Here is a 54,271-nt window from a genome sequence, read left to right as displayed (position 1 = left end):
ATGCTTATTACACAAAACACGTGCCGCAAAGTACAGATTTATTATTTTTAAGCTTCGTCAAGGAACATTGGTTTTCATCGGCGATATTGAATTTTCTTTCTACAATTGTTGAGAAGACTTATTTGTTGTAATAATTTGAAAATATCATACCATTCTATAAAATAGTTTCTACATAAAGACATTTATTAAAGTGAACACTTAGAAGTTTTGTTAAGTGTATATTGGAAATTTATCAGACATGTATTTGTCTGTTTAGATAATTTTCAGACATGTATTTGTCTACATTAAAAATTGTCTTATGATCAAATGTAATTGACAAAATAAGTGTTACTATTATAGATGTCCTCTAGGCAGCCATCCAAACGGCGGAGGAGGGAGGTACCCAAGCAATCAGCATCAATTGACCAATCAGATAAGAATGAGACTGTGCAGTCAATAACTGCTGCAGTAATAGCACAAGTTTTGGAGAATTTAAAGGCAGTGGGCCTTATTCCAAAACCAACAAACGACAATTGAGGAACCACTTACGCATGGGAAAAACGCATATATTTAACAATTGAAACTTGGACAGAAAGTTAGATAGATACCCCTCTAACAGAAAGTTAGAGAGACACCCCTCTTACATGGTACCATGAGAAAGAATTGTATCAGGGTTAAGGTTAAGAGCAGCTTCGGTACGAATTTGGCCTCCAAATAAATTTCAAGGGAGTAATGGCAAACGGCAGCCCTTTCGTCCCAGATACTGCATTGCATATAACAAGGGACAAAAATGTAACTCCCACCCATGTAAATTTTCCTATACCTACCAAGACTGTCATGGCCTCCACCTTCGATCACAATGTACCAGCACACGGTCCAACTCATCCCCTTCAAACAGAAATGTTAGTAGCACTTCCAACTCCGATAATCCCAGTAAAACTCAAAAAATGACTTACTTGGTTATGAACAAGAAAAACTCAATTTTCTACTTTCAGGGTTCACAACTAGTTTCTGTTTAGGTTGTGTCAAGACCCCTCCCCATCACCCTCCGCATAATCATAAATCAACGTATGAACATCAAGATATTGCTGATATATTAATGCAGGTAATTGTGGCAAAGAACATGGGGAAGGAAAGTGCTTAATGAACATCCTTCCAAATGTAAAACATGGGTAATCAGAGATTACAGAGCTCACCTCAACGTGTGTTGTCTGTAAGTAAGGCAAATCAAGTCACACAATTAACCAACAAAAAGTGTACATCCAAAAATGCAAAATTTATGCAATTTTGATACCTTGGAATAGACCTATATAAAAACTTAAAACTAGTTCTTCATCATGAAAATGTAATTAAAATCCAGCATCTGAAGCAAGATTGAGAGTTTTCATCCCTTGATGCATCATTTGTGCAACTGGTTTATATAAGCCTTATAGTTTCTTTGTGATAGATTTCCACCCATAACTTTTACAAGGTCTATTATCTGGAAAATGTATGTCAAATTCAGCATCTGAAGCAAGTCCATTAGTGTGCATCCTAAGATGTATCATCCATGCAAGTTTGGTCAACATAGGGCTTAAAGTTACTTGCAAATGAAACCTGTATTAAAAAATTAACCTTTCCACTAATCCAGAAAATGTAGGTCAGATTCAGCATCCGAAGCCAGCCTAGTAGAATGCACCCTTAGATGTACCATCTATGCAAGTTTGGTCATTATAGGGCTCAAAGTTACTTGGAAATGAATCCTGCACCATAAACTTTAACATGTTTACTCGTCCAGAAAATGTAGGTCAGATTCAGCATCCGAAGCAAGTCTAGTAGAATACATCCTAAGATGTACCATCCATGCAAGTTTGGTCATTATAGGGCTCAAAGAATCTTCGATATGAAACCTTCACCAAAAACTTTAACCTGTTCACTCAACCGGAAAATGTAGGTCAGATTCAGCATCCGAAGCAAGGCTGGTAGTATGCATCCTAAGATGTATCATCAATGTAAGTTTGGTCATTATATGTCTCATAGTAACTTGGAAATGAAACCTGCACCAAAAACTTTAACCTGTTCACTCAACTGGAAAATGTAGGTCAGATTCAGCATCCGAAGCAAGTCTAGTAGAATACATCCTAAGATGTACCATCCATGCAAGTTTGGTCATTATAGGGCTCAAAGTATCTTCGATATGAAACCTTCCCCAAAAACTTTAACCTGTTCACTCAACCGGAAAATGTAGGTCAGATTCAGCATCCGAAGCAAGGCTGGTAGTATGCATCCTAAGATGTATCATCAATGTAAGTTTGGTCATTATATGTCTCATAGTAACTTGGAAATGAAACCTGCACCAAAAACTTTAACCTGTTCACTCAACCGGAAAATGTAGGTCAGATTCAGCACTGAAGCAAGTCTAGTAGAATACATCCTAAGATGTACCATCCATGCAAGTTTGGTCATTATAGGGCTCAAAGTATCTTCGATATGAAACCTTCACCAAAAACTTTAACCTGTTCACTCAACCGGAAAATGTAGGTCAGATTCAGCATCCGAAGCAAGGCTGGTAGTATGCATCCTAAGACGTATCATCTATGTAAGTTTGGTCAACATAGGGCTTATAGTTACTCGGAAATGAGACCTACACCAAAAACTGCACCAAAAATGTTAACCTGGACCAAAAACATTAACCTGGTCATTCCTTTGCTGAAATTGCAGCATCTGAAACTTTGACTGGTACAATGAAACACACTAGCAACATCTTCCATGCATGTCTAATCATTATAGGACATAGATGTACTTAAAAAGAAAACTGCTCCAAAAAACTTAACCTTAACCCGGGACGCCGACGCCGAGGGTATCACATAAGCTCCCCCCAACTTCGTTGAAGTGAGCTAAAAACACTGGTCACTGCGAAATTCTGTAAGCTCAAGCGAACATTATACCGCGAGATGAATTGAAAAAGTTAAGGGACCAACACCATGGGTTTCACCTCATGTATGACTATGCATACCAAAACCGAAGCAAACCGGAGTACGATTCTGTGTGGATATGCCTCAAGCAAATAATGTGATAATGCAGTAGCGATTTCCAGTTCGGAATATAGAAGAAACATAACAAGAAATGAATTGAACAAAATGTTCCTAAAAACTTTATCTTAAATCCGGATGCCATCAAAGAGCCAGTGTTGTGTATATATGGTCACATTATGTGGTCAGATCAGGTGAGGTCAGATTCCGGAATATTATGACTGATACGTTCTTGGTTACAAGTTTAGTCTGCTTCAGTGAACAAAATGGTGGAAATGGTAAAACATGTGTCATATTTCTCTGCAAAACAACAATTATGTAAATAATTTCATTTATTTGTTGTGAATGCTGTTTATTTTCTTTTGTCTAAATGTGAGTAAGTAGATGTTCTATTTTATTTTTTAAACGCAATGTTTTGATTTTTGATTTTTTTTCCTTTTGCTGGAATTCTCCCAGGCGTTGCAAATGTCAGGTTATGTAATTTTCCCCAGCTCTTCATTATCGGCTGCTTGTTACGCAACTTCCAACTTTCCATGGTCAAACCTAACCCTTCGTAAACAATCAGCCAATCAGAGATACCCATCCTAATCACGTGTATTGATGCTGTCTGTAACTGACCAGTCAGTGCTGGGTCATTCTCGCTTTATCGACGCTATCAATAACAGCAAAAAATTTGGCACACCCACCACCACCTTAGCTTTTCCTACCATACATTTATATGTTTTAAATTGATATATAAATTATATTTGAGACATTGGCATATTTATTTTTGTAGTGCCATCTTTTTGCTGTACACCTACTGTTTTTATATTTTTGGCAAATACTGATTATCTGTAAATTTAGGGGAACAGTATATTAATATATTTTTGTGCTATGACCTTTTGATCTGATCCCCTATCATGTGAGGTATACATTTTTTCTTATTTCGTCAATTTTAATAAATGACATATTACATCGCAATAATGGTGTTGGTTTTACTTGATTACATCTCAGCAAAAATAGAGCTGCGGTGAGATTGTGCAGCATGAGGAAACATAAAAAAAAACATTTCGTTTAACTTTTCATTTCCAAAACAAACAACATGGTGAAGAATTTCAACCCGGTCTATAACGATCTATTGCATTCTGGCAGAGCAAACAACAAATTACGATTGATTGAGCCTGATACCTCTCTTGATTTAAATCCCGCCATATTTGACCGGAACTAAGAGATCTACGGTGAGGATTATCATTTCTAACCACCTTCTAATTTGAACACCCAGGCTGATTCGACAGTTCTAACGTGCCTGATCCAAGTGTTACGTATCCATTTGAAGTATCTGATCCACTTTCGACCAACTCTATCCACTTGTTCACGTTCCTTCTACTGCTGCACACTACCCATCTACAGCGCTGCCTCAAAAGTATTCGCGGGAAAAAAAGGCCGATATTTTTTTTTAAAGTTTCAATTAAAATATGATTCTTACCCTATTATTCGTCGATTGTTGATTGATTTGTACATAGGAACAAGGTTTTCAGCCGAGTTGTGATGAAGAAAATGGTCGTGAGGGATGTAAACAAAAAAATAACGACTTTCATGGTGTCTTGCGAGGAGGAGATGGACAGTGCAGAATGAATGGAAGCAAATTATATTCAGTGATGAATCACTGATTGTGATAGGACAAAATAATTGTGTATATGTGTGGCGATCCGCAAATAAGGCTTACCACCCGCAGTGCATGTGCCCTCGGCCTAAGAAGCGAGTGCCAATAATGATATGGGGTTGTATAACATGGCATGGCACCGGAACTTTGTGCAAAGTTGATGGAAATATAAATGCTGTTAAGTACCAAGAATTCCTGGAAAACAATCTCTGGCCTGTTTTAGCCCGTCGTTTCCCTAACAGAACTTACCGGTTTCAGGACGATAATGTCCCTGTGCATCGCGCAAGAATTATACCTAGCAGAAACGTATGCTATATGTATAAGTTTCAGTAATTTTAATTATTTACCTATCTACAATGTAAGTATATCTCACATTTCCAGGCAATATGCATTTTTCGTAATGAAAAATAACAATGTACATGTAATCGAGAAGTTAATTGAACTTGTGGATTATATTACAGCTTTCGGGAATAATGTGCATCTGAAATTCCTAGACACCTGTTGACATAAAATTCTTTAATCTGCTTCCCACTGAATCGACACGCATTTTAAACTTTAAAACTGGCTCTTAAACTGGTTCCCTAACGGAAATGATTATTGTCAACTCGCACATAAAATGTCAGGGTTTCGAGACAGTGAAAACGCGATATCTGAAGAAATATTTCAACAATGAACTTGAAATTGAATAGGCTTAATCTTTTTATGCTGTCACACAAGTATGTAAACGCTGAGAATGGATAATAGAAAGGTTCTCGGTCAATCGTGCCCACAAATGATTATTGTCAATTCGTACATAAAATGTCAGGGTTTCGAGGCAGTAAAAATGCGATATCTGAAGAAATAATTCATCAATGAACTTGACAATGAATAGGCTTCGTCCTTTTATACTGCCACACAAGTATGTAAACGCAGAGAATGCAGAGCTGTTTACTCTCACGATTTCGCCGTATTTTTTACGGATTTTTAATCCAGAATACGTCTCACGTTTTACCATTATGAAAATACGGTAATCCGTTCGTTAGAAATTCAGCAGTTTTCGTTATGATCTGCTGAGATATGGCTGAAAGAATGCCGACTCCGCAACAACAAAAATCATTGACTATCAATACTTATGATCTGCGTGGCGCAGTGGTCAGAGCGTCTGCTCTTAGAGTTGCGCATTAAGGACTTGCTGCTTACATCGAGGGTTTGACTCATACTTGTGCGACTCGGAGACCGGTCCTTCGGATATGACCGTATAAACCGAGGCCCTGTGTCGCAGTAGGTGCTGGCACGAAACAGCCCCCTTCCTGCTCGAAGGCCTTGAATATTAAGTAGAGGGCAAATAAGCAGCTCTCCAGAGCGGATGGTGGCGTCAAAATGAGTACAAGAATCTTGAGAGAGACATCAAACAATCAATCAATCATCCTTATGATCTGTCTCAGTTTCACGCCCTTTCATGTCTATAAAAGAAAAAGATTTCAAGCACATCGGTGATTTCGAATTGCCAAAAATGTGTGGTATAAAATGATAAAGAACATGTTATTTAACCATGTTTTAGTAATCAAAGGAGCAGTTGTTCTCTAATTATATACATAAAATCAATGGAAAGAGAATTCTTACTGGCAAATGTTAAATCTCACGGACAAATCTGATCAAAAATACTGAGAGACGACGATAAGGGTAAACAGGTCTGAGAATGGTTAATGCTAAGGTTTTCTGTCAATCTTGCCCACAAGGTATCACGAACTCACTAACACACACACACATACGCACATTCGCGATGCTATATCCCCTCCGCAACTAGTTGCGCGAGGGGATAATAAATAAAGGAAAAACTATTCATAAATAACATTTTTTATGTCTTTGTTGACATATAAATGCTTTGTTGCAACCACTATTGAAATAACGACCACTATTGAAATAATTATATCAATAGTGGTTGAGAGTGCATTTCAATAGCAAACATAGTTAGTAACCACTACTGAAATACAACCACTATTGAAATAATTATATCAATAGTGGTTGAGAGTGCATTTCAATAACAAACATAGGTAATTACCACTATTGAAATACGACCACTATTGAAATAATTATTTCAATAGTGCGTGAGAGTGCATTTCAATAACAAACAAAGATATAGCTACCACTATTGAAATAATACTACTATTGAAATAATTATTTCAATAGTGGGTGAGATTCATTTCAATAACAAACAGGTCGCAACCACTATTGAAATAATGTTCACTTTTGAAATAAAAATTTCAGTATGGATTAAATTATTGATTTTAATAGTGCATTGAACAATGAATCCAATATATATTGAAATAATTAATTCAAAAGTTGCTGAGGCGGTGAAACTTTTCTTTCAATTCTGGTGGTATATTTCAATCGTGGTTGAAACCTATGGTTACCATATTGAAATGCACTCTCATCCACTTTTAAATTATTATTTAGTAATGCTCGTATTTCAATAGTGGTTGAAACATATGGTTACCATATTGAAATGCACTCTCACCCACTATTGAAATAATTATTTCAATAGTGGTCGTATTTCAATAGTGGTTATTACCTATGTTTGTTATTGAAATGCAATCTCAACCATTATTAATATAATTATTTCAATTGTGGTCGTATTTCATTAGTGGTTACAAACTATGTTTTTTTTATTGAAATGCTCTCTCACCCACTATTGATATAATTATTTCAATAGTGGTTGTATTTCAATAGTGGTTAGTAACTATGTTTACTATTGAAATCCACTCTCAACCACTATTGATATAATTATTTCAATAGCGGTTGTATTTTAATAGTGGTTACTAAGTATGTTTGCTATTAAAATGCACTCTCAACCACTATTGATATAATTATTTCAATAGTGGTTGCAACAATGCTTCCATAAAAGTAGGACATTTCATTTTTATAAATTTTCTAGAATAAGTTGATAGTTTCATTAAGTTACGAACAGTATACAAGACCCAAATATTTATGATTGGCTTTTGGTTTGTGGTTAAAAAAAAACATTTTATAAATTTCTGAACTATTAGACATCAGATGTAAAGGATTATTAAATACCAAGAACATGAAAATAAGATATTGTTTCAAGTAAAAACAAATTTACTGGCAGAAGTAATGCCAATAGGGAAAAATCCAGTTTAGGAAATCCCGAAACTTCCTTTTTTCACATAACTATATAGCTGAAGAGCAGAAGAAAAGTTCTCTAATTCATTTAAGTTTTATGAAAAATTCTAGAGCAGAGTTTACAAATTTCGTTGTAGCAGTACACTAGTACTGGGGAATTTCTACCATGTGGATCTTCCGACTCTGTTTTGCTGGGTTCAACAATTTTCGTTGTGGCGATGTCTCATATAAGATTCTACCATGTGGATTCTTTAGCCCAGCAAGTTCTTCATGGGTGACGGGGCCAGTTTTTTCCAGTATTGTGTAATTGAATTTGTATTGTAAATATTTTTAGTTGTCTCACTTGTTTGTATTTGCAATAATGTTGTAGGATATAGAACTCTTAAACTATGCATATGTCGGAATGTTATTAGATAAAGACTCTTTAAATACCATTCTTTGTTTTGTATTAGAAATAAATGAAAACTATTTAGAATGTAGATACACTGATCAACGAAGTCAATTAACCAAAGTTAAGGATTACGGACACTACACAATACTTTAATTTTTCATAGACCTGAGGATGAAGATTTTGTTTTTCAGCCCTTTTCCTAACCATTTTCAGCATTTTATTTCTCGTTTCAGTTTCTCCCGATTTTTACCTCTACTTGTCAGAGACCAGAAGAGCTTATGCGATAGTAATGCGTCCGTCGTCCGTCCGTCTGTCTGTCTGTCCGTCTGTCTGTCTGTCTGTAAACAATCTTTCAAAATGCTACTCCTCCTACAGTTTTGGTCTGATTTCAATATAACTTGGCACACAAGTAGACTACACTAAGATACATAATTCTGTGTATCGGTTTTTCATTTCGATGAACGGTGTTGCCGTTGTTACTAAAAATAGAAATTTCTGTGAAATTCTTTCAAAATGCTACTCCTCCTACAGTTTTGGTCTGATTTCAATATAACTTGGCACAAAAGTAGACTACACTAAGATACATAATTCTGTGTATCGGTTTTTGATTTCGATTAACAGTGTTGCCATTGTTACTAAAAATAGAAATTTCTATGAAATTCTTTAAAAATGCTACTTCTCCTACAGTTTTGGTCTGATTTCAATATAACTTGACATACAAGTAAACTACACTAAGGTACATAATTCTGTGTATCCGTTTTTGATTTCGATGAACAGTGTTGCCGTTGTTACTAAAAATAAAAATTTCTGTGAAATTCTTTCAAAATGCTACTTCTCCTACAGTTTTAGTCTGATTTCAATATAACTTGGCACACAAGTAGACTACACTAAGATACATAATTCTGTGTATCGGTTTTTGATTTCGATAAACGGTGTTGTTGTTGTTACTAAAAATAGAAATTTCTGTGAAATTCTTTAAAAATGCTACTTCTCCTACAGTTTTGGTCTGATTTCAATATAACTTGACATACAAGTAAACTACACTAAGGTACATAATTCTGTGTATCCGTTTTTGATTTCGATGAACAGTGTTGCCGTTGTTACTAAAAATAAAAATTTCTGTGAAATTCTTTCAAAATGCTACTTCTCCTACAGTTTTGGTCTGATTTCAATATAACTTGGCACACAAGTAGACTACACTAAGATACATAATTCTGTGTATCGGTTTTTGATTTCGATAAACGGTGTTGTTGTTGTTACTAAAAATAGAAATTTCTGTGAAATTCTTTCAAAATGCTACTACTCCTATAGTTTTGGTCTGATTTCAATATAACTTGGCACACAAGTAGACTACGCTAAGATACATAATTCTATGTATTGGTTTTTAATTTGATGAACGGTGTTGCCATGGTAACTAAAAATAGAAATTTCTGTTAAAAACTCTCAAAATGCTACTCCTCCTGCAGTTTAAGTCTGATTATAATATAATGTGGCATGCAAGTAGACTATACTAAGAACATAAAGAGACTTAATCAAGGATCATTATTCTTTTTATTGCTGTGGTAAAGTTTTCCCTTCCTTTGCTATAAGAACAAACCAGTAGAGCTTCAGTCTCGACAGAGACTTCTGGTTTTTTTTATTATTTAGATTTCAACTTCATCTGATATAAGCATACCATTTCCAATACACTTTGAATAAATATATACACGTGTAACTTGATACAGGTTTTATGTGCAGGTAGAAAAGTCAAATCTTGAAAAATAAAGCCCACTTATATTTCTTTAATTTATTTTTTTATTCCGTGAAGTATTCTATTTTTCTTCAAACAGTTAAATATATACAATACCTTGTTTTAAATTAGTGCAATTTGAGTTGTTTTCTTTTTTTGAAATTTTTTGTAGTGTCCATACTGCTTCCCCACTAAATATCATTTATTCTGAATGCAAATTTACTTGCATTTAACATTTTAAGATATCACCTAATAAGCAACTAGACAATTGAAGCAATATGGGTTATGTAACTCATGGTAATGTTTAACTATTTCTATGTCATTGTGGGTGTCCAGTCATTATTTAAGTACATGATCTAAAAGAATTCCAGCTAATAAACACCTTTTGATCTCTAAATTTTATAATACACTGCTTCAAAAGTTTATCTGTAAATTTTATTGAGGAAAAATACAGATATTTCATTTATCAACTTTTGGTTACGGACACTACACTCTACAATTTATTTAAAATAGGATGAAACTTAACCTTAAATAGAGGAATTCCAACAAGATTTTCGTAAATATAACACCAGTTGAATGAAGCAATGAAAAAATAATGACATCCTATTTGACTTAAATATTAGGATGTCAATGGCATCTGTCATTATCAAGGTGATGTAACATCAAGTATATCATCTTGTATTATATGGAAATGGTGCAATCTGGGTTTCCCAAATTAGTTGTATTATCAAAATTAGGCAGAAAAATAAAGTACCTTGATTAACTTGTTAAACAAACCTCTTACCAATGTGAATAGACTAGCATTAGTGCTTTAACAGAGCCTTTTTCAAACTGCCTCAAGTACAGGTTACGGACACTACAGGATTTTGTAGTGTCCGTAACCACATTTATGATCATAACAGAGAAACAGTAGTGATGATCAGGAAAATTACAACATATCTCAGCATCTATATGAAATGCCTATCTGGGAAAATAGTTTAGATATTTATAGAAACTTCCAATTTCACATAATTTAAGTGGTTACGGACAATACAGTTTTTTGTAAAAACTTAATTTCCCATATTAAAACATGATGAAATTTCAATTACAATGGATACATAACCCAACTTTTTTTCTGTAAGTTATAGAGCATTAAAAAATTAATACTGTGGTTTTAGACTGAATTCTTAAAAAATAAATGGTATGAACATTATTTTTATTTGCCATAATGAGAGGGGTAAAATTATGTGAAAATATATAACATTGCACCCCTATTACATTATCTTTCATATCTTCAAAAGTTGTCATTCAATCCTGAAAATTCAAACACCAAAATTATTTGTAAAATAAATTCTAAAGACTGATAATGATCATTGGCATGAAAATATATGATACATGTTTTTAACAAATATATCAATTGAAAAATGCTGTAATTTCAAAGTGCATCCGCATAACGCTGAAAAACAGTCATTTTTGGGGCACTTTTTTGCATTTACTTAAATACTGTTAAAGCTAGATCAACAAAATTTTGCACACAAGCTTTATAAGTATTTTTATGAATGAACAAGAGGCCCACGGGCCTTATAGGTCACCTGAGTATTGTGTAACAACTTTCAAACAATTAAATTTGGTTTGTGTTTTAAACCAGAGGCCATGAAATTCAATTCACAATCTACAATTTTAAAAGAGGCACCATTGCTTATCATAATTATTAACTTAGCTTACTCTATTTACTTAATACCCAGAGGTAGATCAGAGTAACAAAAAGAAAATGCACTTCCATTTTATACCCAGTTGTGTACCTCACCCTAAAGGAACCACTGATCCATGGGCCACATACCGGTATTTCAAAATTTTTAAAATGTTGTCATAAAATGGTTGATTAATACCAAAGAGCAGATTTCAAAGCATTAATTTATTTTCAGACTATGTACCCCCCCCCCTCTCTCTGACTCTGGGGGCATAAAAAACCACTTTGCTAGATGCACCATTCTTCATCATAAATGTATGTATACTTGGATCATTGGCACAAAACCCAGAAGCAAAGGAAAATATTTTCAAAGAATTAATGTATTTTTACTATATAATCTATAGAGCCCCGCCCTAACACCAGAACACCTAACACTGGGGCCATAAAATTCACAATTTTGGAAGAGGCACTGTTGCTCATCATAACTATGTGCTTAGTTAGTTTATCTAATACCCAGAAGCAGAGAAGAAGATTTTCAAAGAATAAATGCATTTTCACTATGTAATCAATAGAGCCCCGCCCAAACACCAGAAACCCTGACCCTGGGGCCATAAAATTCACAAATCTGCAAGAGGCACTCTTGCTCATCATAACTTTTTGCTTAGTTGGTTTATTTAATACCCAGAAGCAGAGAAGAAGATTTTCAAAGAAATAACACTTTTACTATATAATCTATAGAGCCCCGCCCTAACACCAAAAAACCTGACCCTGGGGCCATAAAATTCACAAATCTGGAAGAGGCACTCTTGCTCATCATAACTTTTTGCTTAGTTGGTTTATTTAATACCCAGAAGCAGAGAAGAAGATTTTCAAAGAAATAACACTTTTACTATAAAATCTATAGAGCCCCGCCCTAACACCAAAAAACCTGACCCTGGGGCCATAAAATTCACAAATCTGGAAGAGGCACTCTTGCTCATCATAACTATTTGCTTAGTTAGTTTATTTAATATCCAGGAGCAGAGAAGAAGATTTTCAAAGAAATAATGCATTTTCACTATATAATCTATTGAGCCCCACCCTAGCACCAGAAACCCTGACCCTGGGGCCATAAAATTCACAAATCTGGAAGAGATACTCTTGCTCACCATAACTATGTGCTTAGTTAGTTTATTTAATACCCAGAAGCAGAGAAGAAGATTTTCAAAGAGATAATGCATTTTCACTATATAATCTATTGAGGCCCACCCTAGCACCAGAAATCCTGACCCTGGGGCCATAAAATTCACAAATCTGGAAGAGATCCTCTTGCTCATCATAACTATGTGCTTAGTTAGTTTATTTGATACCCAGGAGCAGAGAAGAAGATTTTCAAAGAAATAATGCATTTTCACTATATAATCTATTGAGCCCCGCCCTAGCACTAGAACCCCTGACCCTGGGGCCATGAATTTCACAATTTTGGTAGAGGACTCAATGCTCATTACATTCATGCCAACAGTTTGTCTGCTTGATGTCCAGGAGTAAAGAAGAAGATTTTTAAAGATTGCAATAATTTTAGTGGTTTTGGCCCCACCCCTCAGGCCCCAGGGGGGCGGGGACCATGAAATTCACAATTTTTGTTCCCCTTCACCCATAGATGCTTTGTGCCAAATTTGGTTGAAATTGGTTCAGTGGTTTCAGAGAAGAAGCTGAACATGTTCAAATGTTAACACACGACACACGACGCACGACACACGACGCACGACGACGGACGAAAACGGATAGCAATAGGTCACCTGAGTTACTCAGGTGACCTAATTATGATAAATTACATGTAAAAAAATTATAAAATTTCTTAAAATCATGTACATGTATAACAATGTGATATTCTTAATGCGCCTATATTGTGATTCACCCGTTTGTACATACTTTATAACTGTTGTTTATTATTGTACTTTGCAGATATGAATGCTGCCTTTTGGTTCTGAATAACAATTTAAATTTGTGAACCTAAATAGAAGTCTTGTCGCTTGCCTACAAATGGCGTCGCCGGTAGGATATCTGACGGTTGGATACCTCATGATTGTATTGTTTTGAACATATTTTATTGCATAATTTATACAACGGGATTGGCTACAAGTTCTTGCAACTTAAAAAAACCTCTCCCTTATGATTGTATACCAAGGACTCCAGAGGCAGTAGTGATTGTGCGCTACACCGGACCACGACCATTGGATAGCTGAAACAGGAACTGGATGCTCTTAAGTCACAGCTGGTCAAGGTCAAGAAGAAATATTCTGGACAAAAATATGTATTTACACCTAAGCAGCGGAAGATAGAAAAGTTTTCTCGTAGGAAAGATGAAGGACAGATGTGTATAAATTTATCGATATTTTTCGTGTGCTGAAGACACTGCCAACATCTGAGGAAGAAACAAAGGTAATCAGAGATTACAGAGCTCGCCTCAACGAATGTTGTCTTTAAGTAAGGCAAAGTCACACAATTAACCAACAAAAAGTGTACATCCAAATATGCAAAATTTATGCAATTTTGATACTTTGGAATAGGCCTATATAAAAACTTCAAACTAGTCCTTCATCACGAAAATTTATTAATATCCAGCATCTGAAGCAACTTAATGAGAGTTTTTATCCCTTGATGCATCATTTGTGCAAAATTGTTTTATGTAAGCCTTATAGTTTCTTGGTAATACACCTGTACCCATAACTTTTACCATGTCCATTATTTGGAAAATGTATGTCTAATTCAGCATCTGACCATTAGTGCGCATCCTAAACTGTATTCATGCAAGTTTGCTCAACATAGAGCTCAAAGTTATTTGGAAATGAAACTTGTATTAAAAAAAATAACCTTTTCACTAATCCAGAAAATGTAGGTCAGATTGAGCATCTGAAACCAGCCTGGTAGAATGCACCCTTAAATTCATAATGCATGCAAGTTTGGTTAATGAAGACCTTAAAGTTTCTTGGAAATAAATCTGCACCAAAAACTTAACTTGTTTACTCAACCGGAAAATGTAAGTCAGATTCAGTATCCGAAGCAAGTTGGTAGTATGCATCCTAAGATGTATCATCCACGCAAGTTTAGTCATTATAGGGCTCATAGTAACTAGGAAATAAAATCTGCACCAAAAACTTTAATCTGTTCACTCAATCGGAAAATGGAGGTCAGATTCAGCATCTGAATCAAGTCGGGTAGTGTACAACCTAAGATATACTATCCATGCACGTTTGGTCATTATAGGACTCACAGTATCTTTGAAATGAAAATTGCACCAAAAACTTTAACCTATTCACTCAACCGGAAAATCTAGGTAAGATTCAGCATTCGAAGCAAGTCTAGTAGTATGCATCCTAAGATGTACATGTATCATCCATGCAAGTTTGGTCATTATAGGGCTCACAGTATCTTTGAAATGAAAATTGCACCAAAAACTTTAACCTGTTCACTCAACCGGAAAATGTAGGTCAGATTCAGCATCCGAAGCAAGCCTGGTAGTGTACATCCTTAGTTGTACCATCCGTGCAAGTTTGGTCTACATAGGGCTTCTAGTTACTCGGAAATGAGACCTACACCAAAAACTGCACCAAAATTTTAATCTGCTCCAAAAACATTACCTTGGTCATTCCTTAGCTGAAATTGCAGCATCTGAAACCTTGACTGGTACAATGAAACCCAGTAGACACATCTTCCATGCATCTCTAATCAATATAGGACATAGAAGTACTTAAAAAGATAACTGCTCCAAAAAACTTAACCCTAACCCAGGACGCCGACACCGAGGGTATCACATAAGCTCCCCCAAATTCGTTGAGGTGAGCTAAAAAGTGGACTTCTTGATAAGCCATTTACAAGGTCCGGCAAAGGAAGAGATCCGCTATCGTGCACCATCTTGTAAAAAGAACTCGCAACTAGTGCTCGACATCTTGCGTGAGACTTTTGTTGAAGACAACTGCATCAGAGTTGACTGCAGATTTATATAGTACAAAGCAGGACTCAGGGCAGTCACTGCAAGAATTTTCTCACACATTGACGACGAAGCTGAACAGAATCGGACAAGTGGATCACAACTTCATTTCTGAACCAGAGCGAAGTCTTAGGAATCAGTTTGCAGAGAATGTGTGCGACAAATGGCTCCGTCGGGAACTGAAAAAGTTACTCAGATTGAAGCCGTCCCTGACCTTTAATGAACTAAGAGAAGAGGCTGTCGTTCTTTCCTTGGATAGACAAGTACATACTGACAGTTCAAAACAAACACCCAAAAGAGAGGCCACCGTGTAGGCTGAAGCATCTTCAGGTGACTGTGCGATAATGAATATGGTGAAAGAAATGAGGGATGAACTGTCTTGATTACGATCTGAAGTTCAGGAGTTGCGGAAGGCAAAGACGGTAACTAAAGACTGTACAAAAGAAAGGAAGTGTTTCCAATGTCATGAACCAGGACACTTAAAGAGAAACTGTCCTAAGGCAAAGACTGTAACTTTGGGGTTTACACTGTGAAACATGAGAATGTGCCAGATTCTAACTTAGCAAGATGTGTAGTAATGGACCTCATGGAGCTAATTCTAAACTTGGGACACCGTGTTTATTGTGATAGGTTTGGCACATCATCATCGCCAGACATTCCTAAAACTGTTGGACCAAGGAACTTTGGGACAGTGAAAGCAAACACAGAAGGCTTACCAAAGGACCTTTAGAAGATGCAAGTAAAACAACAAGAAATTATCTGAAGCCATATTTGCTTTGTTAAAGCCTAAATCCTCAGGCAGAGAAATAAATTTAAGATTTGTTTGACTGATTTGCATTGTAAGTATAGTTGTTGCATAAATGCAATTTATATGTATAAATGATTTTATGCAGACAGACGAATGTACTGATAAGTCTTGCATATGTTTTACTTCATAAAATAATAAACCTTTAGGAGACCTCATGCTCATTTTCCCTATTGGCAGCCCCTTAATCATGCTATACCCTTTGGCGCAATTTGATTTGTTGAAATGCAGCGTCCCCTTTGTGACATCAATCTACCAAGAAGTACAGTCTGTATTGTTTTAAAATTTTAACTGATCTTAAGTCTGTTATCCCAGTCCAATCTTAGGGAAAAAAGGCTATTTCTGACCATACTAAGTTGTGATGACAAGCTGGATGCTTTAATGTGTTTGTATTTGGCTTGATAGAGCGATATGGGACTTTTGCGAACACAGCGACTTAAGTTCACGGCTTACTTAGACATTTAAACCTGCGTCATGTACGGAGGTTCAGAATTGATAGTAAGAAAACAAGCAAGGATGTGAAAACAATGGTATTAGGGACTTTGAAATTATTTACCAAACAAAACTTATAATTGGTGGAAGAAAAAAAATAATTGAGATACTTTATATTAATACTAACAAAAGTAAAGAAGAAAACACATTTCGGAAGGAAAACTCGGCAGCAGCTAGTCAAGGCCGTTTCCGTTCTAGACAACGTAATATGATCTTTAAAACAGCCCCTTTCATCGTTTTGTTAAATGTTTAGATCAATATTTTTTTTTCACAAAAGAGCCATATATTTTCTTGGTGTAAAAGTAAGCCGTTGATTGTTTACATTTCAGCGAGGCTGTGCAAATGTTATAAAGATTGTGACTTTAGCTATAGTTTGTAGACTCTACAATTTCTCATAATGAAAGTGTTATTAGTTGGACATAGTTTTATAAGTCGGCGTGGACGTTCCATTGGTAAAGGCGAACTTTGGCCGATTCCAAACCAGTATGTCGTTCATTGATATGAATTGAGCAGGGGAACGTTATGGAGGCTAAAGGGTGACATAAACTGATTCATTTCAGACTAGGTTAAAGTTTGGATTCTATTTTAGTGTTACATTTTTGTACCCTGTACATTGTTACCCTGTACATGTGCACAAGAAGTGCTTACGTCACTAATGTTGAGTTTCTACAATAAACTTGTTAACATGGTGTCAGAAGCTGGCGTTATCGAAGCCACATTTTTCCACGGACAGAGGCTTGCCATCACCACTCGAGTAAATTTTTCGTCGACCGAGCTTCGTATCAAACAAAGGCTTTTGCGGTAACTGTACATTATTACCCACTAACTTTGAATTTTGAATTTGAAGTGTCATACGCTGTGGAGCACATGCTCATCTTTGGCAGCCATTTGCAATCAAATTTTCTGATTTCGTGTATTGCGATACCTCTACTGTTTACGAACACTTCAGGGACTGTGCATCTATAGAGTATATCAATATATAGTGTGCTATATTTTGTGACTGTCAGTTGATGCAACTTTTAAATTCGTGGGAAACGATCGACTCTCTGGAAAAAAACCACGGTGTGCAGTTCGTTACATTAAAGAACATAGCTGTACGAAGTGAACTACCTATACCATTACCTATGAACGAGGGAGGGGCCATTGTAGATATAAACTAATTGATGAGGGAGGGGCCATTGTAAGTACAAACTAATTGATTAGTTTGATGAGAGAGGGGCCATTGTACATGTAAGTACAATCTAATTGATTAATTTTGATGAGGGAGGTACCTTAACTTTGAAAGTACAAAGTACTGAATAAGGTTCACATCTCCATTGAAAGATATCTTGATTTTCTTTGCTAAAGTGATTCATAACTTTTAACAAAAAAAAAGTTTCAGTGTTCAATGAGGTGGGTTTTTTTTTTTTGGAGAATTTGAATGACTTGGAAAATTATATTTTGAAAGTTTATGAAACATCAACATAAATGTCTTAATAGCCATTCTCTGTAACCACTTAAACTTCGTTGCGACGTATGGTCATTGATGAAACTTCATCCATGCTTAGTACTTGACACCAGAAACAAATATCAAACAAAATTTCGTTGCTAAGTGTCTCGGTTGCTATGGCAACAGCTGGAAAAGTTTGAAAAATCGAGATTTTCAGCCACTTTAAAACTTGACTGTGGCTTAATAAAAACTAGAAAAAGCAAACAAACCATTCTAAAAAAAAAAATGACACCTTGATGTCACTTATATTGTAAATAAACTGTTTAGAATATATCTCTATGTAAGTGGTAACCAAAGGTACATTTGGAATACATTTAAAATTCTGAAATATGCTGAAAAACACTCCATATTCACTAATCGTAGGTGTTACATGCTAAAACTCAATCAATGACTTTAAAAAAACAATGAAAATGTTTGACCTAAAGTATATAAGTATAAGCAATATTATTCTATAAATAACTTTTAGGGTTGCCATGGTACAGTGTTACTATGGAAAACCAGTAACTAAGATTGGGTTAATGCTACTGTCTTGAGGAAAAACATGAAAATTCAAAACAGGCAAATATGCATCCTTAGGACCTTGCAACAACCAAAACCATAAGAAAATTGGGTATAATTGCTACTTTGCAGTGTAACCATAGAAACAAAATACCAGTGCTTAAAAGTGAATTATTTTTTGCTGCATTAAGAATTAAATTGCCATATAATCAGGAAACAAATTAAAGGACTCAGCTTGAATAGTACTTATCTGTTAGAAATGAAGTTGAATATCATTTATTGATAAACGTTGATGAAGAAAACAACACTGTTGCTATGGTAACCAAGAAGGGAAAATGTTCGATTATTTGAACTTTATATCAATATTAAACCCTGTGTGCCAACTTCTTGCATCCACTTAAAGATTGGAATGATAGTCAAAATTAAAAGTAAGGTTAGCTGTTAATAAATATCAATCATAAAAGTTTTGGGAATCTACATTTAAGGGTACGTATCCAAGGAAAGAAAATATTTTTTAGGTTTTTAAGCATATATTTTCTGCTTATCTCCATAGCAACGCTCTATTTAAAGAATCTAATCTGATTTTTTTGAAATGGGAAAACTAGGAGCACACGAACATCTTTAAAAATTGATCATCAGTTATGAGGAAATGTGCTTTTTTAAATGATAGCATCAGATTTAGATCAACAGAGTGTTACTTTGTAGGCTCTCTGTGGTATAAAAACCTTGGCAACCATTGCCAACCAAAATGAAATATCATATTTTGTTCTTGGTATATGTCTCAAGGCTCTTTTTTCTATTATTTGGTCACATTTTTTCTATAATTGCTTTTTATTTTTATGTGTATGACTTTATAAAATTCAATAAATATTTTTTTAACTTTTGAATACTTTGTTACCATAGTAACGTATGTAATAGTTGTTTACCAAACATGTTTATCATGCATTTGAAACATCTGACCTTCAACTTTTGGAAACAGTCATTGCCAATTGTTTGCTTTGCCGGAAATGTTAACTATGGGGCTCTAAACATGTTAAAAAGTGCCATTTTTCGAACTTTAAGACATGTTGCCATGGGAACTATGAAACATAGCAACCAATTTTTGCCTGATTTCAGTTTAGGGTATCAATGACTTTTATCATAGAGAGTTTGGAGAAATTCTGAGACTATGCGTGCCACAGCTCCTATATAAAATTTCAAGTCATTACAGAGAATGCCTCTTTATTTTAAGCAGAAAGATGAGTATCTGGTACATAATTCTAGGCTGTCTTTATACAAGAAATGATATTACTGTGTGAGAACTGGGCATTTATCGTGGTATGGTGTTTATGTCCATCCGTCTATCTTTCTTTAAACAGGTTGGGCACAACCTACCAAATGGTCCTTTATCCCCCGTTTGGTAGACAATCTACCATATCGGTACCGAATTTTACTGACCAAATGGGGGACTTTTTATTCTATTATAATCTTTATCAAAATAAAACAAAAGCGCATTTATTTAGGCATTGGTGGATTTTAGTGAACATATTCCTCGCACAGTTATCATAAATCGGTTGAATTTTTATGTGTAATTTCTCCGTAACTTTGTAAAAACAATGCCCATAGTTGTCTGTAACAGCCGAACTTCTTGATCAATCGATCAAAAAATGTTTGTTGTATTTTGTTATAAAACGAAATAGAGGCGAAAACCTATTTTTCTTCTGATTTCCTAGTTGAAAGTTTACACAAATGTGTCGCCGTAGTTAAATTCGGCTTTTCGTCAGGTTTAAAATAGATCATCGCTTTGATTGGTTTGCACTAATTGATTGGTTGCCCGGATAATCAAAATAGAAAGTAAAGGACATGATTGACAGGTGCAACATCGTTGGAGAAGGATAGAATTTTCTTTGAAAGTAAAATACTGAGAAACATTGCACTTGTTTACATAAGCTACGTTTTTGTCAAATTTTTGAACGACTATGCGCAAAAAATTGCACATAGAATTTCTGATTTTTTTCATCCAGAACACCGATAAATATCCATATTTTATTCCACATGGTTTAAAATTATGCGCAATTTCACGCCACTCCATGAAATTAAACACAACCAATTTTGTCCCCCAAATGGTCAGTAAAATTTGATACCGATATGGTAGATTGTCTACCAAACGGGGGATAAAGGACCATTTGGTAGGTTGTGCCCAACCTGTTAAACTTTTTCATATCTGGTTCAAATATTAAAGTTAAACTATAAAAGTGTAGAGTAGTCCATTTTTCCACCTTCCACTCTTAAAACTGTTTATAATTTTCAAAACATGTTCATCACATGGCATGCTGAACCAATATGTGAGGAATAGGTGATAGGGGCAAAAATTTCTATCTATACAGAAATATACAACGAAAAAAACTTTTTTTAAAATCAAATTCCTTATTTCATATTTGTCCACAAGCAACAAAGTGTAGTGTATTTGGGGGGTGTTTTTAATTTGGAATTGGGTTCGGGCTCGGAAGCCTATATCTCGCTCTCTTCCCGCGTTTCCGCCAGGCTGGGTACAGGCCATGTTTTTAGAGCTCCTTGATTTTGTAATACATCCAATCAATTGTTTATAATTAATACATTATTTTAACCTAAAGTGATTTAGTTGTTTCATACTATTAGGAAATCACTTTATTGGCGTCGCCGGCAGGATTTCTGACGGTCTTACCGAGACCGAAGCGGCGCTTAGGGGACGCCGCGCGGTCAGGCCACGTGCAGGTGATTATGGTTTAAATATTTCGGCGGAATGGAATCAGGTTAAAGTCGTTAAATTTGTTAGAAATCTGTGATTGGAATATGTATTTTTTGTGAATCAATTTTTCTGTGTGAGTTGTATTGTGATGTATTAGTGTATTACATGTAGGGCGGTAAGTCGGGCTGATCTTTAGTTGTTGTCAGTTGTCCCAGAGTTATGAGTGAGAAGAAAAAAATATTTGGTCAGGTTAAGAGTCCCGAGCGCATGAGTGGCATGGGTGTCCTGGGGGGCAAGGTAGCTAGACCGGGTGGTTTGGCATGGGCCCAGGGGCATAATGCAAATGCAAGGGGTGGCTCTCAACCGGGTTGGGCAGACCAACTATCTGGGTTAACTCCGTTCAGACCACCAGTATTTGGCACTTCAGGCAGTAGAGAGGGTGAGAATAATACTGTGGTTGGAGAGGTAGACATGTCCCTTACCCTGGAGACTAATGAGAGGCAGGGTATGAATACAGCCACTGACATTGGGACAGTTGGGGGTGGACCACATAAGAGCTTGGGGGTTACTCCGAGCAATGATCAGGTTCTGGCATGGTTAAAGGGAGTTCAGACCCAATTAGCCCAACTGACCCAGATCCTGGTAGGGAAGTCAGGGGATAACCACTCCCTGGAATCTCATGCAGGGGAGAAAAACAGGAACACTGCAGTGAGCAGGCACAATGTAACCTCATTGAGTAGCCCCACAGGGAACCCCGGGTCGGGTGGTTAGACCTGTGTAATTAGTGTACCCAGCAGCACTCAGGTTACATGTACAAGCACTAGTGTAATATTCTCACATGGGGGCCAATCGGGGCAGAGAAATAATGAGGGGCAGTGTAGAGTCTTGTTTTCAAGTGGGTATGGCGGTAACCCATTGAGGGTTTCCCCCGGCCAGAGTGTTGGTCAGGGGAATGGGGGTAGTTATCCCTCAATCATGAGGACTCAGTCACACACCAGTAAGGAGGCAGTGTCCTGGGGGGGAGCCCCTCTCTAGTTTTCAAGTTACATTAACTCCGGTTAAGTCCGATTACGCTATGCCTCAGGCCGCATATGAAAATACAAATAGGGAATCCCCTGGGACTCTGAGTCACTCATGTTCTGCATCGGGGCAGATTTATGATAGGGGTCAGAAAGGCATAAAGGCTTTGCCAGTGGTCACTTTGGGGAGTGCAGTTGTGGAGCTTGGGCCAAAAGAGAGTAATGTATCAGTAGCACGTCTCTGTGGCAGGGAAAGTACTTCTTCAGGAAGCCCTGGAATACTCTTGGAATCATCTCGTAGTGACTCGCCAGGATTTTGGCGTAATACCCCTGCAGAGGCCAAGAGTCTTAGGTACACTGGAGACCTTGAGTGGGGTCTGTTCTACGCTAAATTTAGAACGTTGGCTCGCTATTATAGGTGGGATGATGATGATAGTCTGTTGGCTCTCAGTGTCTCCGTAGAGGGACCAGCACTGAGATATTTCTACCTGCTCTCCTCACGGGGTGAGCATATGACTTTTCAAGAGATAGCATCTCCATTCGAGCAACGGTTCGGAAAGGGTACATTGCAGGCCGCATCGCAAATGGAGTTTAACTCCATGACTCAAGGGACTGACGAGAGTCTAGAGCAGTGGGGTGACCGTGTCATGGAAACCGCGCAACGCGCTCTAGGGGCTAGAGTATCGGGACAAGTGCTCCAGGAGCAAGCAGTCCTGCGGTTTGCGATGGGCTGCACGGATGTGCGCGCAGGCAGACGGCTAATCGACAGCCCCCCTGTTAATTTGGATGAGGCTGTGAGGAGAGTAAAGACTTACCAGCTAAGCCGTCAAGCCCTTACGCCTCAACACAGAGTAGTGCGCTCTGTCTCGTTAGGCAGTACACCGTCAGGCGTGGAGAAAAAGTCTCCCCCACAAGCTCCATGTAAGGGGTCCTGGAAGACCAAAAATTGGAAGCCACAGAAGGAAAATTCAGGTGTCAAGTCAGGAGGTAGGCATGACCAAAGGGACCCAAAAGGCAAGGGACAGGATTTCCCCTGGAAACGCAAACAAAAACGCCGGAGGGGTTGTTGCTCTAAATGTCATCAGCCTGGGCATTTCCGTCGTGAGTGCCCGGAACGACGTACGGGCATTGGTAAGGACAAGTCAGAGCCGCTGAATAGACCCCAGGCCCCTGCAGGCCCGGGGCAAACAATTTGCACAACCACAAAGTGTCATTGTACTGGGCTTGAGGAACCGATTCCACCAGACTAGTTAGATGCTAGGTTCATGCCCCTTGCTCTTAGAGCGGGGCTATTATCAGGTGACTCTTTGCCTTTATGATTAAGTTGATGCTTGCTGTCCTAGTCTAGATTTTCTGATGATATCCTGTGTTTGAAGTCCAGGGAGGATCCGTGCTGGCGTGTTCGCCAATACCGCCAGTAGCAGATGGTCAGGAAGAACTGTGGTGAACTGTTTCTTTGTATAGAGCCAATCGTGATCATGATTTGGACAGTTAATGTTTAAAAGATATTTTGTGAATATTTTATCATGTAATTAGCTTGTTCATTGTACATCACAGGAGGCAATTATCGTTTTTGTGTAAAAGTGTTATGTGATTTTATATTGTAAATGGCCTACACTTTGTCGGAATTGGGACATTCCTCCACAAAATGGGGGGAATGTAGTGTATTTGGGGGGGTGTTTTCAATTTGGAATTGGGTCCGGGCTCGGAAGCCTATATCTCGCTCTCTTCCCGCGTTTCCGCCAGGCTGGGTACAGGCCATGTTTTTAGAGCTCCTTGATTTTGTAATATATCCAATCAATTGTTTATAATTAATACATTATTTTAACCTAAAGTGATTTAGTTGTTTCATACTATTAGGAAATCACTTTAAAAGGAAATCAAACAATGACAGAGTTTGGTCCTGGACTTCAGATTGTAGGGATGAGGAGAGAACTGGAGAACAAAATCAAACTGATTTCAGTAAAAGCGACAGAAAAAAAGGTCACGAGTGAGTTCTACTTGGGATAGGCGGTATAATCTCGAAAATTAATTGCACGACTTACTTCCTGAGATTAAGAGATGAGTTTAGATAAGTTGTACTACAATATAAACTTCATCTTTTATTTTTGTTGTAATTAATTGTACGACCTACTTCCTAAGATTGAGAGATGAGTGTAGATAAGTTGTACTACAATATAACTTCATCTTTTATTTTTGTTGTAATTAATTGTACGACCTACTTCAAAAGATTGAGAGATGAGTTTAGATAAGTTGTACTACAACATTACTACATCTTTTCTCCGTCCAAGATGTTGCTAACTTGCTAATATGTGTCACGGTGTGACCGTTGGGAGGAGCGCAGTTGTACCATCAAAAACACTTGAAGAGTATTGATCAGTCACTTCAAACATCAAGCTGCACGAGACATCTCGACTAGCTGTGACGTCATACGACGTCACGGAGCTTACGAAAACATTGCAGATTTACTTTTGTTAAGAACTTGGAACGATTTCTACCAAAAGAAAGCCTTTTATGCTTTACCTTATTTATTTATTTTTTATTATTCGTGCAAAGGACATTGGGTAGTTAAAGAATTCTGGGAATGTTTCACAACAACATTTTACTGACGTATGTACAGATTCTATTTCGAATTTCCCCTGTTCTTACACGTTAACGTTACACGTCAAAATCGAAAATACCCGAGCCGTTTAAGGGACGAAAGTATGACATCATATTAAAAGTCCTGTTGACTTGGAACGCACAGATAGTTTTGTGGCATGGAGATTTCATTAAATCGTTATGTAACGCAACTGAGGATAATATAGCTAGCGATTATGTCCAACTCTGCTTCAACCTCTCAGGCCAGTCACAAAATAATGTGGATCCTGTGCTATCCGCAATACATGCTTAGGATTACAGATGTAGTGTCGTCGAGCGGTAAACGGCTAAATTAATCCATTATTCAGTAAAAATAATATTCCTCTGTCTTAATATCTCCTCCTTGTTTGAAATAAAACGATTAGTAAGTTTTATACACAATTTATTTACAGGGACAGGTGCCCGTAAAACATCATAATATTAATATTTACACAATAATCCGCTATCTTCTGAACGGTCTATGTACAAATAAATCCCAAGTAAAACAGTGACTATACTAATAAATTCCCAGCGAAACAGTAACTGACTGACCCAAAATTTCCCCCATATATATACCCGCTGGCCGATGCTCATAAGGAGCATCGCGTTCAAAACAAAATTGTTACGTAAAGGTCAAACTAACCGATCCTCGCGAGGAGCATCGAGTAGCTATATCTAAAAATAGCTATATAAACAATGAGTGACCGTTAAAGAATTATGTAAACAAAACAATTTTTTTAATTTCCTAATTAAACTAAATTACTACACAGATCTTTATAGATCAATGACAACAACACTGTGCTTTTGTAGAACGAATTGTATTATGGAAATTTACATCAACATGACATCTTGTTAATACAAGAAATAAGGGAGAAGTGCCTAAAATGCATTCTCTTACCCTGTATATATACATGTACTTGCTGACAGCCAAATACAGTTAGGCTCCTATTAGGCATCGACTAGGCCTCCGTTAGGCTTCTATTAGGCACCCATTAGGCCTCTGTTTGGCTTCTATTAGGCTTCCAAATAATAGGGTCTCCTGCTACCTAACATGATTAGGCCACCGTTAGGTGTTTGGCACCAAGTAATAGGGTACCCTACCACCTAACATGATTAGGCCTCTTAGACACCCAGTGTTGTTAGGATGCCATTAGGCTACCAATTGCTAGTGAAAAGAAAATTTACTACAAGTATGAAAGATTAAGTACTCAAATCTCATCTACTCACAACTGTATATTATGCAATAAAAACACTACAGTTGTTTATTTTTTTCAAGTAAATTGTTGCTATGTTTAGCCACCATGTTGCTATGCACCGCAAAGGATTATTGGGAACAAAGAATGTTTTCAGTGGACTCAAATTTCTTGGAACAATGAGCAGATTTCAACCCGAATTTTCTCCGTTCGTACAGGTTAGTCTGTTGAGCTCGCGCAGCCTCGCTATATAAGTTAACTGACACCCCCCCCCCCCCTTGAGCATTTCAAATAGATTTTAAGTCCAAAATTGTTCAGAAATAATTAAACTGATATTTTCTCAGCACAAGATGTGCAATTAGAACTGTTAGTTATTCACCTAATCGGAGAGATACATCGATGACTTTAAAAATCTTCCTGGGCAGATTAAACCGGAATTGGTGGATGGTATTTTCCGAATAGGTTGCGAACTGTCACTAAGTGTCAGCATTTGACGATTTATCAGAAATTCCACTTTTGCTGGCGAGGAATTTGTAGTTTGCGGTTGTAGTTTGAATTTTGGCGGCGGCACACGGAAGTTAGTGTCTACGAACTTGATTTTTCTGTTACTGGTGTATCTACAGTTGACTTTTACAATAGTACGGTTTCGTTGTGGAAAGTTGATCAAGCAAGAATATGAACAGTTCGTCTGAAGTCATTATTACGCAAGTTCTATGGCCGAAACAATAACCTTGTCAGCAAATATAATTTATCATGAGTCAAATGCTAAATGACGTTTTTGATACCAATTGTTACTCTCTGATTTATACACTGAATTGATGACGGATTTTTTACCCATTATTTCTTGATAATGACCAGGAGCACACGGCGGGTGAGACCGGTCAGTATGGGAGGCTCACTCCTCCATTGCACCCGATCCCACCTCTGATGTTTCGGAGGTCCCTGTTTGCTCTGTTCCTATTTTGTATTGTTTCATTGACTTTGAGATTGAGACTGAATACTGTTCTTTATCTCCATACCTTTCTTGCAAGACCAGTAGTTTGAAAGCCAGCTGTCGCAGTGGTCTGCATGCATGCAGACCATCCCATTTCCGACATACTGGACTTATGTTTTTGTCTAGCTCCTCCGTCTTCTCTTCCGTTACCAAAATGTCTATATGATTGATTGATTGTATATTGTTTAACGTCCCTCTCGAGAATTTTTCAATCATGTGGAGACGTCACCGTATGCCGGTGAAGGGCTTCAAATTTTGACCTTTACTCGGCACTCAGGACCATTGAGCAGTGAGGGATCTTTATCGTGCCAACGCCTGCCGCTGACACGGGGTCTCGGTTTTTAAGGTCTCATCCGAAGGACCCGCAACTTTCACTTCAAAGTGCCAAGCGCATGGCGAAGGAACAGTTACTACCCAATTTAACGACTAGGTCAGTCGCGGCCGAGAAACGAACTCGCGACCTCCCGATCACGGAGGGAGCGCTCTACCGACTGAGCTACCGTGAACGGTCCAAAATATCTATAGGGTACGTCTGAAAAACAGCTGTACAACAAATATTAGATTTTTTTCAAAACAAATCAATTATGCCATGGTAATATCAGAGTATAGAAATAGGGCGTTACAATCCAGCTGATTCTAATAGATTCCAACTCATGATAGATAAATTTAAATTACCAAACACAAATTTGAAATTACAAATTATTGCAGATAATATTTTGAAGAAAAAAAATGTTACTTTCAGAGAACAAACTAAAGTATTGGGCAAAAATGCCGACTGTCAGATATGCTCCGTTCGAAACATTTTCAAATGCTTAGAATTTTTGGAATCAAAAGATATACAATTTATATACCTGACTCAAAAGTATGCATTGGAAAAATAACACTCAATACAGTACTTTTTATAGCAGAAAATCTTGAAAGTAAAAATTGAAAATCCAAAGGATGTAGGGTAAGGCAGTCCTAAGCTCGATAACAAGTCAGAAGCTGCTGAATGTCACTGACCATTGTCAGATAAAATTCAAAATTCCACTAACATGCGCAGCATTTTAAGTCTTTTAACCAAATAACCACTGGCTTCTAAATATACATTTCTGAAAACATGTAATTTATGACTCTGCATCGGCGTCGGAAGCAAATTAAAAGGGGTTTAAATTTAAAAAAAAAAAAGTCTAAAAAAATTTTTAAAATTATGTCAAAAAAAAAAATACAAAACTGACAAGCAAGAAAAATATGTCCATTGTCGAAACACGAAAAACCTATTTCGTTTGAGGGGGGGGATAGGTACGAACTTCAGTACCAAGAGTTTTTTCCAAACAACACCACTTTCCCATTTTTAGGTCACCTGAGTAAACTCAGGTGACCTATTGCTATCTGTTTTCGTCCGTCGTCGTCCGTCGTGCGTCGTCCGTCGTGTGTTAACATTTGAACATTTTCAGCTTCTTCTCTGCAACCGCTGAACCAATTTCAACCAAATTTGGCACAAAGAATCTATGGGTGAAGGGGAACAAAAATTGTGAATTTCATGATCCCTGCCCCCCTGGGGCCTGAGGGGTGGGGCCAAAACCACTAAAATTAATCCAATCTTTAAAAATCTTCTTCTTTACTCCTGGACATCAAGCAGTCAAACTGTTTGCATGATTGTAATGAGCATTGAGTCCTCTACCAAAACTGTGAAATTCATGACCATGGGGTCAGGGGTTCTAGTGCTAGGGCGGGGCTAAATAAGTATATAGTGAAAATGCATTATTTCTTTGAAAATCTTCTTCTCTGCTCCTGGTTATTAAATAAACCATCTAAGTACATAGTTATGATGCGCAAGAGTGCCTCTTCCAAAATTGTGAATTTTATAGCCCCAGGGTCAGGGGTTCTGGTGATAGGGTGGGGCTCTATTGATTATATATAGTGAAAATGCACAGTTTCTTTGAAAATCTTCTTCTCTGCCCCTTTGTATTAAATAAACTAACTAAGTGCATAGTTATGATGAGCAAGAGTGCTTTTACATAAATTGTGAATTTAATAGCCCCAGGGTCAAGGGTTCTGGTGTTGGGGGGAGGGGCTCTATTGCTGATATAGTGAAAATAAATAAATTCTTTAAAAATCCTCTTCTCTGCTTCTTGGTATTAAATAAACTAACTAAGTGCAAAGTTATGATGAGCAAGAGTGCTTCAACCAAAATTGTGATTTTATGGCCCCAGGGTCAAGGGTTCTGGTGTTGGGGGGGGGGGGTCTATTGATTATATAGTGAAAATACATGCATTCTTTGAAAATCTTCCTCTCTGCTCTTAGGTATCAAATAAACTAACTAAGTGCAAAGTTATGATGAGCTAGAGTGCCTCAACCAAAATTGTGAATTTTATGGCCCCAGGGTCAAGGGTTCTGGTGTTGGGGGGGGGGGGGGGGCTCTATTGATTACATAGTGAAAATACATGAATTCTTTGAAAATCTTCTCTGCTCCTAGGTATGAAATAAACTAACTAAGTGCATACTTATGATGAGCAAGAGTGTCTCAACCAAAATTGTGAATTTTATGGCCCCAGGGTCAAGGGTTCATTTTTGGGGGGGGGGGGGGGGGGGTCTTATTGATTTTATAGTGAAAATAATGAATTCTTTGAAAATCTTCTTCTCTGCTCCTAGGTGTTTTAAAAATAAACTAACTAAGTACATAGTTAAGATGAGCAAGAATGCCTCTTCTAAAATTATGAATTTTATGGTCCCAGGGTCAGGGGTTCTGGTGTTAGGGCAGGGCTATATTGATTATATAGTGAAAATACATTTAATTTTTGAAAATTTTCTTCTCTGTCTCTGGGTATGAAGCAGATGAACTACCTAAATAGTTATGATGAGCAAGGGCCATAATCTTGCAGAATTGTGAATTCAAGGCCCCAGGGAAGGGGGGGGCTCTGCTTTTATACTGAAAATGAATTAATTGTTTGAAATCTGCTCCTTTCTATTTATAAAACATTTATTTATTGTTTGATAGGCAATTTTAAGGGTGCCTTTTTAAAATTTGTGCAATGTGTGGACCTAGGGTCAGGGGTTTATGTCACAGTGTTAAGGGCACTACTGATTATTGCTGAATATTACTGATTAGTTGGAATGCAATATTGTTCCCCTACCCTGCGTATGGGTATTCAGTATCCAAGCTAAGCAACTGCTAAGTGTATTATTATGATGATCAATGGTGCCTCTTTCAAAATTGTGAATACCATATAGCATCTGGCTTTAAACATGAATCAAATTCAATAACTGGAAAGTTGTTGCATAATGCTCAGGTGACCTATAAGGCCCGTGGGCCTCTTGTTAAATATACGCTGTAACGTGTCTGTGGAAAGTGTGTAGTGGGGGGGGGGGGGGGGTCCAGTTGTGACAGCTCTCACTGTACGAGAATTGGAATTATGAGGATCCTTCACTTTCACAGCCTTGACTGTTCCAGTAGTGACAGATTTCTCCCTATGAACATTATTTTTGTTATTATAAACATTTATAAAGCGCACAATTTTACAAGTAAAAGGCGCGGTACATGCATAAAAATTTAAATGATTTTAAGACGATTAAATTACAAATAAATAAAATGTCATAAAATTATTACACTGTAGATGAACGATATAAAATAGAGTTATAATGGCATTATAGTTTACTTTGTCCAGTGATGTGCCTTGATGTCGTTTTGGTGATCCTCACTAATTATGATATGATCATGCGTGTATGTACTTCTTTCATCCGTCCTCCTCCACAAGTGATTTTCTAAACATTGCTTGTTTTATGTCATTATTTTATGACATAGAATTATTGTTTGTCAACGATTTATCAAAATTGGCATGTCTGATAGGATGTTGACCTTTTCTTTGAGGTTTTATTGTATTTTCAAAAAAAAAAAAATAAATTACAGAAACATTCTAGAAACTCTTTTTGCTCTGAAATGTGTTCAAAGCAAATACTGTCATCAGAATTGATAAACCATTCAGTACTGAAAATAAGTTCTATGATATTTTATGTCTGTCTGCTTTAGTTTTGTATTTTGATAAAGATGTCACTTGCACAAAATATCGTTGATTTGGGAAACATTCAGTGATTGCTTTTACATTTTCTTCGCCGAAGATTAATTTAGACTTGCCTATGTCTGAAAGTTTTGAGTTTCAAATGACTAAAGAAATTACTGTATGGCTCAAAGTCACCATTGTCGTGAATGAATTTTCTTTCTTTGCTACTCTGATTTGTTTATAGAATGAAGCAGTGACATGTATGTCACGAATATTATACATTTATTGCATGATAGTGAGGGAAATATGAAGACTTATTCAGCCAAGAAAATCATATTCCCCGATCGAGGGCTTCGCCCGAGGGGAATATGATATTTCTTGGCTGAATAAGTCTTCATGTTTCCCGCTCTCAAATTCACTTTCATTGTTTACGCAGAGTTACTATACAAACCCTTTGGTCATCACATTGTCAACAGTTTTGTAACGTCAACCAGGCTATTGTGACGTCTACGACTCTCGGGAGTTTTTGTTCAACGAACGAGAACTATATTGCGGGAAAATTCACTAGGTGTTCTGAAGAGGTGGAATATGATGAAAAGCGTGCCGACGACGGGAAATGTGAAGTTTTACGGCCCGATTACGTGATAACTTAGAACCAATCAGATAACGCGTTGTGTAGAATATTTATAATGAGGTATAATAATAAGTTTTGTCAACACCTTCAACTGTTTGACCACTCCAACATAAAGTATTAATGTCAGTTATTTGGTCTTCTGTGTATGCATAGGATAAAACAAGGTGCCTTTTTCTGATCTCTTAGAAATGACGCAAAGTAAATCTTGTCATGAATGAATAATTCACTACTTTCATGTATGAATAACGACCCAAGAAAAATTGGAGACTGTTTTGTTCTTTCTTTTGTGACTCTAATGTGTTTATATATAGCGGAGCGAATAGTGGGGAGAATATTTCACTTGCGGATACAAGCACGAAATTTTGCATGAAGGTTCTTTGACTATTACTTGAATAAGAAATATCGTTGGCCATTCAAGTTTCGGCCAGGTTCAAGATGGCCACCGCTTATTTCAAAATGGCGTCTGTTTTCATATTTTTTTCCCTAATATTTTGAACGTTACTCGGTAATACTTTATTTTTTTACTGTAATAATAAAAGGGAAATTGGTATATGATATAATTTGAGCTTCATTTTATATCAACATACACTGCGCATGCGCTTAAATTCAAACAAAAGCTGGTTTAATGACATAACTGACTTAATCTTCTGAACCGTGTATAGCTGCATAAAGCAATACAAGGTAATCCGGGTCTAAAGCAGTTGAAGTTATATTACACCCACATTTTAGTAGTTCTTGACATGATGCAGCAATTGCAGGTAAGATTGTCCACTATGGGACCAGAAATGCGCATTTTTTTTTTACTCAACCTCAACTGATAGGTGTGGGTAAAGTTAGCCACTTGCATAGTGACTGACCCCATACATGACCAATCTGCAATTCAGTTCTCCAATTACTGGGTATCCTCTACACGAGCAGCTCTTTATGGAGGGGATCAAGGCGAGCGTCATTTACGATAAACATATTCATGGCCTGCCATGCTGTCTTTTTACCTTTCCAAACAGAGGCCGACACTGTATCACAAGCCGTGAATGCATGAAAGAATGGTAATGCCTTTGATATGGTTCCAGTGATCTAAAAACATAATAAATTGGTATCCATCGCAAATCCTTGCCTTTCAAAATGTCATTCATAATTGATCCACATTTAATTCATCAAAAGAGTTGCATTAATAACAAAAAAACGTCTGTATCCGAGCTAACCATGTGGATTGATCTGCTACCACCCGGTGCTGCATGTTTTGCATGAAGGAACACACAGGTGTCAGCATCTTCATAGATGCAAAGTGGTATAAAGTTGGTATCTATAGCTTTGTTAATACTGACAACATTTTCTTCCTTTACTACAATGATAGTTGCTTCTGTAATTGTGAATATAATTGTGTCTGCTAAAAACCCCCATAAGTTCAGTTTTGTTTTCGTCACACTGAAGAATAGTGTTCCATGACTTTGGTGGTTTAGTGTTTCCAGGTACTTTTCGTTAAGACCCCATCCACACTTCTTTTCGGTTTCTTCTTTAAAACTATCGTCTTTCTGAACATCGAAGATAGTGTATACCCTCAAATTACCTTTAACAAGAGAATTAATGTGCAAAAGGATAGTGACATTGGCATATTAGTTAAAATTTCAGGATGTTTTGATTTGACTAATGACGTACTCTTAATTACCAGTGAATCAACTGTCAGTACATTATTTGGCAACTCTTGAACTGCTTCCAAATAGGCATCAATTGGGATTTAACACCGTACATGTGTATTAAGAAACCGTTTTGTGAAAGAGAGAGAGAGGGGGTGGGGTCCTGGTTTTCATGTTCAAAAATTTCTTGTACATCGCATTGCCTACTCTGACAGAAAATAAATAACCTAGAAAAACGGGTACAACTTTGACTTTGAAGAATCATATTTTTGTTTGGGATTATATAGGCGAAATTTATTCTTCTGAACAAATTCATAAAACCTGGATTATCACCTTCACATCTCTTAAAAGGAATTTCCTATATTTTTCTTTCGCAATGTCTCCCTTTTTAAATATTTCATCTGCAGTTTTGGTTTCGACAACAACTATAAAGAATTAAAGATCCAACAACTCTTCCTCAAATGGATTTACCATTTTCAAAACCATAGGCATAGCCCTATTTATTTTTGAAAAAAGAACTTTCTTGAGCAGCATGAGTTTCTTCGTGATGTTTTCCTTGTTCTCGTGAACATTTCCACATATTCATGTGAACTCTTTAGTAAGTATGCTGATTTCTGTACCAGCTACCACCTTTAATGCAGCTGGATCTTCCGTTAACTATCACCTTTTACAATAGAATTCTGCTCATGGGTTTGACCAATGGCAATGTTTGAAAACTATTATTCTTTCCAAGTAAAGATTCCTATTTCAAATTCTAAGTACTAGTATATGTCCGGGTGCTTTGTTGCACCCAAAGGTGAAATGGTAGCCATCGTGCATATTTGATGTGACCAAGGGCAAAGAATATGGAATCAGATTTGGTAAAGATTCTTTGTAAAGCCTAAAATCTGATTCTCCGCAAGACTTTACAAAAGAGAAGACAACGAGTTCCAAAAGAATTCTTGACCAAAATTTAAATTGTGAAAAATAGATAATCTATTTCAATTTCATTGCAATTATCGAGTTCCTTTGCATTTTGGTCTGCCTTTTTATCAAGTTATACAGACAGCAGGCAGTAATTAGATGATCTTGCCTGATTAGAAACTGTTAGGAAAGACTCAGCATTTGTTCCAGAATATGCAACTTCTGTCTGCTTAAATTAATGCTGTCATCCAGCCGTTTCCTTTCAACAAATCACCAAGCAGTTTGAAAGCTACCATTTCAATATGCAACCCATCAAACATATTAACAACAAATATATCTTCACCTTAAATTGCCGGTCTTTCTCATCGTATCATTTAATTGGCAAGAACAAATAAAGGTTGGTTACAAGCCATCACAGGCGTTTTTCTTGGATTTAAAAAGGATGGTGTTGTCTTCACAGTCCATGGCATTCTTCATTGTGGATAGCAAATGATTACCTGTTGTTTTATGTTATAAATACAAAATTGATTCATTACCTTTTATTTAACGTTCCTTGATTGATTATTTCACTCATTAAAATTAAACGTTGTTTGAAAGAATATTTCACTCAATGAGATTTTACGTTCTCTGAAGGATTATTTCATTTATTGAGATTTTACATGCTTTGAAGGAGCGTTTCACTCCATGATATTTTACGTTCCTTGGGGGATTATTTTACTTATTGAGGGCTTTCGAATACAAACTTTTACTTGGTATTCATGCCCACTAGATAGTGAGGGAATGCCTGCGAGGCTTTTGTAAAACATCTGCTAAAAGTTTTTAAAAAATGGTTTCTTGTGATAATATATTTAAATTCTACAATAGGGAACGATATAATGCGTTATAAGAAAATCATTTTGTCTTTATATTTATAGCATTCAAGTTGGAATATGATTTTTATAGTCTTTTTAAACTTTTAAGATATCTTTAGGCGGCCAAAGTATAATTAATTTGGTTGTAAAAGAATGTATGTGAGGCCAAACTGCATAAAAAGGCACCATTTTGTTTTAGTGGCGGCCATCTTGAAAATGGCGGAAATCGCGGTGGCCAACGATGTTTTTAGATTTAGTAGTATCAGATAGACATTTGTGCCAAATTTCATGCTTGTATTCACAAGTGAACTATTTTGCTGAAATTTTTATATAAGCCGCTACACTAATAAAGAAGAAGTGAAAGGCATGTCACGGGTATTAAAAGTCTTGTCAACGCCCTCGACTGTCTGTCCACTACGACTTTAAGTATTAATATAAGCAATTTAGTCTGTCCACTGCAACATAAAGTATTAATATCAGTAATTTGGTCTGTGTGTACCTAGAATAAATAAGGTGTTTTCTAAACTCCTTAAGACTATAGAGACAAGATGACGTGTTGTTGTGTCATTGTCATGTTCCAATTCCCTGTCTGCCATATCTTGATCCATTCCTTTGCTCCATCCTTTTGAAAACAATTAGTTTCGGTAAAGTTGAGATATTATGAGTGAAGTATTTGAAAAATATATTTAAACAGTTAAAGCTGTCCTTTTCCCATGGATGCTGGGTATTTTCCAGAACAAATTATTTTTGGATCTGATACTTAGAACTAAAGTAAAAATTTTGAAAAAACGTTTATATGTAAAACTGTTATAGAAGAATTTGTTTACTTTATCTTTGATCAAAGGAAGCTTCAGCTAGCTTAATCATACTGAAATTTACAAACCTGACCAGTTCATATTACTATCCTTATTGTATTTTTTCCCTTTCTACTAGTACAGAATTGAAATATGTTGCATACTTTTCTTCTGATCTCATAGACCTTGTATATATCCCAACTATCCATGCATGTCTTGGAGATACCATCATCTTACGATAAGGGACCCAAGACAAACAGCTTATGATTTAATGACTCGTCAATATTTTAATGCAATATATACCAGTATAGCTGACATATTGCCATCCACATCCCAGATCCAGCACAAAACTTCCCACATTTTTTGCAGGAGAACTGCCCTATTCCTCTTCTTGTGCCCTCTCACAGGAACCTTCAGCAACACCAACTATACTCTTTAACCAAAGAAGCTGCTACTTCTAACTTTTCATGTAATGGAAGAATTTTCATGTAATGGAAGAAGATTCGGCTGTGGGGGTTGAGATATATAGATGAAGATATCTGTTTTAGGAGTTGGATGCACTTGAGCCTACAATTAGCGATATTGTTCTTACTTTTTATCTTTTTGGCACTTTTGTTCCAATACATACGGTGGGTGATTATGCATGTTGTCGATGTTTCTAGTCCTGTGGTGTTTTCGTATGTCAGAGACCCATTCTTTAACGGATGATTTGAGAATTTTCTTTCTTCCAGAGATTCGACTCGTCTTTTGATGAGATGTTACAACGTGCCAGAAACTTAATCACATGGGTGGGGGTTGGGACCCGTGCCTGCATTAATCATAGCTGCGAATTTGATGATAATTGATGTAGTTGGATTTCGGACTGTAAAAAGATGTCATTCACGAACAGGGATCATTCTAAATATAACAAGGTAATTCAAAGCGTTTTGTATATATCTTTCTATACTTATCATCAAAGCCACATTCCTCATCTGCAGTGCTTCTAGAGGAAGGCATGTCACAATCCTTATCTGCTTTTTCACTGATGTCATCTTCCACTTGATAATTATTGTCTTGTTGCTTAGGTTCAATAATCTTATCTTTTTAGCTCACCTGAGCCAAAGGCTCAAGTGAGCTTTTCTTATCACATTTTGTCCGTCTGTCTGTCTGTCCGTCTGTAAACTTTTCACATTTTCGACTTCTTCTCAAGAACCACTGGACCAATTTTGACCAAACTTGGTACAAAGCATCCTTGGGTGAAGGGGAATTTAAATTGTTAAAATAAAGGGCCAAGTCCCCCCACAAGGGGAGATAATCAAGAAAAAACAAAAATAGGGTGAGGTCATTAAAAAATCTTCTCAAGAACCACTGAGGCAGAAAAGCTGAAACTTATTTGGAAGCATCCTAGGGTAGCGTAGATTCTAAATTGTTCAAATCATGACCCCCGGGGGGAAGGACGGGGCCACAATGGGGAATCAAAGTTTTACATAGAAATATGTAGGGAAAATATTTGAAAATCGTCTTCTCAAGAACCACTGGGCCAGAAAAGCTGAAACTTATGTGGAAGCATTCTGGGGTAGTGTAGATTCTAAATTGTTCAAATCATGATCCCCGGGGAAGGGTGGGGCCACAGTGGGGAATCAAAGTTTTACATAGAAATATATAGGAAAAATCTTTGAAAATCTTCTCCTCAAGAACCACTGGGCCAGAAAAGCTGAAACTTTTGTGGAAGCATTCTGGATTAGTTTAGATTCTAAATTGTTCAAATCATGACCCCGGGGAAAGGGCGGGGCCACAACGGGAAATCAAAGTTTAACATAATATATAGGAAAAAACTTTTAAAATCTTCTTCTCAAGAACCACTGGGCCATGTGCACATTGAAGGATCCTGGGGTAGTGTAGATTTCAAAATGTCTAAATTATGATCAGTGGGGTAGGGTGGGGATGCATTATGTATTACAAGGAGGAATTCTGGTAAAGAACAGAATGGTCAAAGATTTTCAGGTGAGCTATGTGGCCCATGGGCCTCTTGTTCTCTGTTGCTGTCTAACTTTTCTGCAGGCCCACATACATTAGTACTGTTCTATCATATGTCTTTTTTAGAGTGCTTAAGTGGAACAATTTCACTATCAGAGCTTGCACTTGAAACATCTAAGTCACTGTTGCAAATAAAATCTGGTCAATCAACGGTTCGTAGTTGACATTTGATCGAAGCGCGTTAGACCGAATGATATTACAAACCAAAAAAAAAAAAACAAGAGGCCCAGGGGCCACATCGCTCACCTGAGCAGTTGGCTAGGAAAAAGCACATCAGATCAGAACTGAAAGTTTACTGGGGAGGGGGCTTGAATTTTAACCCCCCAGGGGGTCATGATTTGAATAAACTAAAATCTACACTACCTGAGGATGATTCCCTATAAATATCACGAAGCATGGCTATGTAAAACTTTCATCTGTCATTTGGCCCCACCCTACCCCCGGGGGGTCATGATTTTCCTGACTCGGTGGTTCTTAAGAAGAAAATTTTTCCTTTATATTCCTATGTAATTTTTGATCGGCCATTTTGGCCCCATCCTACCACCGGGGATCATGATTTGAAGAAACTTGAATCTACACTGCCTGAGGATGATTCCACATGAGTTTCATCTTTCCTGGCCCAGTGGTTCTTGAGAAGAAGATTTTTTAAAAATGCCATTATTTTTTCTCTAATTCATGATTATCTCCCGTTGGAAAAGGGCGTGGCCCTTCTTTTGAACAAACTTGAATCCCCTTTACCCCAGGATACTTTGTAGCAAGTTTGGTTGAAATTGGCCCAGTGGTTCTTGAGAAGAAGATGAAAATGTGAAAAGTTTACGACAACAACGACAGACGACGGACAAATTTTGATCAGAAAGGCTCAGGTGAGCTAAAAAAAGAATTTTTTTTTATTCTTACAAACATTTTTTTTCTTTGCAGGTACGATAAGGCTTCCCAGAGAATATTGTAGTGTTCTTCTCTGAACTACAATTGTATGACGTTCATAATTGAAAATGACGTCAAGTAACTGCATACTTGAGCTGTAATGATGGGGTGAGTGTCATGAACTTTACACCTTATTTCAATGTGCATATAAAGTTGCAGAATGCTTGTTAAAAATAAACATGTTTTTATCATTTCTTCACCTGGACTGACATTGATTCACAGAAAGGTAACATAGATTGAAGAGTTTTACCGTTTAATTTTTAAATACTTTTTGTATGAATACATCTGTCTCTAAAAAGTCTCTTCAAAAGTCTAATTTATCCGAAAAATTTATATAACTAAATACTTTATTACTCTTGTTTAAGAGTCAGCGTGTTCAAACTACGTACTTTTTAGAGACATGAGATCAGCATCACTGACTTTATAACCATAAACTCGGGCTTTAATGCAATTTGTTGCCGTTTCCTGATCCCATATTTTCATAAGCTTGTTGTTGGCTATAAAGTGTTTAATACTTATATCAGATGTATTCATACAAAAAGTATTTAAAAATTAAACAGTAAAACTCTTCAATCTATGTTACCTTTCTGTGAATCAATGTCAGTCCAGGTTTTCTCTTTACAGTGAGCCGTTGATTCGCCCGTTTCCCACTGTACTTTCTTTTTCCCTTTTTTCTTAGAAGGGCTTCTGATTTCAGATGCTTTAATAGAATATAAGATGAAAATATACATGTACATTCATTACTAATTAAATGTAAAAAAGGGTTTAAATAAATGAGTCCATAATACAATTAATTAATGACTATATATATATATTCTTTGACCCCTACTTTTGAGAAAGTGAGGGAGCATTAATTCTCATTCATCTGTCCGCCTGTCACAAAAACCTTAACCGTGGTTATAATTTTTGAATAAGTAGAGATAACACTTTCATATTACACAGGTGTGTTACTTGTGACAAGGCCTTACTCAATACACTGATTTTTGACACTGTGATCTTGAAGTTTGACCAACTTTTCAAAATCTTTGACCTTGGTCATAACTTTTGAATATTTAGCTACTGGTACATATCTATCATTTAGGGCATCAGATATTTATTTGTTGAGAGGCATTTATTAAACAAAATTCAAACTTCAAAATCTGTATCTGACCTTCTGGGGTAGGCTCTGATTTGCTGAAACCTTCCATCCGAGCTATGGCTTCTGCACATGCTTTTTCGGAAGCTTCCCTCTCCATGCGTTCCTTCTCAAAATTTCTTTTCAAAACGATTTTTTTTTTGTCTCCACTAGAAAAGTATAATGTTAAAATTCATCAAGGATATAGGCAAATTAAATTTATTTTCATAATTAAAAGGTAATATATATAATTACCGAGTTTATGTAGCATTAAAAGTGCCATTCTAAATTTCTGTGGGTTTGTCATATCCTTTGGGCAATGGTTATCAGATATGGTCTTCAGAGTCTGAATGTGATCATCTCCACAGCATTCTTCAAGTAAAGTAACGGCAATTTGTGAGATTGTATCTGTTGATGTTGCAGCCTCTTTTGTTGCCTTGAATATAAGAGCATCCCATTCAATTCTTGTCATCTGACTGACCATTTCTGCCAAAGAAAAATGGATGTGTTAGATTAAATGCTGTCTTAATGGTATTGTTTTCTTTCTTTTTTTTGGGGGGAGGGGGATGGAAACTACCTGCAATACACTCCAGAATTGATTGTGGCACAGTTGAATGGCCATCGATTATTATCATTTCCTTTTCTTTTTCCTTATTTAGATCTTCTAATGAGATCTTGATGTTGTCTTTCCATATCTTGAACTTCTGTTTTCCTTTCTTTTTCTTAATTTTAGACGTTTTTTCTGATTTTGTGTCCAATTTCTTTTTTTTTGGCAGACATTGGTTGTTCTTGAACTCTTTTTCTTTTCTTAGAAGGTTCTGGGATTAGGCCCTCCTCCTTATGTAGCCTGTTGTTATGTAGGAGCATGCTTCATTGTGTAAAACACTAAGATGTTCTAGTGTAGTTTCATCTTTGCAAAGATAGGTGGCATTTTGAATGATTGAAAGACTCTCTCTACATTTGGTGGCTAAAATTTTTAATTTTGATCTTGGCATTTTTTGGCAAGATGGTAGAGTTGCATCAGAGAGCCCTATGTCTTCACCAGTGAAATCACATAAAACATCCCCCTCGTCACAAAGTTCATCTTCATTTGTTACAGAACCGGACACTGATATGGACACAACATCAAAATCTAATGTGAAAAAAGGTGAGTTGCTGTAACTCAAGGGGTTGTTCTTCCATGATACATCAGGAAATCTGCCATTGAAGACTGCAAATATGTGTCTGCATGGTAGAAGAGTCCATGTCCATGCATGACACCCACAACTTGGCATTCCATGGCCATTATCTAACAGGGCATCATATTCTACCTTCTTTCGAGAGTCTGACAAACTTTTAATCTGCAAAATAATATTCAACAGATACTTTCAGAATATTGTCTTTAACAGTTTTCTACCTTAAATGTCTCAGGAGAAGTGAAATACAACAATGCCTTTGCTTAAATTATAACTTTGTTAATAAGATACATGTTTATAGTTTTAAACCCAAATTAATCTAATTAATAAATTTGAATGCTCATGTATTATTTACACCTTTGTTTCTATTTAAAGCCAATACAACTACATTGTACCTAGTAAATGAACATACCTTAAAACAGGTGGCAGACATCTGCATGATATCGGTCTCCTCCACTGTTTCTGCAAGATCTATTTTCGTCATGCAGTTCTTAATAAAAGATGCTGGTCTGTTCTTCAAGAAATCTGGTATTTCTGCAATATAAGAACGACCAACTCTTTCCGAGGCCAACACGTTGTCACGAGTTTACCTTTGAAAAGAAAAGAAATCGTTATAATAATATTCAAAGGTGAAAAAAAAACTAGAAAGAAAGAAATCTTTAGGATAAAATTCATAGGCAAATATATATATTTTATAGAGATTATGCTTTTCAATTTCAATAGAATATTGGACATAAATATGTTATTTAACAGTTATGAGAATTAGAAAAAAGGTGTAGAGCAACAGCTAGCACAGGAATGAATGAAATAAGTAAAGCTTACAGGTGTGAATATTATTATTATAAAAATATCTTTTTGATATTAGAAATGAGAATAATTTTCTTGTCACATAACTTGAATAAATTACTTTTGAATTAAATTATGATATGTATGCATGTAAGTTGTAAGAAACATGAACTACCGGGTATGTGTCTTTTGTAACATGTTGATATTTATTTACATGTCTATTAATGTAAATTCAGAGTATTTAAAATGAAAGTTACATAAAATCAAAACACTTTTCACACAAAAGGCAGATTAAAAATTAAAATAGGTATAATTGAAACAATATAGGGTACATTTAAAAACACTTTAACTTTAGCAAATGAGCAAACAGTGTCCAAGGAATGCATTGTTCTGGCAAAAAAAAAAATGCTCAAAATCAAGGTTGCTACATGTAGCATTTAACAATTTAATCATTTTACGTTGATAAATATCTCGGGTACATTAAATTATCAATAGACTACAGTGTAACACTTCCACCTTCCGTCACCAGTAATAATTTAATTAAATGAAAATAAACACTTAAAGAATTTAGAAACATTTTTTAAATACAGTATGTAAATCCAGGATGCTGCATTTTTTGTAAATTTGAGTCTAAAGTTATTACAAGTATTTTTTTTAAATAAAAGTATTATGGCCTTCACTTATACTTTATTGAATAGTGTTCCCAACTGGATCATCACAAAATAAAACTGCATCAACGTCTTGGCATTTAATAAAAATCATACAAACCTTCTCCTTTGGCAAGAAAAGGCTTAATATTCATATTTTCCTTTTAAAAAATTATTATCTCATTCTTCTGATAAAAAATGAGGCAGAAACATATGTCATAATTAATAGCACAAGATACAGTAGGGTAATCGTTCAACTCAATACATGTACGGGGTACACACACACACGAGATTCATACATTTATTTCCTATTAGATAAGTTTAATACTCAAAGAATAATTGATAATTACAACTAAGTTGTTTATTTAAAAGTATCAATTAAATGGTGGAAGGAAAGCATTAGAAACAATAAGATGCAAAAATACACTGCTTATACTTACTGTCTAGGTAATTTTGCTGCTCAGAAAAAAAATAATATAATATCATAACACATGCATTAAATGATATAAGGGTAAAGTTATTTTGAAAATACTTTTGTATTTTGGTTTCCAATTGTCTTCATAGCAAATTGAAAAAAAAAAACTCGTACATTAGAATGGAACATATATTTTTAACAATACTAATATCTATATATAATTTTTAATCATGAATTTTCTACACTTCATGGACATTAGCTCAATCATTGGATTAGGTAGTCTGAGAATCTAAATTGAAATATCAGACAGAACAAAATAAAAATGAATTCTAAGTGACATCAATTCATACTTTAATGAGTTTACAGAGTACTTCTGATTTCAGAGAAAAGGCAAATTCTGCAAAATGACATAACACTATCATATTTGTCAAGAACAGGGAAACAGAAACAATGTTACAGTAATAGATATATCTCCTTGATATCCATGAAATAATACTTTGAAAGTAACAAAATTTTCTCCTTTTTAAAATCAAAATACAGAAAAAAAATTAAAAGATTTTAAATGTAAACAATTTCAAAATAAACTACATGTATTTGTGTAACATTTTAATTTTAGTAGAGTACTTAACTGGTCTTATCATTCCTACTAAATTAACAACCTTACAATTTCCAAGTGTCACGTTTTAAACTGTTACAATATATATAATTAAACATATTCACTGCAGCTTTATGTACAAAACTCATCAGTTTTCAGTTTTTCTTATATGAGCATATTAGGTCCTGGTAAGAACAAAATTTAATGAATAAAAATATTAATCTTAATTGTTCATGCATTTATTTCCTTGCAATTTTACAAACCCTTTTAAGAAACTTGTTGCATGTAAGTATAGACAAAAGCAACCTTCAATTAATACCTATGATGTATACATTTATTTTACTGAAAACAAATTCAAAGGTGACTAACAGAGCATCCACTGCAATCATCGCATACACATCTTAAAAAATTAAAAGATGGACAAGCAGAGCATGAACTGCAATCATCACACACACATATTTTCTAAATATATGGAAAACAGCATGTACATGTATATACTAGATAGGATGTTGTTAAACATTAAATTTTCTTCTATAATCTATAGACATATAAAAATATGCATTGGGTATAACAAGTCAGAAGTTCTTCTCCAAATCTCCATTGATTTTGCCATGTCTGGTTCAACATCTTAGCTTGATCCATCCAACTTTCTTTAATATTCTTGAGCTGATGTGGGATGACCTCTACTTTGATTGATGGCACAAATCTTTTAAGGAAACCCTAAAGTACTTTTTTTGGTTCTTATCTATTCCAATATTAATGACCCATGATCTGAAATCATATATATATTCATTTTTACAATAACATTTAAGGAATTGCATAAGGAATTGCACTGAGTTTCATTCACTCAATGAAATGAATTAATTTCCAATATAATCAATGAAGAATCAATATGAAATTATTGTAAAATTTACAGAATGAATTAGAGAAAAGCAAATGCTTCATCAAGAAATTTTCTTGTCATGCACAATTATATGTATCTCTTTTTTATTACTTAGAAAAAGAGATATTAATTAAAATCAAACCTCATTTAAAAAGGTAACTTGAACAATTGAATACCTGTTCCAATAATGTTCCAAATATTAGGCCTACAAAGCAAGGATTTTGTTTTTCATATTTTCTTGAATGAATGCATTTTTTTGGCAATGTTGGGATATTAGTCACATCCTGACATCCTTGTACGTTTATTCATCGTTTTTAAATCGTAGTCAGTAGATCATTCAAATGCATCGTGACTTTTCTTCCCTTTTCGAACTTTTTCTTTTCTTTTTTCTTTCCAATTCTCACTTAAAATTTTAGTGTAGTGGTGAAGCGAGAAACACACAACAGCACAATGCGTCAATGACTTTCTCAGCTGTTTCTCCTGATCGGAATGGCCGTTCAACTTGCCACGTTCCGTATTGAAAATAAACAAGTCCTCCTTTATTGGTTCATCCACATGCATCACGCTAATCTCAAAGGCTTCTAAAATTCCTATGCTTTGAATTGTTATATGACTCTCCTGAAAACGTCATTTGTTTTTAGTCCTAACAATAGCCTAAGTTACAACAAACATCAAGTATGACAGAGGAAATTCGTTACCGAGATGCTTAGTAAAGGTGGTTTAAATTCAACTGTTTCAAACGCTTTGGTGATTCGCAAGAGTTATTTCCCTGTAAACGCAAACCTTACTTTAAGACATTGTTCTTTCTTTTGGAGTTAAAAGGTCTTGACACATATATTTCCTGTTCTGAATCTGATTCACTGGAATCAGACTGTTCTTCACTTACTTCATCTTTCCTTTTCTTACTTTGCCTAGTCCTTCTCTTGATAACTGTTGGGGGTGTCTCTTCAATCTCTTCTTCATCTGCAAGAAACATAAAAGGTAATAATAAATTTCTGTGCAGTAACCTTGTAGGTCCCTTTCCTGATGCCCTTTGTACCTTGTACACAGGAATGTCTTCATTTGGTTTGTCTAATACCACATAAGGGTCTTTCTCCCACTTATCTGAGAGTTTACATTTTCCTGTTTTTGCTAATAACCGTACCAAAACTCTGTCGCAAATCTCTAAGTTAGAAAAACGAACTTTAATGTCATAGTTTTCTTTGTGCGGAGAACTGTTCTTATCACTATTTGATCTTGCAACTTTGTAGGCAAATTGTAATCTTTTCTTTAGCTGTTCAGCATAGTTTAGATGACTTTTAGGTTTTACTGTAGATTCTGAATCATCTAAATTTAAAAAGGCATCAATAGCTAACCTTGGATGCCAACCAAACATCAAATAATGGGGGCTGAATCCTGTAGTGTCTTGTTTGGTTGCATTCTACGCATGAACTAAAGGAAGTTATATGATTTCCAATCCTCTTTTTTATAATTTTCCAAAGTGCCTAGCATTTTGATTAAAGTCTGATTAAACCTTTCTACAAGACCATTTCCCATTGGGTGGTAAGGTGTTGTTCTACTTTTACTAATCCCACTAATTGCACAAAGTTCTTTAATTACCGTACTCTCAAAATTACGACGTTGATCAGAGTAAAGTCTTTCTGGAAAACTGTAATGACAAATACAATTCTCAAACAGAGCTTTAGCTGTTGTTTTTTCTAGCTGATTCTTAGTTGGAACTGCCGTAGCATATTTCGTAAAATGGTCGGTTATTACCAAAATGTTCTCAAACCCACCTTTAGACTTTTCTAATGTTAAAAAATCAATACATAGTATTTCTAAAGGTTTAGTAGTTTGTATATTTAGAAGATTAGCTCTGGGGCTTTCTGCTGTTTTTCTACGAACACATCTACCACAAGTTTCAACTCTTTGTTTGATTTCTTTTTCAATACCATTCCAATAAAATCTATGTTTTGCCAACCATAAAGTTTTGTCTCTGCCCTGGTGGCCAACATCATTATGTATACCTTTAAAAGCAACATCTCTGTAATGTGATGGTAAAACTAGTTGTTTAATGTTTTTGCTATCAATCATAGTGTGACGATAAAAAAAATTCTTATGTATTTCATAATTTCTCCACTCTCTCAGGTATTCTCTTACCTCTAAGCTTTCATGTCTTAACTCTCTACTCTCTGGTTTCAAACCTGTTTCTAACAACTCTATAAGTCTTTTAATAGATGTATATTTTCTCTGTTCTATAGCCCAGTTAATATTGCTAAATTCTTGCAGTTCGTTATCCTCACTACTACTTTGTAGTGTAGCATTTTTTGACAAAACTAAACTTTCAGCCAAAGGAAGTTCTTCCTTTTCTACTAGCACAGCTGAAGTTAAAGCCTTGATAACATTAGGACAAATTTCTGTAGGTCTACGAGATAATCCATCTGCATCTCTGTTTGAATTACCTGTTTTGAAATGTAATTTAAAATTGTAATTGGAAAGAGATGCCAACCACCTGTGCGACATTGCATCTAATTTGGCTGTGGTAGATACATATGTTAATGGATTATTATCCGTAAATACATCAAATGTATTGCCATATAAGTAGTCATGATATTTGTCACATAAGGCCCATTTTAAACATAAAAATTCCAATTTGTGGGCATGGTAATTTTGCTCACTTGACCGTAGTCCTCTACTGGCATATGCAATAACTCTATCTAAACCTCCTTGATTTTGATATAATACTGTCCCTAAACCTTTCTTTGAAGCATAAATATTAACACTAAATGGCTGTGAAAAGTCTGCAAAGGCTAATATTGGAAGTGAGGTAAGTTTCTGTATCATTGTTTCAAATGACTGTTGTTCTTTCTTAACCCATACCCAAGGAGTCTTCTTTTTCTTACATGCCTTGGACTTCTTATTAGTCGGATGTCCACCTAATAAGTCATTGAGAGGTGTTACTAATCTGGCATAATCTTTGACAAATCTCGGTAGTAGCCTCCGGTAGTAGCCTGTAAATCCTAGAAAAGAACGTAGAGATTTTATATCTTTAGGAACTGGCCATGTTTTTAAGGAGGAATGCCACACCAAATTTTTATTTTATAGATCTCTGAGTCAACCTTTTTAAACAATGGTTTCAGCATTGAAAGGCCGACATTAGCTCTTAATTATTTTATATGAATTTTTTTGTATTTTTTCAAAGAAAACGAAAAAAATTAATTACATCCAAATTAGGTGCTTCCTTGTAAAATTTTTGCTGTAAATGAATGCATCACATGAATACCTAATAAAATATGTAAAGAAAGTCTGATTAGACTTTTTAATTTTTTTTATAAAAAATATTTCTGAAAATAAAACATATAATTTGTGAATATTTTTTAAACTTGTTGTTAAAATCTTCTTAAAACCAGCCACAACTGGGGAGAACATGTTCATTAATCATATTTATAAAAGAAATTGAAACGAAGTAGTCAAATTTTAGAGAAATTATTTTTTTTAATTTTGGCCAATTCCGATCAAAATTAAACCGACCCCGACCATAATTGTACAATTATTGGAAATAAATAACATTTTCCTAAGAACACTAGTTGATTTGGTGTTATAAGGGTTAAAACATTATAGAACCTGTCAATAAAATAGATTTATTCATTGTTAATACATGAAGAGGCAATAAATTAGCATTTTATTCATTTTGTGTTATTTTTGATCGGGATCAGTTTAATTTTGATCGGGTTAGGTCCAAATATTAAAAAAATTAATTTCTCTAAAATTTCTCAATTTCGTTTCAATTTCTTTGAAAAATATGATTGACAAACATGTTTTCCTTAGTTGTGACTAGTTTTATGGTGTTTTTAACCATAGGTTTAAAAAATATTTACAAATAATGTGTTTAATTTTCATAAATAATTTTTTATAAAAAAAATCAAAAAGTCTAACCAGACTTTCTTTTCATATTTTATTAGGTATTCATGCACATGTCATGCATTCATTTACAGCAAAATTTTTACAAGAAAGCATCTTATTTGGATGTGAATAATGTTTTTCATTTTCTTTGAAAAAATACAAAAAAATTCATATAAAATAACTAAGAGCTAATATCGGCCTTTCAATGCTGAAACCATTATTTAGAAAGGATGACTCATAGATCCATAAAATAAAAAATTGGTGTGGCATTCTACCTTAATGCTGAAATTTTGTTGTGATCTGTTTGTATTCCCTTCTGTGATACAACATGTCCTAAAAACTTCACTTCAGACATAAAAAATTCACATTTTGAAGGTTTCAACTTTAAATTGTGTTTTTCTAGTCTCTTAAATACACCTTCTAATCTTTCTAAGTGCTCTTCAAATGTAGAAGAAAAAACAAGGATGTCATCTAAAAATATTAAACACTGTTTTAAATTCATTTCCCCCATACAATTCTCCATTAATCGCTGAAATGTGGCGGGAGCATTTGTTAAACCAAAAACCATGCGGTAACACTCATAAAATCCAAGGGGACCTAATGAAAACGCTGTTTTGTGTTTATCTTCTTCTTTGATTTCAACCTGCCAGTATCCAGATCTAAGATCCAACTTTGTAAGAAGGATATGGAAATAACGAACAGTATTCAATCTCAACGTCCATTTAACAAATATACAAAATAAGAGCAGAGCAAACACGGACCTCCGAAACATCAGAGGTGGGATCAGGTGCCATGGAGTACTTACTACCAATAAGAGTGTCTTTGGTTTCCTCAACTCTTAAGAGATTGTAAGCATCCTTGATGGTTTTGTTATTTAACTTTCTTAAATCAATGCAAAATCTTAAAGAACCATCTGACTTTCTAGCAAGTACAACTTTTGAACAATATTGACTTTTTGACTCTCTTATGGCATCTGCCTCTAACATTTCTTTATGATGTTGCCTTACCTCTTCATACATTCCTGGAGGTATTCATCTATACGGTTCCTTAATTGGAGTATTATCTGACAAATTAATTTCATGCTCCACTAAGTCTGTTCTACCAATATCTTTTAAAGAAGTAGAGAAAATATGTTTCCATTTGTTCACAAATTGGTGACAACTCTCAACTTGATCAGGGGATAATTTGTTTTCATTGATTTTCACCCCTAACTCTAATAGGTCTAATTCTGATTTGTTTCTAGAATCATTTGATGTTGAAGGTTCCCAAGCATCTACTACTTTTACAGAACTTAATTTACAAATAAGGGACTTTGGTGACACTTTGATTGGTCGTGCTGACATGTTACATACCCTTATCGGAATCCTTGAGGTCTTCCCATTTTTGAGTGATACTACTCTTTGACATACTAAATGACTGTTGTTATTTGATTGGTTTTCAATTTGTTCTGTAATAGCGGCACTTACCTGCATGCTGTTGCACGACTTGACTATTCATGAGATAGTTTTTACCTCATAAGGACCTACTGTAATTGCATATTTGTTAGTGGTCTTTACAGGAAAATTATTGTTTACACTAAGATTTGCAAATGCTAATTTCCATTCCTCTGGAACATCTGTATGTTCTGAGTTTGCATAATCTTTACACAACCTTATAACGTTCGTACCTACAATAACAGGAACTTTACTATTGTATTCAGTTCCTTTTGTGACTAGAACTGGTACATAAAAAGAATTCAAGGACAAATATGGAACTTGTAATTCAACTTCAATATATCCTGAAAATGGTAAAGAATTCCCTTCTGCACTATAAACTTTGAGTTCAAAGTCTTCTATATTATGCAACTCTGGTTTGTCTTGTAAAGATTGGTAAAAATTTTCAGACATACAAGTGACCATTGATCCAGTATCAATCAAAGCTTTTGTTTCTACACCATTTAGAGATATGATACTTTCATTCTGATGTCCAACTATTCTTGATAACAAATCTTTAGATTCAGAATTTGTGTTTCTAATAGGGCTTTTCTGAACCTTGTTTTCATCCTCCATCTGCCCTTTAATAGAAGAGGTTATTAGTTTTTTGAATTCTGTCCACCTTGGGATGGTTTGTTTTGACTTTGAACGTGACTTTGACCTTGGCTCTGACCCTGATTTTGACCTTGATTTTGACCACGACCTCGACCAAAACTTCTGTTTGAGTAGTTGAATCTACCCCTTGTAGATGAACCTCTATTTGAATAAAAACTTTGTTGTCCGTAGGTATTATTTTCTAATTCATAAACTCTCTTGTTCAATTGTTGGAAACTTTTTGCATTACTGTCAATTATCCGTTCTAACCTTTCCATTGTCCTTACCATTGTCTGTATTTCTTTCTGTAGGTCTGTTGATGATGTAGTAGTCTCTGCTCTCTCTCTGCCTGTTGAAATGCCTGTCTTTCTTGCTTTGTTGTCCCAGTACTCCTTTGTGATGTTATCTCCTCTTGCACTTTCCTAATTTCCCTAAGTAAAGATTCAAAATTTTTAATAGAGTCAAACAGATGTCTTGTGCTTTGTTTTAATTGTTGACTACCTAAACCAGTCCAAAATTTACTTCTTAGCATCCCATCTTTTGCCTCATTACCAATGTGACCAAATTTGATCGCTTTTGATAATATGTCTTCTAATGTAGAAGCAAACACAACAATGGATTCCCCCTCTTTTTGACAATCATTGTAAAATGTCTGCATAAGCGTTTCGCCTGAGGCGACATTGCCAAAAAATCCATCTAATTTTCTCAAAATGTCTTGGATAGAAGCTTTATCCCCAACTGACACTAACATACTTCTAGCTAAACCTTTCAGAGAATTTCTCACGGCTTGAAGTAGAATATGTTCTGGGTACTGATTTGAATTTAGTATAAAGCACTTTACTTCAAAATTCCAAATCTCATACCTAACTTCCCCTTTCTGTGGTTCATCTGTTCCACTATATGTTGGTAATTTAGGGGTGGGATATTGATTACCTTGTAACATGGAGACATTATCAAGGTTTTTGGAATCACCTATTGTATTGAGTAACTTTGACATTGGAGAAAATGGATGCCAACCTGGACTTTTAAAAGGAGTACTTGTCTTTTGCTCTTGTTTAAGACCTGCATTTACTAATATTTCATATTCCTCTTTTGTAAGAACCTTATAGTTTGGGTCTTTGTTTACTTCATCTATGTGCTGTTTAATAGAAATTTCTTCCCCTTCTTCACCTGTACCATTACCATTACCGTTTCCAGTAGCCATAATCTAAGATTGATAAAACTAATGACTACTTAATTTTATACAATATACAAGTAACAACTGCACTGGTATGATAATATGATTGGGTCAATCCCTCTTCCAATATTGACCTAGCAGCGCAACATGTATATGTATATCTGACAATAAAATCTATGGTACAATTTATATGAAACAGGGATATTTTCTGTGATTGGGTCTGTCCCTACCAACAGAAACGAACCTGCCTCAGAATAATGCACCAATAAAACATATAACAGTATCTAAGTAAACATTATGATGAATTGATAAAAATGCAATCAATCAGTCTTTTCAACCATACTCTTCCTAACAAAGAGCCTGGATGAACTCCATCTATGTACAACTGAAAATTGTATGAAATACGTTGGCACTTGCCTTTTTCTTTTCTGTATCTCAATAAATCAGGCTTAAATCTAGGCCCAGAAACAAGACGACTAGAATTTACATTCCTGATGTAATCATTCAGGATGCCAATGATTTCATTTAAAGCCTTGTCTTGATCTTTGAAATTTTCAGGATTACTGTGAAATTTTGTTTTATTCCAGTCCACAATTGAATATGGAGGAATGTCCAAAAATACAGGTGTAACCTCCTTGAACTGATTGATAAAAGATACAAATAAATCAATATACTGAATGATATTTTGTTCACACACCTTAAATCAATATATTTTCCTGACTTTTGGGTTATATCACAGGTTCCAAGCCAAATATAGAGCGTAATCTGGCCGTATTGCTGTACAAGACCCGCTAAGTTTCTTTTCAGCCACGGATAGAAATCTGCGAAACGAGCTCCTGGTCTACATTCAAACTGCACAAATACTCTACTAATTTTCAACAAATCTAAATGTTTGTTTAAGTAGTAACCCTTACTGTGACTAATTAATATTGGTCTACTAACTACAGATTTAGATATAATTAGTCTTTCTAAATACTTCAATAATTTGCTGTTGCTCATATATACCTAGATGAACAAAGGAAAATTTACAATTAAATACAAATAAACTAAATAATGAATATATATGAAAATAAACAATGCTTTCACTTCTTCTTTTCCTGCAAGAATTTGAATACCTGCAACAAATTATTAAGTAAAGATCATGTTAAAGTAATCAGATAAATCAGCTGTCAAAAGGTACACTGTAACAAGTAGCACCTGCAAAACACAAAAATTCAATTAAACTGGTTAATATTTGATGACAGGTTTGTATGATATGATTTGATGATGATATGAGCTGAAATGAATATGAAACCTAATTTTACTACCAGGTTCTCCTGACAACAGCTATACTCTATTTCTCACCTCGCACCTGCTAACTCGAATTTCCTCTATCTTTCAAAACACAATCGTGATTACGTACTTGTTGTTAGTAGTGCATCTTGTTAAGAGACATGCGGGGATGTTATGAATGTCAATAACTGTATTGCTATTAATTACTTACTTTAACTGTTTAACTTTTACTTTAAACTTTAAGAAATTTTACACACTCGTGGCAGTCATGCAACTTTCACACCATGCACATGAAAATAAACAATATCACATGTATGCAATTTAAACAAACACAATGAAAATATAAAGATTAAGAGTTAAATAAGATCACAGAATCCTTGGAAAACAGTCACTGGTCCAGCGTCGTCCAGAAAACGGGTTCCAGCGGCGAAAATCCTCGGATATCCAGCGAAAACGAAAGTAACCTAGGTTCATGTGTCTGTGACGTCACAAATATGTAGATTAAGTGCACGGAACATAACGGTACATCCTCCGAAGAAGTTAGGCCTCTGCGTAAAACTCAGAAACACAAAAAACAGTGTTGAAATGATGAATTCACATAATGAATGATAATAAAAGAAGAATGAATGGATGGATGATTTCTCCACCGATGAGATCGAATCACCTTATGAATTCTTTTTAACTGAAAATATTTACATTTGCAAATGTTTTCCTTTATATAACACTACTAAAGGCAAGCGTTTTTATAACTGTGTAAATACAGGTATGGGATCAAGAGGTCATAGATGTGCGTTTGGATAAACGTTCGACGTAATTTCTCTGTGACGTCATAAAGGGTCGACGCGCGTTTAGTGGATTACATACATGCCGTTGGGTTTGAAAAATTAAGGCATTTCACACGTTAAAAGTAACACTCAGGCAAATATAAAGTAAAGTCACAAATGTAAATATAAGTAATAAGATATCATTTTTTGAGTTTTATTGAGATGTAAAACGGGTTGGCACATGATCAAATCTTCCATAAAGCCCTTCGGGCTTTATGGGATTTGATCACGTGACCAACCTGTTTTACATCTCAATAAAACTCAAAAAAAATGATACCTTATTTCTTAATTACACCGTTGGGCGCCATTGTCAGAGCCTAACTATATTTGTTATTCCATATAATTATAACAAAAGAGCTGTTGGTGGGTTCA

General features: G+C 35.6%; 2 protein-coding genes across 2 annotated transcripts; both read right to left on the bottom strand.

Annotated features, from left to right (window-relative positions):
- Positions 1 to 39,444: 39,444 nt before the first annotated feature.
- Positions 39,445 to 40,362, bottom strand: LOC134283234 (uncharacterized). The gene is made up of 3 exons (XM_062765684.1): positions 40,214 to 40,362; positions 39,647 to 39,763; positions 39,445 to 39,560 (listed from the first exon to the last, which is right to left on the bottom strand). Exons 1-3 carry the CDS (start codon positions 40,296 to 40,298, stop codon positions 39,445 to 39,447), a joined length of 318 nt encoding a protein of 105 aa, XP_062621668.1. The 5' UTR covers positions 40,299 to 40,362.
- A 10,500-nt stretch (positions 40,363 to 50,862) lies between these two features.
- LOC134283229 (uncharacterized) lies at positions 50,863 to 53,746 on the bottom strand. The gene is made up of 2 exons (XM_062765679.1): positions 52,501 to 53,746; positions 50,863 to 51,057 (listed from the first exon to the last, which is right to left on the bottom strand). Exons 1-2 carry the CDS (start codon positions 52,800 to 52,802, stop codon positions 50,910 to 50,912), a joined length of 450 nt encoding a protein of 149 aa, XP_062621663.1. The 5' UTR covers positions 52,803 to 53,746; the 3' UTR covers positions 50,863 to 50,909.
- Between the last annotated feature and the right edge of the window lie 525 nt (positions 53,747 to 54,271).

The sequence above is a fragment of the Saccostrea cucullata genome, unplaced genomic scaffold, assembly GCF_032062105.1.
Source record: "Saccostrea cucullata isolate Sc308-1 unplaced genomic scaffold, CSIRO_AGI_Scuc_v1 ctg870, whole genome shotgun sequence".
NCBI classification, from domain to species: Eukaryota; Metazoa; Mollusca; class Bivalvia; order Ostreida; family Ostreidae; genus Saccostrea; species Saccostrea cuccullata.
The sequence above is the reverse complement of the archived record's forward strand: the minus strand, read 5'-3'. Positions and strand labels throughout refer to the sequence as shown.

Excerpts from the sequence above, each read along its gene's own strand:
- LOC134283234 (XM_062765684.1), bottom strand. The coding sequence starts at position 40,298 with ATGGAGAGGGAAGCTTCCGAAAAAGCATGTGCAGAAGCCATAGCTCGG. Across the intron at positions 39,764-40,213 it reads ATCAGAGCCTACCCCAGAAG|CATCTGAAATCAGAAGCCCT; the intron begins GTCAGATACAGA and ends ATTCTATTAAAG. Across the intron at positions 39,561-39,646 it reads TGACATTGATTCACAGAAAG|CCAACAACAAGCTTATGAAA; the intron begins GTAACATAGATT and ends AACACTTTATAG.
- LOC134283229 (XM_062765679.1), bottom strand. The coding sequence starts at position 52,802 with ATGAGCAACAGCAAATTATTGAAGTATTTAGAAAGACTAATTATATCT. Across the intron at positions 51,058-52,500 it reads GGAAAATATATTGATTTAAG|GGAAATTAGGAAAGTGCAAG; the intron begins GTGTGTGAACAA and ends ATCTTTACTTAG.